This window comes from Schistocerca americana, chromosome 8, assembly GCF_021461395.2.
Source record: "Schistocerca americana isolate TAMUIC-IGC-003095 chromosome 8, iqSchAmer2.1, whole genome shotgun sequence".
Lineage (NCBI taxonomy): Eukaryota > Metazoa > Arthropoda > Insecta > Orthoptera > Acrididae > Schistocerca > Schistocerca americana.
In genome coordinates this window covers 351,557,718-351,629,806 of record NC_060126.1, presented here as the reverse complement: position 1 = coordinate 351,629,806, position 72,089 = coordinate 351,557,718, and positions in this window count along the sequence as shown.

The window sequence follows — 72,089 nt, the reverse complement described above, 5'->3', positions numbered from 1 at the left end:
TATTTACATAGACATGTGATTTCAGTATAACACTGACAACCTTTTAGGTGCGTCTACGAGGGTGAGGCACTATGCAAACATCTCGCTCGGCGCTGGACCTGAGGTAAACACGTGCGCTGCCAGATGGGTCTCGCATGTGGGACAGGCTGTCCCATTAGGATTGCTAGGAAGAATGCATCCAGTCATCATTTCGTCTTGGAACTCTGTAGGGAACCGTTTGCTGATACGTTGCAGTCGAATTTCTTAACGATATTTCGAAAGCGTTTTTACGTGCAATGAGTGTTTGCGCACACCATTCTTTTGGGCTGTTTAATCTTCGTGAGCGTGTTTGCATAGCGTAATACATGCGTTATTTAGTTAATTTGACGTGTAGTGTCGTGTCTGTTCATCAGTGTACTGTATTATTTCAGTAACTTACGAGCAGTTTGCAAGTCTGTGTGCTGTGAAATGCGTTATTTAGACAGTTTACAATTAGTGAGTGTGTGTGCAGAGCTCTCTACACGCATTATTTTGATAATGTACGATTTGTTTTCGAGTCTGTAGTTCAGTGTACTGCATTGTTTGAGTAATATATGAGTAGTTTACAGGTCTGTAGGCTATTTATTTTGATACCAAGCACGTCAGGGTGAGTGTTTTGTGTCAGCATTACAAATAAACTACATGCAATCCTTCCCTTATAAACTCTTGCAACTTTCCACTGAAAATAAATAAAGTACACTCTTCCCTCGCCCCAGCAGCTGGACACGGATTGAGTCCTTTTCCCACCATTTTTTCCACAGACCGCCATGGGACGACAGCGCCCTCTGGTGGTAGTACTGCATACAAGGTCTGTTCGACTCTGGACCTCATGGTGAACACACTGGATGGATCTACTGCCTACGACAACTCAAATTGTTTAAATAAACACTGCATGCAAAACAAAGACTTACGTCCATCCTATTCAGCAGCCCAGCACTGGTTGAGTCGTTTTCTCTACAATTCCAGGGAAGAGTGGTGGTTAGATGACTTAGGTTAGTGGAGATAGCCCAAGTGACCTTTTTCTCCCCGCCATTTTCTTAGGTTAGTGGAGGTAACCCAAGCACGTTTTTCCCAGAAAAATTTGAACTTCCCGCTATTTTCTTGTTGTGTGGAGGAATGGGGTGGGGAGGGGAGAGGGGAGGGGGTTAGGTTAGTGGAGGTAGTCCAACTGACCTATTTTCCCCCCTAAAATTTGAACTTCCTGATAAAATCAAAGGAATGGGAAGACTCTTTCCAGAAATTATTAAATAAATATAGAGAAGAATATCTGGAGGGAGGAGCAGTGATAGGAAAGGAACGGTAAGGGAAGGAGATCAAAATTTTAGAAAGTGAGGTGAGTAGGGTATTAAGAACAGGGAAGAATGGTAAACAATTTGGACCAGGCAGTATCAGTCTCGAGTTCTTGAAGTATAGTGGTGACGAAATTGTGACACTAATAACATGATTATTCAATAAAATGTTACGTGGAGATTCAGTACCCAAAGAAATTAAGCCAGAATATACTAATGCTACATTGAAGAATGGGGATCGCTGAAGCTGCTGGAACTAACAAGGAATTTATGGTATAAATATATTAATGATTAGTTTTAGAAAAAGAATTAAAAGCAAGCTGGAAATAAATTTTAAAACCCAAGAAGAACATTATGGCTTCACAGCTGGCAGATCATGCGTAGACTGTATTTTTACATTATGACAGATCTTAGAGAAACATAGGGAAAAATCAAAAAGCATAGAATTGATTTTCATAGATTTAGAAGAAGCACATGTTACCAATCCGAGAAAAGAACTTTGAAGAGTATTACATGCAGCGAACATAAGGGTCCTCTAATCAAAATAATACAAGAAATATATAAAGGTAACCTATGTCAAGTGAATATTGGTAATACACTTTCACAGAAATTTAGAACAAGCAAGGGTCTGTTACAAGGCTGCCCCATGTCATTAATATTATTTAAAATCTATATAAATATTAGCCCTAAGACATGGTCCCATAAATGCAATGAGATGGGGCTGGAAATTAATCACGGAGTTTATTTACATTTCTTACTATCTGCTGATGATCAAGTAGATATAGTGCGAGATGGAGATAATGCAAATTATATAAATATAATCAGATAGCAATGGAATACAGAAACTTGGTATTGAAGATTAATTATCAGAAAGCAGATTACCTCATTAATGATCCAGATGACTTATACATAGAAGGAAAGAATACTTCCTGTTACTTCGACTCCATTTCAGAGATCTAGGAAAATCAGAGGTAGAAGTTAATAAACGAATTAGCAGTGGAAAGAAGGTCATCGGTATGTTCAACTGAATCTCATGGGGCAGAAATGTAATAAACCGAACCAAAAGAATCATACATAAATCGATACTAGAGAGCATAATTATGTATTGAGTGGAGAGAAGGGTTACTAATCTGAAACACATAAAATAGCTGCAAGCAGTAGAAATGGGCTTCTGGAGAAGATCAGCAAGAAGGAATAGATGACTTGCTGAATAGAAATTACAATGGTACAGGCATGCAAAAAGAATGGAGGAATCCAGAATACCGAAAATGAACCTGGGATGGGAACCGGAGGGAAAGAAGAGAAGGAGGCGCCCTATGACCACCTGGCTCCGAAATGTACAGTTAACAATGAAAAGACATGGCGCAGAAGAAGAATATACACAAGATCGAAACAGCTAGGAGACATCCAGAGGAGATAAGTTAAGATCTTATGTAACCAATTTAATAATTTCCATGTATTTGTTGTGTTGGGGAAAACCTTTGTATAAAGGAAAACCTCAATAAATAAATAATAATAACGACGGTAAGAGGTTTATGAATGGTCGATGGTTATTGTGGTCTGTTTGTAAGTGGTCCCATTCTCAGAGAAAAGTAGAATTATGTCTTTCCAGCTAGGAAAGTTTTTGAAAATTAAAGGAACAGAACTGTTTTCAAGAAGCAGGATGTATGAGGCTGGGTTCATATTTACAACTTCTGATGTTAATGAATTGTTTCTCTTTGTAGAACAAAATACGGTAGCACTGGCTACCTAACTCCTTCCCACACTTGTGAAGGGTCCGCTTGTACATGGAGCCCGGTTTTGAGATACAATTAACGAGAAATAACTTGAAACGGTTGTCGTATGTAGAAGATATTGTATCTTTGAGACCACTGAAAAAAAGATGTTGCCTGAGTGGTAGAATCGATTGTAAATAGGAGCACGCAGACTACAGTCGTAGCTGCCGTTGCGCTCTGTTACAGGTAGGACGTAAGATTTAAAGCTAATGGCTAGCTGTGAGAATTTAGTTGTTGGTCTATGGACGTAGCATAATACAGTTTTTATTAAATGAAGTGATGAATGACGTTGTTTAAGCTCACACATAGCCAGTAAATGTTACGTCATAGTTATTTCTATAAAAGTGTGAAGTGTGTATTATTAATTTGTGAGGCCATAAGGTTATTAAGAATTGAAGTTATACTAATTGTTAACAAAGATTGACCATTGTCCATAGCAGTTATAGAGGAGTAATGAATTTACACTGTAACTATAAGGGAAAGCATCTGGAATAAATTTGTAAGGTAATGAAATGTTGTATATTTAGTTTTAAGTATGCAGCAACACGATAGGTGGATTTGGCTGAATTCTACAATACTGACTCTTGAATGTAGGAACCAAGTATTTTCCATCAGATGTAATGTATAGGTTGATTCGGTACATCCGATTTGTAATATTTTGTGTGTTTTGCAATCCTGATGTAAAGAATTTAAATTTTGGAGTCTGTTTTGTCAACCGATGTCAGACGTTTTCCTGATGTAACAGTCCAAGGTTTTTTTAATTAAGACAATACGTGAAAATTATAGAACAATTGAGAAGTTCACTCATTTTGAAGTTAATGTAAAATGTTTCGTATCAGATTTTGTGAAGGTGAAACTTCATTTTGAATACAATTTTCAAACTGAAACATTCAGTCTGAGCATATCCCCGTATCAGTGTATCTCATCCTCTTCCATGTCGTGTTTACTTTAATCCAATGAATATTTTTCTGAAACAAACCTTTTTTCAATCAGAATCCGAAAAGTATTGATGTGCCAGAATCAGAAAAGTGTTAAAGTATGTAACAGTTTCAATGCGGGCAGCATTGCACACCGCTGAGCCTGTAGCTAGAACATTTTATCTTCTTCATGAGAGAACAGAATGTAACATGATCCACTGTTGCTGCTTTAGAAGTAAGGCAATTTAATGTATTTGTTATGTGCACATGGACCAAAGTTATTAGTTTTGAACAGGGCCAGAAGATTCAGTACCCAAGGACCTGAATGTATTTCGCAGTGACTATATTTCTTTATTGGTACTGGGAGCTGCATTGCCCAATCAGTTGGTATAAAGTTTTGCTAACACAGAGTAAGCACACCACTTGCAGTTACAACACGCTATGTGGTAACTCCAGTTTTGCATGCACTCCCAGTTCAGGCACTCAGTTAAATATTTCAGAAATTATAAAGAACGTTACGCACTATCTATATACATTTTTATTTTATTTATTTATCATTATTCATCCAAGCATCATTTCACACTAGATAGGACTTATCAAAGTAATGTGGTGCCAATCAGTAGGCTAAAATATTACACACAGCATACTTAACATGTCTTAAGAAGATAGGACAGGTAGTCTCAAGGCGATAGGACAGGTTGTTGGCCAGAGTCCTAATTAAAGAACCATCCTGGCATTTGCTTAACAGATGTGCTGAATGGTCAATATCTCATTCAAATTAGACGAAAAGTGAACGTGTTTTCTCGTCTTTCCTCTAACAATAAGTCAATATGTTTGCTTGACCCTACACCTCCATCCCCCCGCTCCCCCCCCCCTCCCACACCTCTTGCACCAAAATTAGTAGATGTAGTGCGTAGACGAAAATATGGAAACACCCAAACCTCAGTGCATTACCATGCCCAACACGAAAGCCGTTAGTACTCAAAACAGCTTCCAGTCATCTGGGAACGTGTAAAACAGTTCCTGTACGGTTGTCAAGGGAATTTTATGCCATTCTTCTCGCGAAATAATGACAACTCAGGGAACGAAGGTGGAGGTGAATAGCGATTACTCACCCTTCTCTCTTAAGTAGATCACAGAGGCTCAATAACATTGAGATTTGGTGACTGCGATGACCAGGGGAGAAGCAACAGTTAATCCTCGTACTCACAAAATCACTCCTGGACGATGAGAGCTGTGTCAACAGGGTCGCTGTCTCGGAACACAGCGTCACCATTGGGGAACAAACATTGTACCAAGGGATGGACCTGATCAGCCGAAATGGTCACATAATCCTCGGTAGTAATGCGACCTTGCAGAGTTACCATAGGGCCCATGGAATACCACATTATGGCCTAAATCATCACCGAACTCCCGCAGGGTTTCACTCTTGGGACGCAAACTCGGCCAGCAGTAAGGAAACAGTGTGAAACAATACTCATCCGGCCAAATGACTTTCTTCCATTTATCCATAGTCGAGGTTTTATGGCATCGGCACCATGTTGTCCTGTTATGGGAATTTGAAATGATCCTGGAATTTCAGCTCGCGCTGCAGTTCCCTGCTTATGGAGCTGTCAGCGTGTTGTTTTGGTGCTGACACGTTTTGCGAGCGAAACGTTCAGTTCTGTTGTGACTTTTGCAGTTGTCGTCCTCTTATTTTCCGTCAAAATCGTCTTGAAAGACCGTCTGTCACAATCACTCAGAACACAGTATCGTCCACTCTGTGACCTAGAGGATGAAGTTTTTCCACATTCCCTGCATGCTGTAGAAATGGTCGATACTGTGCCTCATGAAACACGGAAACACTCCCCCTTCCCTTGTCTCCGTCCATCTCCTCCTCCCCCCTCCCGCTATCAATTTCCTCCTTTCTCTTCTCTCTGTCCATCTCTATCTCCGTTTCAGAAATACCCATCATACGAGCACCAACAATTTGGCCACATTCGAATTCACTTTGTCCTGGTTCAGTGGACTTACACGTAATAGAACAGTGTTCTGGCCATGAATAACACTTAAAAGATATTGAGGACATTGGCTGGGATCTGCATTTATGTTCAAGAATGCATTTCTCGCAGTGTTTCCCTACTTTGCTCCTACGCCTGTATGTCACTCATTTCAGTCAGGGAAAAAAAAAAAGTAGTTTACTGGCTGGGTTCCGAGCATTGCCCAGATGTGTATTTATTGTAATCTTTTGTTAGTTCATTTCATCATTTCCTCTCTCTCCGTCCATTTGCTCCTCCACCCTCTTACACCTCTTCCTCTCCCCTCTCTCTGTCCCTCTCCCCCTTCCACTGTCTCCGTCCATCTCTTCCTCCATTCTCCCGCTATCCATTTCCTCCTTTCTCTTCTCACTCTCCATCTCCTCCTCCTTCCTTACTCTATGCATCTCTTCCTGACCCCTCTCTCTTTACATATCCTCCTCTTCCCTTTCTCTCTCCATTTTCTCCTCCTCCTGTCACTCTCTATCTCTTCCTTATCCTATTTCTTTCCATCTCCCCCTCTTTCCTTTCTCTGTCCATTTGCTCCTACTCCCTCTGTTCTTCCCCCTCTGTCCATCTCTTCCTGACACTCCAAGCCAATATTTTCCTCTGCCCTGTATGTACATCACAACTCTAAGAATGAACCCTTTGAGCGCGAGGTTGCGAAAGGCCGCCGGCCGAAGTGGCCGTGCGGTTCTAGGCGCTACAGTCTGGAACCGAGCGACCGCTACGCTCGCAGGTTCGAATGCTGCCTCGGTCATGGATGTGTGTGATGTCCTTAGGTTAGTTAGGTTTAATTAGTTCCAAGTTCTAGGCGACTGATGACCTTAGAAGTTAAGTCGCATAGTGCTCAGAGCCATTTGAACAATTTTTTTGCAAAAGGCCAATGATGTTTACGGCAATCGACGCCCCATGTATTGTGTACCATGCACTACTACTACTACTACTACTACTACTACCACCACAATATTGGCTGCTAATGCAACAGGGGACGGAACTGAGGTATCCAATGAAGAGCGCAGCAAGAGGCTACAGAGCGTCGCTGAACTGCTTAGTAGACGAGTAACTCACAACAGAGCTACAGTGTGTGATGCCATGACTAATAACGAGATATAATTTTTTTCTTGCTTTTACTACATTGTACTTCATAGATATATTTCTGATGTAAATATTTTTCATTTGCTTATATAGCGTAGAACATGAAATGTGACTGTGTTTATTTTGCTGTTTTTTACATGAGTTCCTTGTGTAAAGACTTACATTTTTTCTGATCATCTTTCAAATAGTTTTATTAAATGTTTTGTGTGAAACGGAATGCAACAGACAGAAGTGTTGTAAGAGCCGTGGAGCGAGAGAGGTATCGATAGTTGTCGGGTCGAACAGAGTGTGGCGGACAGCCGTGGATGGCGCGTAATCGTGGTGGTATGAAAGCGAGTATTGTGTGTAGTAATGGTGTGCGTTTAACGCGATATTAATACCGGACTTTCGCTTGTTAGACACGGTTTGAAATTTGACTTTGTGATGGACATTCTAAACGGACGTTGTATTACTCGAACGCTGTTGGTTTTTGCAGAATGATGCTTGTGGCAGTGACAATGCACTCGTGAACAGACAGTATTGTCGTCGGTTTAGGACTGAACTGCATTACATAAACTGTGAGTTTAATTTTGCTCATTTTCTTGACTACGATGTATGACGCATAATAAAGCACTACCCGCCAATGTGGAAACTGTGAACTGTGTTGCTACGTGACTGTTTTCGCGGGAACAATGTTATCGTAACCATTAATATTAACACCAGATGGACTGTCTTACTGCGTAATTGGAAAATTATAGCAAATTTAATGTGTATTTGAACATGATGTATGGAGTGTGCCATACTATCGTGTGTGAAAGTTGCTGTTGAACTAGTACGAACTTCAAGTGCTGCATAAACAGTTACTTTGTTCCGGCCTACGACAAATGAATGCTACGCAACTTATTATCACCGCCAGCTGAAACAGGATGTAAGGAAACAGGATATATTAATGCCAAGGACAAAACTGGATGAACTTATAGGAGTCATATCAGCATCTTCAAACTGCTTCTACCGCCGTCGCCACATAACGCCAACCCAGAACAGATAAGACTCAAAATCATTTCCCTCTTCGAGAAACTCACAGTTGTAAACAATGTAATTTATTTTTGATTTGAAACAGACTATCTCTTAGTATTTCTTTCCGTAAATAAATGTAGTGTATTGTAAAGATTGTTTACCTTCTGTAATTGTTGTCCCCCCCCACTGACAGAAGTTACTGCCATCATTTATTTGTTTTGCTTTTCAGTGTATTTGTACTAGTCGTTGCATGTGTTATACGATGTGTCTTTTGGAGGACTGCGCTTCGATGTATATATGCAGTAGTTTATTCAGGAGAATTTTTTTGTTGGACTGTAAAATTTCCAGTCATTCATGTTTAGATGCAAATTTATCTGAGTTTAACTGTTACTTGTAAGCAACATTACAGTATACTGTGTCTTTATTTATCAAATTACTTAAGAGTGTTTTACTGTTTTCCACTACCAATGAATTTTATTACCAGAATTTTAGTAGGATTGGAAACTTCTCTAACATAGGCTTGCTTTTGAAGTTTCCAGAAGTAAAACGGGTTCTGGGGGTTTACGCAACATTAATTTACTTCTTGCGGTTTTTCTTTAAACATTTTCTGATTACAAATCACGGTCATAATAAATCTCCAGGAACCGTTTTCTTCACAAGTGCTAGTGGTATTGATACAATGCAGAGCAATGACATACATTGCATTCTATCTACAACAACAGTCGTTGAAGTGGACATTTCGTCAGAAAGAATACAAGGAATTTCTCAGAGTGAGTAAGAAGTGGCAGATTTAATATTAGCCTTTCTGCAAGATTATTTAGTTAAATGTGTGGTTCCATATACTTTCGACTGTGCAGACGAAGTACATGAGAAGTACAATGATGACGATAAGCGCTTAACAAGTGAAAGTGATGTTGAAACAGTTGTCGAACAACGTAGTTCATCATCCTGCTCGGACTGGGATCCACAAATCCTGTCGACAGTGAAACACCGTAAAGGACAATCGTTGTCCAAGGAACAGGTACTAAATATAAATATGTACACGGAATGCCATCTGCAGCATAGTAAAAGAACAATTATGAACAAATCAGGAATAAGTCCAAAGCAATATGACCGTGTTGTGCATAAGAAAAACTACAGATATCCTAGGGAGGACGAGGCACACTTGTTACAAAAACTGCTGTTTGCGCGTCCCGAGGATGCTCAATTCAATTTACAGGATGTGCATGATAGTGACCTGCTATGTCATGCACATCAAATTGCGCGTGATATGGATTGCAGTGATTTCGTGGGAAGCAATGGATAGTTGCATAACTTCAAACATTGCTGCAGAATTGGGAGACATAAGGTAATGAATTTTCAAACAAAGCTTCGACTTGAGATGCACATAAAACTGGGGAATCGGCCCGCAAATTTGCAGATGAGATAAACAAACTTGTCCCGTTGTTCAGCCGGCCATTGTGGCCGAGCGGTTCTAGGCTCTTCAGTCGGGAACCGCGTGACCGCTGCGGTCGCAGGTTCGAATCCTGCCTCGGACATGGATGTGTGTGATGTCCCTAGGTTAGTTAGGTTTAAGTAGTTCTGAGTTCTAGGGGACTGAAGACCTCAGATGTTAAGTCCCATAGTTCTCAGAGCCAGAACTTTGTTTCCAACCCAGACCAATTGGCATTTGAAAAATGAGACCTGGATATCAGAGGTACCAAGAGAAATGTGTCAAGATCAACTAACATCAGTGCCTTAACGCATTCGTACATAATTATGCTGACTGTCTGTCTGGATGGTAAATTGGCTGGGAAGTTATTTACTGTGCTGCGAAAAGTTGGAGGTGCTCTGTCCCCTATGATTCTTTCTCGTGTGCGTGATCTTGCAAGGACAATAGGGGATATTTAAGTCACAGCAGGCAAGAGTGAGAAAATTGGCGTAAGAGAACTACAACTATGGTATGAGCACTGCTATTGGACAACAGCTGGTTAAAATAACTTGCTTTTTCTTGATTCCTGGTCTGTGTATAAAAATCATACTCCTTCAGAGCGAAATATCCCTCATGAGAAGTGTGTGGCATTGCAATTCACACCAACTTTAACCACTGAACAAATTCAGCCACTAGTTGTTTTTTTCCGAGTCTTTAAAACATATTATTGCGTTGTGACTCTGCAGGCTTTCCCGGCGAGATCTTGACATGTGGAATAATCGGGTCTACTGCCAGATGTTTGTGTTGCTGTGGCACAATATTTCGGCCACGTAACTCGTTGCCTTCATCAGGTGCTACCTGAGATTGTCCTTGATGGTGTGAACTAAAAATGGTTCAAATGCCTCTAAGCACTATGGGACTTAACATCTGAGTCCCCTAGACTTAGAACCACTTAAACCTAACTAAGCTAAGGACATCGCACACATCCATCCCCGAGGCAGGATTCGAACCTGCGACCGTAGAAGGCGCACGGTTTCGGACTAAAGCGCCTAGAACCGCTCGGCCACAGCAGCCGGCTGATGGTGCAAACCTTTGTGATCACTGTGGAGCATCATTTTTCATTTGGTGTTCATGTTGGAAGTTAATGGTTTGTTTGAACATTTCTTGAATGTCGTCGATGACCATTTTGTGAAGCGTAATACATACATCTCATGGAAGTTTGATCTCCTGGCCACTCATTTTCTGTCCCTCCTGAAGCACATGCCGAGTCATTGGCAGCTAATGTTTTTCCTGTCATGACTGTTAACGTAACACTTTGAAATGAGCCTTACTACAGACTGAAATCGCGCCATTGCACTCTAGGGGTTCCTTGTAAGTCCATGTTCTCCTGCCTCTCTCTGTCCATCTTCTCTTTCTCCCTACCTCTGTTCATCTCCTCCGCCCCCTCTCTCTGACCAGCTCCACCTCTTTCCACTCTCTCTCTCTCCTTTTTCTGGCGATTTCCTCCTACCCCTCTCGCTGTTCATCTACTTCTCCCCCTTCTCTCGGTCCCTTCCTCCCCTCTCTTTGTCCACCTCCTCCTTCTTCCCTTCTCTGTCCATCTCCCCGTCTCCTCTCTCTCTGTCTCTCTCATACTCGCTGGCCGAAGTGGTGGAGCGGTTCTAGGCGCTGCAGTTTGGAACCGCGAGACCGCTACGGTCGCAGGTTCGAATCCTGCCTCGGGCACGGATGTGTGTGATGTCCTTAGGTTAGTTAGATTTAAGTAGTTCTAAGTTCTAGGGGACTGATGACCTCAGCAGTTAAGTCCCATAGTGCTCAGAGCCATTTGAACCATCTCTCATATTCTCCCCTTTTCTGTCCATTTCTCACTGCCCTTCTCCCTAGCCGGCCGAAGTGGCCGTGCGGTTAAAGGCGCTGCAGTCTGGAACCGCAAGACCGCTACGGTCGCAGGTTCGAATCCTGCCTCGGGCATGGATGTTTGTGATGTCCTTAGGTTAGTTAGGTTTAAGTAGTTCTAAGTTCTAGGGGACTAATGACCTCAGCAGTTGAGTCCCATAGTGCTCAGAGCCATTCACCATTCACCTTCTCCCTATGATTGTAAAGCGCCATCGAATGTAATGCGCACCCTAGTTACAGAAATTAAAATCGTAAAAGAAGAATTTGTTGGCACATCACTGGCATGCTAAATTTATTTTACACAACAATAGATATATGACCCACTGTTAAGTGCACAGTCATTATTAAAAAAGAAAACCTACCTTGATTACCTACATGACACCGTAAATTACTGGTATTACTCATCATTATTCACTAATGTCATAATTACTGATATCCTTGGAGGAGTCTACACAGTGGCGGATACATATGGGGGAGCACGCCTCCCTCTTGTGTGGCCGCCCGCATTGCCACCCGCGCCGCCACCGTCAGTCAGCGAGCAAGCTATTCGTTCGTTTCTTTCGTCGATCGACTCGACTGAATCGAGTTATCGAGTAGTTGTGCTTTCCTATGTAGTACGTGCGTCCACGTCATCGTATTTTACACGTTTCTGTCTGACACGTAGATAGCTAACACATACCTACGAGAAAAATCGCGGCCATTCTAATGATCTCGACACGTTAGTCTGTCTGGCATTTGTTCGAGAGAAGTCGCGAGTATTCTACTGTTTTCTTGTAGAGAGAACCTTCGATACGTAGCATTGTAACTACGGGCTATTCGCCGAATAGGAGGCTAGTTTACATTCAGAAGCACAAATACTGAGGCTGAAGAATGTATAAGAAAAAAGTCCTGGTTGAAGCAAGCGCAAGTGTGAAGATTAGTCAAGTGTGAGAGTGATCAGTTGATTGTGAAGTATTAATAATAGTAAATCATAGTAATGTTGTCCCAAGTCTCATAACAGTCTTTTTACTACTGTAATAACGTAACACGAGTTAGGTATGGGAAACTATTGATGCATATTATCTCCGGTAATAGTGACTTTCGAGAAGATTCCTAAAACCGCATTGTTACTGTATAGATATCTTTAGTGCTCTCTCCTTGAGGTTTTTCTTTATCCCTCACTGAGTCTACATCAGAAACAAATTCATTTCCTCTTTCTCCATCATCCTCAGTGTCTTTCCAGAGCAGCTCATCTTCACTGTCGACCAAAGTATTTGAAATATAGCATTTATTGTGTGGTTTTACGATCACTGGTGCTTCGATGCTTTTCCAGGCAACTGGGTTTCCAAGAGTGTAATAATGTGGGCTGCAGCACTCTTAATGTTTCCTGTTGGAGTCAGTTTACAGTTTGGCTCGTGAAACTATTTTTCGTATTGTTCCTGAACGTACGTCATCTTTGAGATGGCCACGAAATGCACCAAGACAAGGAATCGATGGTATTTTGGAAAACCCACCACGACGGAGTTCTCATGCGTTTCGAAGCCACTCAAGAATTAAAGTTTCGGTCATCCGTCCCTTCTCTTGGTTTCGAACAATGACATCATCAGGGAAAAGTTTTTCATTTTTTAGGGGTTTGGGGCTTGTCTTCCATTGGAAGATTAACAAAGAGGAACGCCTGCGTTCTTCTGGTGTGGTTGCCAGAACTACAGTTATGCGCTGTGAAACACGTATGTAACGCAGCAGCGATGGCGAGGCATTGTAGCATCTGTGACCAGAGAGTATGCGCTTGACCGCGCGAGTGTTGCGAGCGGTTCTCAGTCAGTAGTAGTCTTTGCGAGTTAGTTGTCGCTATGCAGAGTAGCAGTCAGTCAGTCGTTGCGAGTCTGTAGCTCTGTCTAGTTGAGAGCAGTACTCAGTCTGTAGTCGTCATGCAGAGCGGTCGGTCAGTAGTAGCAGCCCAGTGCGGTTGTGTGATGTAGGCGGTCGGCAACAATGGTCAAGATGAGGAATAAGGTATACTGTTAATTAATATAATCATTAGATAATGAAAAATTTTATTTATTGTAATTATTCTCCAACAAGTCTCCCAATAATAATTTTTTATTTCAAAAGCATTTTCTCAAAAGTTTAATTTTTTTGAACTAAAGATCTCGTTGCACTTCCCATTTCATTCCACTTCTTTTTGAAGAAAAATTTCACTAGAATTACAAAAAAAAAAGGAGAATATTATTATTTGCAATGTAGTTCCTCCAAGTGGTGCGCAACAACAAGAGCAGATATGTGACATCCATTTATTCTGAGGTAAGACTTTAATTCTGATTGTTTTTACACAGGGCCAAAGACCGATATTTCGGTTTAATTGAATTTTCTTGTCACTGAATGGACTTTAATTTTTTGAAGGATTTATAATTGAGTCAGATTGCGAATTTCACATTTGTTGCCATTGTCAGTACATTTGATTGTAGGCAGGTTACGCATAGAGCCATGTCCATCAGCATTTCTAATTAGTATCGTTATTTTCTTTTAAAATTTTTGTGGGGAGGTTACACTTGGCTCCCATTTCTATTAAGTATTGCTATATTTTCTTATAAAAAATTGCGGTGGGGAGGTTACACTTGGCGACACCCAGTCCAGGATCGTATTTCGTTGAGAGTCTTTTGAGCGACAGTCAGATATCTGCTCTTATTTGCTTAGATAATTAGGATTTGGCGCAACGCTTTTAATAATATTGTGACTTTCTTTCTACAGGTCAACGGCAATTTGCTGCTTTGTTGTATTTGTGTGTTGCTTTTGCATTGTGCTTATTTGTTTTGTGAAAAATTTTGACTATTGTAAAAATGCCGCGAAAGACTGTGAATAGTGTATCGCGAAGTATTGTGAATGAAATTACCGACTTAAACAACGTGACCGATAGTAATTGTGATACGCAACGTAATGATGACAATCCTGCGTTCACTAACAATCAGTGCATTCCAACCACTAATGATGACTTTCACCTTAATGATGAACAAACGAACTCAATTGTCTCGTCTGTTAACTTGACGACAATTGATGACGCAGAATGCTCTATGGTAATGAGCGCTGTAGAGCTTAACACACCCGATTTGGAAAATTCAAGTAATGTACAGTCAAATCTGTCTAATGAAAATGAACAGATCACACAAAGTAGGACAGATGTATTTAATTCCGAAACAATGACTGATAGTATACATTTGACTGACAAACCTTTTTGTAAATTTCAGAATGACCAAATGGTTACAGAAAGTGAAACAATTCCAGATCCACTATTGAACAGTACAGATAATAGAAATGGTAATTTTGGCTCGGATCCAATTATGGCAATACTGATACAACTTAGGGAAGGTAATAAACAACAGAGTGAAAATTTCAAACAACTTAGGGAAGATAACAGACAGCTTAGTGAACAAATTAGAGACGTTGCCGCGCAGTGCCATGACACTAAGGAACAATTGCGCGTGGAAATTGAGGCTTGTTCTCAAAAAAATAGCGAAGAAATTAAGTCTGTTGCGCAAGAATTAAGAGAAATGCAAACAGCCGCAACAGAAACACTCAGAGACGAAATTAGCGGAGTCGCTAAACAATGCTCTGAAAAAGCTGCACAATTACGGGACGAGTTTAAAGCAATGACGATAGAACTTTCGCGCACTATGGACGCAAAGATAGACGCGAAATTCGAACAGCAGAACACTCAGATTAACGAGCGCTTTAGTCAGCACATACAGAACAGTGATACGCGTTTCCGCAGATTTATTCAAGATCAAAACAAAGTAAAACGACAAGTCATGGAAACAATCACTGCACAGAGACAAGAGGACAAACGTAAAATATTCGCGAAAGCGAAGACGTATGTAGACAATAATATTACTACAGTGTCCGACAAAATTAATACCATAGAACAATTGAACGCGGAATTACGGGATGAAATTTCTGATCTTAAAGCAAAAACGGATACACACACAGTAAATATTCAAACAGTGACAGATAGATTCGAACAACTAGATCTAACACAGGATTGCGATGTCATCAAAGCTGATGTTAAAAAACTGAGCGAAACTACGCGCAAGTTGCAAAAACAGATTAATGCGTCTGATTCTAAAACCGATGATCAGGTTAAAATACTGACTGAAAAATGTGATGAATTGGCCAGTCGTATTGATGTTATCGAAAATACTAATGACAATAAATCAGACGATACTGCACCGGTTTCTTTTATCCAAACACCTGAATTTCAAAATTTACAGCTGACATTTAATGAAATCGATTCATCTAACAACACGTTACGTCGGAAGTTATCAAATTTACAACAAGAAGTAACAGAGATGAAAAACATGTCAGTTAATAACATACCACAACAGACGCCACTTTATGAACATGTGTCAGACTCACGCAGCGCGTATAATTTGGGTAATCTACAGAGAGTACGGGACTTAGATTCCGACCAACCGCAGTTCAATAGATTCTCTTACGATCCTGAACCTGTTTCATTACACAGAGATGATAATTTCGACTATAAACATTTTCTGTCAGTAAGAAAGTTCAAAATATTTAAAAACGATAGAACGCAGGTTCACCCACTGGATTGGATTCAACAGTTTAGCTTTGCTCTTCCACCGACTTGGCCTGTAACACATAAACTTGAATTTATTTGCAGTTTTTTGGAAGGCGAACCGGCAACTCGTATGAGACCGATCGCGAGACAGTGTTACTCGGTAGAGGAATTTCAGAATGCTTTTCTGTCAGCGTACTGGTCGAAGACGACACAGCGCGGAATTAAAGATCAACTAATTAGTTTGCCAAACTATGAAAACTCAAATTTTCCCAGTGTAACGCAATTTTTTGAGCACATGGTACAACAAAACCAGTACCTAAGTGAACCGTACAGTGAATCCGCACTTATACAACTATGCATCTCTAAATTACCACGGTCATTACGAGTGTCACTTCTAACGGGCCAGCAAAAAGAAAACATTTCAGCATTCAGAGATCTTTTACAGCTCTTGGAAGTACAGCAATCCGATTATTCTTTTGTAAACAAAAACTTTTCGAGTAACAACCAAGGTCAACAACAGTACTGCAATTATGATCAGGGACGTAATTTCAATCGGAAAGATAACAGACGCTTTAGGAACGATAACTACCAGAAATTTAATAACAGGCAAAATTCTAATTATCAATACCGTCAAAATTTTCAGCAACAGGAACAACACTTTAGTAACAATAGAGGTGTTTCACAACAACAACATCAAAACCAGCCGATTAGGATACCTAACCAACAATGGAATACACAAGGTCAACCAGGCTTTAATGTTTCGCCGCGTGGACGCATAGTCCCTGGTCCAACAAATAGTAACGTACGTCAGCAAGGAAACAACTACGTACAAAGAAGACAGTATTTCAATTCCTATCGTAATGCACCGTATAGGAATGACTATTACGACAGACGTAAAAATAATGAAGACAATTTTCAGCGAACGTCTAACAACAGTCGGTCATACCAACAGCAAAATCATACGCAAGAACATATTCTCATGAATGAACCCGACAGTAGGTACCATCCAGAGCGTAACACGCCTGGAAGAAGTAATAGGACAGTTCAAATAGTCGAAATGCCACAGAATCCTCCTAATAATAATAACACGTCAGATAGAATCTGACTAGATAATGTACAGGACGCATCTTGCAATAATACAAGCACTACCTTAGACACGCAAAATGTTGTTCACGAAAATGTAATTACTTTTGACGACATCAGAGACACTCTTTTACAGGAAAGACCAGTTATTCAGAAAACCATTTCACATCCTGTTATCGAAATTAAAATTGGTTCATCGAAATTCTCAGCAGTAATTGATTCCGGATCACCTATATCAGTAATAAATGAGGAGACTTTTAATGAGTGCAACAAAGAGAATACTTATCCGACATTACCTTTAGGCAAAACAAAAGTGAAAGGAGCTGTATCGAGTAAAGGAGTAGACGTTAAATTACAGACACATTTATCATTTTGTATCGCAGGTCACACGTTTCACTCTAATTTTTGGATTGTTCCTTTATTGACAACAGACGTTATTTTAGGCACGAATTTTCTGGTACAACACGAAGCAGTCATTGATTTTCAGAATTCTTATTTAATGTTAAAGGATGAAAATGTACAACTTGCTTTAGAATTTCAGCACTCATTATCTGCGGAAGAACAAACAATTAACCGCACAGAGGTCATTTCCGCAACACGTGACATAGACTGTAATCCCACATTGTTAACGGATACGTACGTACACAACTATAATACTCCAGACGAAATGGACTACGACGTAATACAAATGATTTACGATAAAGTTAAAGAGAGTAGTGCAATTACAGACGACGAACGAACGCAATTACACAAAATTCTTTTACAGCAAGCTCCAGTTTTTGACAACATTCCTGGTACTATGTCCGGCTTTATGTATGAATTTCAAGTCAAACCGCATGACACATTTAAAGCAAAGCATTATCCTATTCCATACATTCACAGAGAACAGGTTAAAAAAGAATTGCAGGATATGCTCGACCAAGGAATTATAGAACCAGCAGTTAGTCCGTACATAAACCCGCTACATATTGTTAAGAAAAAAGATGGCTCACTTCGCCTTGTACTTGATTCACGTCACATTAATGACATTATTATTAATGAAACAGATCGACCACAGACATTAGAGGAACTTTTACAGAAATTTCACGGTACAGCTATTTATTCCACATTAGATTTGAAATCGGGATTTTGGCAAATTCAACTTCATCCGAATTGTAGAAAATATACAGCTTTTCTCTGTTTCGGCGACTGTTATCAATTTTGCAAACTACCGTTCGGCTTAACTATTTCTTCTGCAGCTTTTATTCGCGGTTTGAACACAATACTTCCGACAGAACTTAAAGACAGAATTACGACGTATGTAGACGATATTCTTATCGCAGAAGCTAACTGGTCTGAACACAATATGATTCTTGAACAACTGTTACAAACTTTTCATGCACAAGGACTCACAGTTAACCTCAGTAAATCGCACTTTGGCAAAACTTCTATAAAATTTCTTGGACACGTAATTTCAGCAGAAGGCATTGCACCTGATCCGGAAAAACTTCAAGCTCTACGTGACATTACTGTTCCTACAACAAAAAAGCAATTACGCAGTTTTTTGGGCTTAATTAACTTTTTTCGTAAATTTATTCACCATTCTGCTTTAGACACGCCTAGACTATGCCAATTAACGGGTAAAAACACTATTTGGTCTTGGGATAAGCAAGCACATTTTGAATTCATGAACCTGAAACATGCTCTGTTGAATGCTCCACTGTTATCGCACCCCGATCTTACTAGAAATTTTTCCATTGCTACCGACAGTTCCAACACCGCCTTAGGCGTACACATTTTCCAGGAAACAGAAGAAGATGGTTCTACAGTAATTAAAAACATCGCATTTGCAAGTCGCATTTTGTCACCTGCTGAACGAAATTATTCCGTCACAGAACTTGAAACATTATGTGTTGTATGGGCTTTCACGAGATTTAGGCACTTTCTTTACGGCAGACATACCACCGTCTACACAGACCATAGAGCGATACAATTTTTACTTTCAGCTAAATTCACTCACGACAGGTTAAGCAGATGGAAACTATATTTACAGGAATTTAATTTTACAATAGTTCACATTCCCGGTACGCAAAATGTTATAGCAGACGCACTATCGCGTTCTCTCAGTAACAATCAGCAAGACGTAGCAACCAACTTCTGCAAAGCAAATTTCAGTGTCATGTACATTCAGCAGGTTGCATTTGAAAATTTTATTTCATCGTCATTACAGGACATAGCACAAGAACAAAATAAGGACAATGTGTGGAAAGAAATTAAACACCTTTGGCAAGATAGGAAAAATGTTACGATTAGGAACCACTACACTGTACGCAATGACATTCTGTTTCGCCGCTCTCATCCTGACAGCAACATTTGGTTATTATGCATTCCTGACGAACTGGTTAACAAACTAATTTGGTACACTCATTTAAGTTACGCACATTACGGAGCACGAAAATGTTTTCTTATACTGAGACAGAACTGTTATTTTACCAACATGGAAAAACGTATACGACGAGTTTTAGCGTCTTGTAAAATTTGCCAGAAAGCTAAATCAGACACCACTTCACATATTCCTCCTTTATATCCCATTATACCTGTGAAATTAAGACACATGGCCGCAGTAGATATTTTTGGTCCGATTCCGAGAACTAACAGAGGTTTTTGCTACATTTTTGTCGCTGTTGAGCTCACTTCAAAATTTGTTACTTTCACTCCGTTACGCAAAGCTACTGCTAAAACTGTTTCGAAAGCATTTGTAAAACATTTTCTATTTCATGTAGGGCATGTAATGAAAGTAATTTCTGATAATGGATCTCAATTTCGTAGTAGTGTATGGACACGCATGTTACGAGCTAGAAACATTTCTCCGATCTATATATCCAAGTACCACGCTTCTTCGAACCCTTGTGAAAGATTAATGAAGGAAATTGGTAAGCTGTGCAGAATATACTGCCACAAAAGACATATTGATTGGGATACACACATACTCTCATTCCAAGATGTAATTAATTCCATTCCAAATGAATCCACTATGCTATCTCCGACTGTTATACTGAAAAACGTTGAACCACCGAACAAAATTAAAGAATTAATAGAATTCCCCAAAAATCGTCGCCTACGACACCACGAAATAATTGACATTGCGCTGAACAACATCAAACGTGCCGCAGAGCGCCGGAGAAGACAGCAAAAACAGGTTTGTACACGCCGCGACTTTCACGTTGGACAGAAGATATTAGTACGTACACACTATTTATCCAGCAAATTAAAAGGTAAGTGCAGTAAATTTGAACTTCTATACGCAGGTCCGTATCGGATTCGCAGCATCCCTCACCCCAATGTTGTACACGTCGAAACTTTGAGAACCAGAAAATCGAAAGGCAATCACCATATCTCAAACATTAAACCGTTTATTGAGTGAAACCACTGTATGATTCAACACACTATGATGCCATTTACTAATGCAATTAATTCACCTGACTAATTATTGATGATTATCGTATTTTTTTCTTGGCAAGTGCCCGGCAAGGTAAGGTTAGCAGGTCGCTTTTCTTGTCGTCACACATCAGACCATGCATATTTTTCCAGATGAATTTACACATTTACGACTATTTCTGCAATTATATTTATGTGACTACTTATTGATGATTATCGTATTTTTTTTTCTTGGCAAGTGCCCGGCAAGGTAAGGTTAGCAGGTCGCTTTTCTTGTCGTTACACATCAGACCGTGCACATTTTCCATTTTTTTGTGTATATGACTGTACTCCAGTTTTGTTTGTATGCACTATGAAATAGTTAAGATATAACACACACCAGTCGACTTTGACATTTTTTTTTTTGCCTTATGACATCTCAACATCGTGACTGTTTCACATTTTTTTTTGCTGCTGCATTGTATTATTCTGTGTATATCTTTGTTTTTGAACACTGTCAATGTTTTTGACATATTACGTTTTCTGTCATGTTATGCTGTATGGTTAATTGTGTCACCATAAACCAGTCATTATTTAGTGGGTATAGGATTTAAATGCAAGACATTAATCTTTGTTCATCAATTTCAGAAAGGAATGATGATTCTAAGAAATAAATTTAACATAAATGGGAATTTCACCTACGGAATAAACGAAAGGAGATGCAATAACTTTATGAGGAAGAGTAAAGGGATCAGGATTAACAAGCATTAACAAGACTATACTATACTCATCACAGAATAGCAGTCTTAACTAATTTTTTCTTTCAGAATACAAGGTGATTGATGCAGGCTGTCAGAGAGAACTACACATCTTATTTTTAGTGATGAAATATGCTAGAGATAAGGAATAGTTAGGTAATGAGTAATGAAGTGATTTTTTGCAGATGATAGTGAATACTGATGAATAATGATGAAGGAAATGGTATTATGAATAATGAAGTTTTTCTTTACAGGTGATGATAATGGTGAAGTTATGATGATATGGATAATGAAGTTTTTTTCTTTATGCCACGTAGTTATTTAAGTATGTGTTGCGGTTTGCTTTGACAGCAGGTGTTACATTGCATAGTAGGATGACGGAAAGTTTTGGAAAGGACAGCTATGGAACACATTTTATACACATTTCACTACTTGTTAATTCGAAGTTCACTACTTTTCAGCATAGTGTGCGTTTCTTCTTTCAGGTCAATAATCCGTTTTTGTATTTTTTCCAGGAGAAGTTTTTCATGACACTTACTAAACCTGTTACTTATTATACCTGTTCTAGTACTTGCATTTTTATATTTTTTACCCATTTGTGTTTATCATTTATAAATGTGATCACATGTACTGCCTTGTTACATAATCTTGCTACAGCTGACTCATGACGAATGACGTTACCTATCCTCATTTGCAGCAATAGGTCAAAAGCAAAAAGTATTATGCCTCAGCAATTAATTATCGATCCCAACGCAATGCATTGCTACCAAAAAAATGTATTACCAGTCCCACATAATGTCACTAGTTTATGATAATTCTGAATAATACTGATCAACTCTGAATAGCATGTCACTCGAGTAATGACCTCTTAATGAGACTATATTCAAAATAATGCTTTGTCACTAGCTAATAACTGCCACTGTTTATTGTAATACCTGTGATTACTAATGATTTGACTGTAATTAACTGATTTTTAATAATGACTTTGTAATGATCTGAATAATACTGAATGATGAACTATGTTTTATTCTATTCAATACTTGATGGCCACTGAGTGCCAATAATTAATGTCAATCAACGAAATTGTTATTAATTATGCCATTAATTAACTCTTGTTTTCAATGTTCATACTTTGTAATTGGAAATAAAGGTGATTGTTTAATAATGCTTTGTAATTAGAAGAAGGCTAATGATTCTTAATAGATTGGACTGACAAATGATTAATTAACTGTAATTAGGAGAAGGTTAATGATTCTTAATTATACTCTGTAACTAAAAAGAATGCGATTATTTCATAATATTTTGTAACCAGGAAAAGAAGGCTACTGATTCTATGTAAAACAATTAATGAACATTTTTCTGTAATACTACATACTTGGCACAGAAATGTTCAATAACTGGGCTATGAATGCCACGAACTATCAATGAAGACTGTAATTGTCAATATTATGTGACTTGATGTCCTTCACCTCATAAGCTGACTACCCTGAATTACTGCAATGTCCATTTGTCCTGTTTATCCCAGTGATCATGGAGCACTATATTTGGTTTTGCACTAATTCTACGTTGGTGTGCCTTGTAAGAGTGTGGTGTTGACACGACATGCTGTCCACCACCATGAGCGATGAAGACATTATTATGGTCCCACTGTTTGGTGTACCTAATGTACTGCCAAAATGAAAACATGGAACATTACTACGACAGTTCAGTGTCTTGGCTACACTGATAAATTCTGATGGGAAAAGAACTTCAAGTTGTGTCACTTGGTGTTGTACTACTGTGGAAAGATATGGACTTTCAGAGCAGCTGTGTGCAATCTAAAGTGCTACAACCATGATGCAATCCTTCCCTTTCCTATCCTGATTCTTGTCACATAAAGAAAAAATTTTTTTTGGTAACATCATTTATGTTCATAGGTTATACATTTTTCGATTCGCTAAACTCCAGTGTGAGTACACTTATGTCACTGGTCGACATGATGTTTGCCATTATGTTTATTTGTTGTGAAAATACTAAAGACATTTTTCAGTGCATGTGCACTTTGGACATGAATTTTTTTTTGCCATTATGTTTATTTGTTGTGAAAATGCTAAAGACATTTTTCAGTGCATGTACACTTGTCAACATAATATTTTTTGCCAGTCTGTTTATTTGTTCTGAATATGCTAAAGAATTTTTTCAGTGCCTGTGCACTTTGTTATCTGTCAAATAATTTGTATATACTTTTCTGATTTGCTACTATGTTTTGTACTCACATTTTGTCTTTGTCTGATATATTTTGTACTTAGTGCGTGTGCACAACATTTACTTTATGTACTACATCTAATTATTCTTGCCAGTCTGTTTATTTGTTCTGCATATGCTAAAGAATTTTTTCAGTGCCTGTGCACTTTGTTATCTGTCAAATAATTTGTATCTGATTTGCTACTATGTTTTGTACTCACATTTTGTCTTTGTCTGATATATTTTGTAATTATTCTTGCCAGTCTGTTTATTTGTTCTGCATATGCTAAAGAATTTTTTCAGTGCCTGTGCACTTTATCTGTCAAAAAGTTTGTATATACTTTTTTCTGATTTGCTACTATGTTTTGTACTCACATTTTGTCTTTGTCTGATATATTTTGTACTTAGTGCGTGTGCACAACATTTACTTTATGTACTACATCTAATTATTCTTGCCAGTCTGTTTATTTGTTCTGCATATGCTAAAGAATTTTTTCAGTGCCTGTGCACTTTATCTGTCAAAAAGTTTGTATATACTTTTTTCTGATTTGCTACTATGTTTAGTATTCACATTTTGTCCTTGTCTGATATATTTTGTACTTAGTGCGTGTGCACAACATTTAAATATTCTGTAAGTTGTAGGATTTTGTTAATTAAAGAAAAATTTTGCCGCGCTTGGCAAGTCCAAATGACTCACCATCGCTGCCAAATTTTTGCCCCCCGAGTGGAGGGTTATGAAACACGTATGTAACGCAGCAGCGATGGCGAGGCATTGTAGCATCTGTGACCAGAGAGTATGCGCTTGACCGCGCGAGTGTTGCGAGCGGTTCTCAGTCAGTAGTAGTCTTTGCGAGTTAGTTGTCGCTATGCAGAGTAGCAGTCAGTCAGTCGTTGCGAGTCTGTAGCTCTGTCTAGTTGAGAGCAGTACTCAGTCTGTAGTCGTCATGCAGAGCGGTCGGTCAGTAGTAGCAGCCCAGTGCGGTTGTGTGATGTAGGCGGTCGGCAACAATGGTCAAGATGAGGAATAAGGTATACTGTTAATTAATATAATCATTAGATAATGAAAAATTTTATTTATTGTAATTATTCTCCAACAAGTCTCCCAATAATAATTTTTTATTTCAAAAGCATTTTCTCAAAAGTTTAATTTTTTTGAACTAAAGATCTCGTTGCACTTCCCATTTCATTCCACTTCTTTTTGAAGAAAAATTTCACTAGAATTACAAAAAAAAAGGAGAATATTATTATTTGCAATGTAGTTCCTCCAAGTGGTGCGCAACAACAAGAGCAGATATGTGACATCCATTTATTCTGAGGTAAGACTTTAATTCTGATTGTTTTTACACAGGGCCAAAGACCGATATTTCGGTTTAATTGAATTTTCTTGTCACTGAATGGACTTTAATTTTTTGAAGGATTTATAATTGAGTCAGATTGCGAATTTCACATTTGTTGCCATTGTCAGTACATTTGATTGTAGGCAGGTTACGCATAGAGCCATGTCCATCAGCATTTCTAATTAGTATCGTTATTTTCTTTTAAAATTTTTGTGGGGAGGTTACACTTGGCTCCCATTTCTATTAAGTATTGCTATATTTTCTTATAAAAAATTGCGGTGGGGAGGTTACAGCTGTTTTTCACACCCTGATGTTTTGATGGAAAACTTCTTTTGTCAATACTGGTTCAAATGGCTCTGAGCACTATGGGACTTAACTTCTGAGGTCATCAGTCACCTAGAACTTAGAACTACTTAAACCTAGCTAACCTAAGGACATTACACACATCCATGCCCGAGGCAGGATTCGAACCTGCGAATGTAGCGGTCGCGCGGTTCCAGACTGTAGCGCCTAACACCGCTCGTCCACCCCGGCCGGCTTCTTTTGTCCCCTTTTTATCAATCGTGTAATTACGTGGCGTATCAAACCAAATTGGTGTTTCATCAGCGTTGCCTATCTGGCCCATCGAAAAATTTTTCTCCTTCCGAAGTGTGATGACATACTGCTGAAATTCTTGAAGTTTTTCTCAAAATCCTATAGAAGCTTTTAGCATACTGTTGCGCGGCATAGTAGAGATAAGCTGCCCATTTCATAAAGAGGTCAATCCATCCATGGCTAGCCTTAAATTCTTGCCTGGGCATATCAAGAAGTGCAGCCACCTTATTGCTTTGTTTCTTATGGACTCACTAGTCACAGGTTGCCCATTCTTCCTTCGTTCACGGACAAATAACTTAAATGCCAGGATGTCTTCCTTTGCGAGGATCAGCGTTAGTTGCAAGTAATGCCAATTTCTGTTCTTCCATAAGCGAATGCTAACCTATTCTCAGCTACAGTGACCTGATGTGCTGCTCTCCTGTTACTATATTTTACAGCATATAGAATTACTTTATGCATGAAGGTAGCATCATATGAAGTTTCTCTCTGCTTGTATTTATGTATGTATTAAACCGGGAAGCAGGCTTTTGAGAAGAATGGGTACTCTAGTAAGGAAATAAATGGAGTTTTGTGACCGAATAACAGGACGCTTAAGGACAACGATAGGACACAGCAATGGAAGAACACGGTTTCTCTACCCTTCATCGAAAAAAGTAATGGATCAAATCGGCAAGATTTTAAGCAAACATAACGTTCGACCGATTTTCAGACCAACTAAGAAAATAGGCCAAGCACTTGGTTTCGTTAAGGACACTCGTCCCCCTCTGTTGGTTGGTTGGTTGTTTTGGGGAAGGAGACCAGACAGCGAGGTCATCGGTCTCGTCGGATTAGGTAAGGACGGGGAAGGAAGTCGGCCGTGCCCTTTGAAAGGAACCATCCCGGCATTTGCTTGGAGCGATTTAGGGAAATCACGGAAAACCTAAATCAGGATGGCCGGACGCGGGATTGAACCGTCGTCCTCCCGAATGCGAGTCCAGTGTCTAACCACTGCGCCACCTCGCTCGATTCCCCCTCTGTCTGCAAGTGGTGTATACAAAATACCGTGTACATGTGGTAGGGTCTACATAGGAACTACAAAGAAATGTGTGAATACACGATTGAAGGAATATAAAAGTCTTTGCCGACTAGGGAAAACAGACAAGTCAGCCGCGGCGGAACATGCTCTTCAGTCGGGTAATCACTTAGTAAAATTTTCGGAAACTGAAGTTTTATGTACTATGACGAACTATTATCCACGGCTATATAGAGAAGCTATCGAAATATATAAACATGGGGATAATTTTAACAGAAAAGAAGAAGCTATGAAACTCAGCGATATGTGGACAGTCCCGCTACAGAATCGATGAGAAGTTTTTATCTTTGACGTATTATGACCGATAGTTATATTTTACCTTTGACAGGGTTTATCTCTGCTATCATGTGAAATCCAGACCACGCCCACTTTCCACGGTATTTAGGCCGTTCTTCGACATCCGACTCGTTAGTCGGCAAGACTCAGCGCAACCAGGAGCACCTCCGAAGATATCCAACGTAGCTTTGGACGAAACGTCAGGGATAGAAGAGTTCCATGGACCACGGCCATTCAACCCGGAAGAATTCTCGGCAGCAACACCATGTAAGTGGAGCAGACAAGATCTATGGATCACTCTAGCGAAGATATGGGCTGCAAATGGGGAAATTGATTGAGATAAATGACTTTGAAAAAAGGGCAGATTATTATTACACAGAGTTTGTGAACATCTCGATAACGGCGAAGCTGGTCGAATGTTCATGTGCTACTGTCGTGAGTATCGAAGGAAAGAGGTAGGAGGACAGCGTAAGTAGCACAATGCGCTTCGCTGGACGTCCACGACTCTTCACAGAACGTGGCGTTCGGAGGCTTGTCTCCTCTGTAAAGCAGGATATATGGTGATATGTGGCATCTCTGCCGAAAGAGCACACTTCATCGTACATTGCTGAACATGGTGCTCTGCAGCAGGCCACCACTATGTCTTCGAACGTTGACCCAACGACATCGTGTTACGGTTGCAGTGTGCACGGGACCATCGGGGCTCGAGTGTCAATTAATGGAAACCTGTCGGCTCTTCAGGTGATCACATTTTTGCTACACTTGGTCCATGGTCATCTCCACAAACGCCGTCATAGAGGTGAACGGTGGCTCGAAACGTGCAGCTCGCCACGGCCGCTGGCTGGTGGGAGCAGTATTATCCTATGGGATACATTCTCCTACGCTTGCGTAGGACCTGAGGTGGTAATCGAAGGCACGCCGAAAGTTGCGAACGCCTGCATTCCTGCAGGCTTAATGTCTTCTCTGACGGCGATGTCATCTTTCAGCGGAATAACTGTACGTGTCTCTTAACTAGAACCGTGCTACAGTGATTTGATGAACATTATAGTGAACTCAATTCGATGTTTCGGTCAGATTCGCCTGATGTAAATCCTATGGAACCTATAAGGGTCGCTATCGGGCTTTTGCTACGTACCTCTACAAACCTACCAACAAACTGTCGGATCCCTGATACGTACAATCAGTGACGTGTTTCGCTGCAAAGATGGACACTTTAACTATTAAGCAGGTGGTCATAATGTTTTAGCTCATCAGTGTATAGTGGTTTAATGATATTTATGCGAAAGATGCCAGCAATTAGATAGCCACATCGGCGTATTTTAAATTTTTGTCTTTGTCCCAGGCACATAATTTTCGGAGCACTCCACTTGAAAACGGCTGAAAGGCCGAATTTGCGGTAGTGAATATTATGAACAAATAATTTTAACAGTTGAAGTCAACGGGCATGTCTCTCAAAAATTATTCATCAAGGATCACCGACGTACCTATTGATCACAGCCGAAGAGGGAATCAGGCTGAAAGCTATGCCCCCTTTTAGGCAGTTTTTGTTATTCACCGAATATTTTTTCGTGCCTTTGCGGAGGACAAAGACAGAGACTCTCGGGAGATGGGAAGAAGGATTGGCTGCAATATTCCGACCTTTTTTGTGCTCGCATGGCTCCGCTTCGCCCTTAGCCCCCCGCAGCGTGCGTCCTGGAGTCTTTTGCCGCGCCGACACTAAAACAAACGAAGGGGAAAATGCGCCGCGGGGAGTCCCCGGCGTAGTTGGCGCGGCCGCCACCGTGGCGCCAGTGGGCCGCCCGCGAGTGGCCGCGATGATTAATGCGTGTCCTCTCAGGAGCTAACCGGCCCGGCCTGGCCCCGAGCTAAAAACTGCGCGCCCACCACTGATGCGTTAACTGGAAGGCCGCGGGAAAAAAAGCGGGAAAATGCCTGGGATCGGAACTGTCCTGCAAATTGATGCATTTCACGTGGAATTCTTCGACGGCGAAATACGGGATGCAAATCTGACCATTGAGTACAGTCCGCTACGTAATGAAGTGGTATATCGCTCCTGAGATTCATCACCTAGGCGTCTATTCGTACTTGGGATGGCGATGCACGTGCTGTTGCACAAAAGTTCTCGAAATACGAAGTGTGATCAAAAAGTAACGGATATGTTTATTTTTCTTATAAAATCTGTACTTACTCATCAGCATCAACTTTATTCCCTTCAAATTAATCTCTCTCAGATATAATACACTTGCTCGAGCGCTTCTTCCAACCTTGGAAGCACTTGTGGAACCCACTTTTCGTTATGGTGTCCTCGGGAAGAGAAAGAAGTCGCAGGGAGCCATGTCCGGCGAATTCGGTGGCTGAGGCAACCTAACGGTTTTTTTCTTTTGCCCAAAGACCATGAACAAGCAATTAGTTGTGAATGCAAGCATTACCGTGATCGAATTTCCACGAGTGCTTTGCCAAAAATCTGGTCGTTTTCTTCTGACTGCTTCACCTAACTTCCAGGTAGTATACCTTCACGACAGTACGACCTTAAGGCAGGAATTCGTGATGCACTGTCCCATTGTAATCGAAAGAACCTACACATGTCACCGAACTTGTCGAATTTTTTCGTTCTTGGCTCTTCAGGCAGTTTCCATTGGGACTATCGGGCCTTGATTTCGACGTCATAACCGTATGCCCATGTTTCGCCACCTGCTATAACCTTCTAAGGAAGTTTTGGATTGATAATTTAGCAATTCCTGAGCGATGTCATCTTTGCTCGGAATTCAACAGTTTGGAAACAAACTTTGCTGCTACAAGTTTCATACCCAGAACATCCGAACTATTGCTTGGCATGAGCCAAGGTATGCCGGGAATCGTCAGCAACCTCTCTGATAATGATTCGGCGGTTTTCCGGAGCCATTTTCTTTACCTCTTCCCCACTGTCGTCAGTAACTGATGCGCTAGGCGGTCCAGGGTGGCCATCGTCTTCAGCATCTTTTCGACTCTCTTGTCTTTCTTATAGTAGATTCGCAAAAGGCAACAGACAACAGTTGGAATGTCGTGCAGCAGTTTATTCCAATTTTGAAGCAAATTTGATGCAAATTCTTTGATCCATCTCTTTCGAAAATAAAAATTCACCAAGCACTCGAAAACACATGTAACATTTTCGACTGTCAACACTAAACTAAATATTCAAAACAGCTGAAAATGCAAACATACATCAGGAGCAAGTGTAACAACAAGATAATAAATTTCGAAAATCGTATTTATAAACCCCACGAAATTAAAAAAATTCCCGTTACTTTTTTATATAACATCGTATATTAACATAATTACCTTTCACCTCGCTCTTATTCTGCATGATCATCTTCAAAGTGGTACCGTTGTGGGCGAAAACACCGTCCCAACGTTTCTGCCACTTTTGAAGTACATTTTAGAAGTCTGTTTTTGCCCCTTCAACTTAATTTTAATCTTGAGGAAAAGGAAGACGTCACACGGAGCTAAGTCTCCGTGGGTATGGCAGGTGCTAAATAAACTTCCATCTTGCTTTTAGCAAAAAATTCCGGAATGATGGAGGCCCTATGGGCTCGTACATTGTCATGCTGGAGTACTCAGACGATCGCGCACCACTTATGGGGACAATTTCTCCACATAACCTTCCTCACTCAATATGGTGATGAACTCTTTATATATCGTCTAATCAGGGCGGAGGCGGGGGAAGAACTCTTTATGAACAACCCCCTCAGTAAATATACAGGGTGGTCCATTGATCGTGACCGGGCCAAATATCTCACGAAATAAGCGTCAAACGAAAAAACTACAAAGGACGAAACTTGTCTAGCTTGAAGGGGGAAACCACATGGCGCTGTGGTTGGCCCGCTAGCTGGCGCTGCCGTAGGTCAAACGGATATCAACTGCATTTTTTTAAAATAGGAACCCCCATTTTTTATTACATATTCGTGCTGTACGTAAAGAATTGAGAATTTTTTTGTTGGACCACGCTTTGTGATAGATGGCGCTGTAATAGTCACAAACATATGGCTCACAATTTTAGACGAACAGTTTGAAATAGGTAGGTTTTTTAAATTAAAATACAGAACGTAGGCACGTTTGAACATTTTATTTCGGTTGTTCCAATGTGATACATGTACCTTTGTGAACTTATCATTTCTGAGAACGCATGCTGTTACAGCGTGATTACCTGTAAATACCACATTAATCCAATAAATGCTCAAAATGATGTCCGTCAACCTCAATGCATTTGGCAATACGTGTAACGACATTCCTCTCAACAGCGGTAGTTCGCCTTCCGTGATGTTCGCACATGCATTGACAATGCGCTGGCGCATGTCAGGCGTTGTCGGTGGATCACGATAGCAAATATCCTTCAACAGAAAGAAATCCGGGGACGTCAGATCCGGTGAACGTGCGGGCCACGGTATGGTGCTTCGATGACCAATCCACCTGTCATGAAATATGCTATTCTACACTGCTTCAACCCCACGCGAGCTATGTGCCCGACATCCATCATGTTGGAAGTACATCGCCATTCTGCCATGCAGTGAAACATCTTGTAGTAACATCGGTAGAACATTATGTAGGAAATCCGCATACATTGCACCATTTAGATTGCCATCGATAAAATGGGGGCCAATTATCCTTCCTCCCATAATGCCGCACCATACATTAATCCACCATGGTCGCTGATGTTCCACTTGTCGCAACCATCGTGGATTTTCCGTTGCCAGTAGTGCATATTATGCCGGTTTACATTATCGCTGTTGGTGAATGACGCTTCGTCGCTAAATACAACGCGTGCAGAAAATCTGTCATCGTCCCGTAATTTCTCTTGTGCCCACTGGCAGAACTGTACACGACGTTCAAAGTCGTCGCCATGCAATTCCTGGTGCATAGAAATATGGTACGGGTGCAATCGATGTTGATGTAGCATTCTCAACACCGACGTTTTTGAGATCCCCGATTCTCGCGCAATTTGTCTGCTACTAAAGTGTGGATTAGCCGCGACAGCAGCTAAAACACCTACTTGGGCATCCTCATTTGTTGCAGGTCGTGGTTGACGTTTCACATGTGGCTGAACACTTCCTGTTTCCTTAAATAACGTAACTATCCGGCGAACGGTCCGGACACTTGGATGATGTCGTCCAAGATACCGAGCAGCATACATAGCTCACGCCCGTTGGGCATTTTGATCACAATAGCCATGCATCAACACGATAACGACCTTTTCTGCAATTGGTAAACGGTCCATTTTAACTCGGGTAATGTATCACGAAGCACTGGCGGAATGTTACGTGATACCACGTACTTATACGTTTGTGACTATTATAGCGCCATCTATCACAAAGCGAAAAAAGTGGTCCAACCAAAACATTAATATTTCTTTACGTACTATACGAATACGTAATAAAAAATGGGGGTTCCTGTTTTAAAAAATAACGCAGTTAATAACCGTTTGACCTATTGCAGCGCCATCTAGCGGGCCAACCATAGCGCCATCTGGTTTCCTCCTTCTAGCTAGACGAGTTTCGTTCTTTGTAGTTTTTCGTTTGATGCTTATTTAGTGAGTTATTTGGCTTGGTCACTATCAATGGTCCACCGTGTATGTATATTGTCAAGGACTTAATGTCACATTTTCTCTGCCTCGTGATGACTGGGTGTTGTGTGATGTCCTTAGGTTAGTTAGGTTTAAGTAGTTCTTAGTTCTAGGGGACAGATGACCATAGATGTTAAGTCCCATAGTGCTCAGAGCCATTTTGAACTTAATGTCACACATGACTTGTCGAGGTTTTTGGCCGAGGTGAAGAAGGACTCTTCCACGGTGACGACTGCTACTTAGCACTTTTCTTTACCTTTCACTAATATTACGTCAGAAAAGTTAATAAATAACATAAAAGTTACAAAAATGGCTCTGAGCACTATGGGACTTTACATCTGAGGCCATCAGTCCCCTAGAACTTAGCACTACTTAAACCTAAATAATATAAGGACATCACACACATTCATGCCCGAGGCAGGATTCGAACCTGCGACCGTAGCGGTCGGGCGGTACCAGACTGAAGCGCCTAGAACCGCTCGGCGACACCGGCCGGCATAAAAGTTGCACGAATCCTAGGCAGACGACAAGCTGCTGAGTATATATTAGCATAATCAACAATGTAACAGAAAAATTTACTTATTTAAGGAGTGAGGCACGTGGAAATTATTCAATTTGTACTTGAAAATGCGAGGATTACCGCTACGATTTTTTAAGTCCGCTTGTAACTTATTAAAAACGGATGCTGCAGAATACTGTACACACTTCTGCACAAGGTGTGATCTAAATGCAAAGTGAATTTCTGTTTAGTATTAGCCGACTGAAAGCTGCAAATTCTTGGGAATAAGCTCATACTGCTAACAAGAGAAGTTAAGGAATATATTTTGTGAGGCTAACATCAGAATTTCCTGACTTCTGAACAGACGATCGACAAGAGACTGGCGAACGTGAACCACTTACTGCTCGAACAGTTCTTTGTGAATGGGAAGAGTTATCACAGAATATAATGCCGTATGTCATAAGGGAATGAAAATAGCAGCATTCAGCTTTCGAATAAGATCCTGAACATAAACGTTCCGTGGCAGCTTACCAAGTATCAGGATACCTAGGAACTTGGTGGGTTCAGATTCACTAATCATATGCCCAATCCGTATAATAAAAATTTCGGCCTTAGTTGAATTGTTTGTTAGAAATTGCAAAAACTGCGTTTTACTGTCATTTAGCATCAATTTTTTTTCTACGGGCTATGAGCTGGTGTGTTGAACTATGCTATTTGACACATTACGTATGTTGCACACAATGTGCTGGACGTGCCCTCATGTGGCGAGAGGTGGGAACATGTAATGTACTCAGGAACATGACCGAACGTCCAGAATGAGAGTTTCACCCTGCAACGGAGTGTGCGCTGATATGAAACTTCCTTGGAAAGTTTTACAGTTCATATTTGTCAGAATTTCCTTTAATCATACCACTGAATCACTCGCGATTACATCTCCTTTCTCTGATTGCAGACTATCTGAGCCACTAATATCGTCCTTATCAACATCACTAAGTTGAGATTTTGGGGCTAACTGGCCCACTAACATTATCTGAACCACATATACTGGGTAACTGCTTAATCGTTGGAAGCTCCATCGTTGACGATGACGCTGCAGTTTCACAGATTTTGACACTATCGGCACAAATACATAACTTATTGGTCACGCTGCCGGTTTCTGCCGCCGGTGGCCCGTATTGCCGTGGCCGCCACAGCGCTACGCCGCAGTTGTAGTCTTCGCTGCTCCTGCTAGCCATCTTCTTCGTTCTTGAAATTCCGCGGCGAACTTAACCCACATGTAGCTTTTGCTACCTATTTTCACTCAGGCAACTGCTGCAAAATCTTATTATCAGACCCCCCCACGGAAACTGCTTGTCGGGCAGTAGGTTTGGGGCCTGGTTCACAAAATATTCAAACGAGTTGGTATGACAATTGCAATTCTAAAGGGATTAGGCTCATATCGTGGGTGAGAAGACTCCAGTTGCGACTGTGCCTAACAGTTACAGCTAAGTGTAGTTGCTCTCCCAAACAGCCTCCAATACGAGCAAACCAGTTGCGTCATTACCTGCGGTTACTCTATCTTTAGGTACCTGGGCTATGCACGGCTATATTTTGTAAGTACTTAAGTAGGCTGTTTAGGTTGTTATGTTGGTAACATCACGTAGCGCTCTGTATGAAAATCACTGACTGTGCTGTGTGCAGTCTGTGGCTGGTTTGCATTGTTGGAATTTTTGCTATTGTAGTGTTGGGCAGTTGGATGTGAACAGCGCACAGGGTTGTGATATGTACGAGAATTCTCGTTTGCATACGAGAATTTCGTCATTTGTACGACGTACGAGTAAAAAGTGAATATCGTACACGAACATACGAGAATTTTGCCTAAAACTTTTTTTTTTCTTGTCGTTTAATGCGATCGATAACTGGAGTTGTTACAGACATCGCAGAAACATACATACCCACGGGGGAACTCGAACCTTAGTAGTTTCGGGCTCGTGGTTCGTGACACCACACCAAGTCGTGTGGCTAAGGAGGCAGGTCCAAATTTTTTACCAAATATACATTATGCACATTTGTTTGGAAAATAATCAATTCATCTGTTATATTTTAAAAATGATTAGAAACTGTTACGAATCCATGCAGTCTCTGTCAATTAACAAATTTCAGGCAGGAGAGAGAGCGCCAAACTATCGACATGACAAAACGATTAAAGTCGAGAATGAGACTTAATTCAAAGCCTGGCCCTGGAAAATAAATTAAATAAGCTAACAATAACGAATCACTTTGCTTTGCATGACATATTTCACTCAGTTCTAATTGTTAAGTTTCAGAAATAGAGCGGCCAACGAATCTCAAAGCACTAAATGGAACTTTAATCGAATATTATTGGAAAGCAATTAACAGTAGACCTAATTACCCTACAATACTGCGGAATTGTTAAGTACAAACGAAAGACATTTCATCAGACGGTATTGTTTCTTTCGTCTTCAACAAACGATACTCTTAACAATACGTATTTCGCGTATAGTCATTACGAGTACGTTTAGCTGAATTCATTTACTGTGTAGTTTCTTTTTGTAAGTTTTTCGGGTTACTGTGTGTTACTGTGAGTGGAGAAATGGGAAGTGACAGTGAATATGAAAACACAAGCACGAAACTTTCGTGCACGCCGGAGAAAAAACGTCTAAAAAGAGGTGAAGTCTCGAAGACAGAACGGCATGTCCATCGACAACAAAAATTTCGTGATGAGTGGCTACAAATTCCAGGTTTACGTAACTGGCTGGTGCGCGATAGTGATCCGATTTGTCACAAACGCACAACCAGTTAAGTGGAAGGTTGCTAAAGATGAAATCAAATTATCAGCATTCTTAGCAGAACATAATGTGGCATTTTTAGCTGCTGACCATTTATCCGGTTTGTTAAAAGATATTTTTCCAGACTCGGATATTGCAAGGGCAATGACTCTTAAACGGCACAAAGCACGTGCCATTGTTTCTAATGTTATTGGGACGTCACACAAAGAAGTGTTGGCGAAAAAACTACAACACGCCAAATTTAGCATAATGACGGACGAGTCCATCGATATCGGAACTGTGAAAAATTCCTGCGTGGCGATCCGCTTTTATGACAAAGATTCAGGTGAGTAATAATAAGAGCTAGTTTTGAAATAATAACCAAATTAATTCTAAAATAAATTTTCCTGTTAAGTTACCACTTTGTATCACTTCTCATTTTATAGGTTGTATTGAAAGTAAGTTTTGGGAGCTATATAAAGTTTATGAAGATGGAGACTTAAATGTTGAGAAAGCTTCTACTGCAGAAAATCTCTACAATGGTGTAGTAAAAATGTTTCAATAGCATAACATTCCATTTGCCAATATTATTGGCTTTGGAGCAGATGGTTGCAATACTATGATGGGAGTTCGTAATTCTGTAGCAAGCACATTCCGAGATAGCTGCCCGGGAATTTTTGTAATGAAGTGTGTTTGTCATTCGGTGCATATATGCGCAAGCGAGGCGTGCAAGAACCTTCCAAGAGCTTGTGAGGACCTCGCGAGGAATATTTATGGTTTTTTCAAACTCAGTGCGAAGAGGCAGGCAGAGTTCAAGGAATTTCAGGTGTTGCAGCATTTTATATCTCATAGACTTTATTTTACGTCCGATCATGTGGACATGGGCCAAACATTATGTTTTATTCCAGGTATTTTTAAACTTGGAACCACACAAATTACAACATCCTTCACAGACACGTTGGCTGTAAATGATCGCGGTTGTTAGGACAGTGCTAGAAAACTGGGATGCTCTAATGCTGTTTTTTAACCAAAAACGGCTTTCTGAGCGAGTTCTAAGTCCTGAACAAGTTTTTAACTGTTTACATGACTCCTTTGCAAAAATGTATTTATGTTCTTAGAGTGGATTCTACCAAAATTTACTACTTTCAACGAGTATTTCCAGTCTAGAGCAGTAGTATTTGTTGACCTTCATGACAAGATTAGAGCTCTCTATACAGAAAAACTTCTGTATTTCATGAAACGCACTTATGTCATGGGAAAAAATCTCAGTGATGTTGACCCAAAAAATGCAGCACATCATCTGGAAGATTCACAACTGTTTTGGGTGTGAAAATTCTCAAGAACGTTGGCACACCGGAGATAAAGAATCACCCATATCTTATCAAGGATTTTTATCATCGATGCAGGAACTTTCTTGTGGTGAGTACACCTCGTTTGCCTGAAATCATATATAATTTGTGTTTTGTTGTTTTCTATACATTTCTGTGTTTATGTGTGGCATACCTAATGAGAGCTATTAATTCTCAAATATTACAGACAGCTTCGTGCCAGATCAAATTACGGTATGATATGGAAGATAAAGTGCTGTCCAAACTAGCGGCACTCAAACCTACAAATGCCCTGTCACAAAGTTTCCGAGATACAACACCTTCACTCATGCCTTTAATGGAACTGTTGCCACGTATAATTCCTCCCTCAAATCTCGATTTAGCACAAACTACAGATGACCAGTGGAGGCGTCTCCCTCTGGTTTTGGCTTGTCTCCCAGACTCACTACAAAAGGAACAATCACTGGATAAAATGTGGAATATATTAAATAACGAATGTGAAGAATTTGAGGAACTGAGCGTTTTCGCTCTCTCAATTTTGAGTTTACCTCATTCAAATGCAGACTGCGAAAGAGTTTTTTCTAAGGTATGTAAAGCAATGAAGCTAATAACTAGTTAATAATATGATTTCATACTTGTCAGGTTATTGAAGTTTCATGTTCAGCTTCAGGTAAACCTTATGAAAACCAAAATTAGGAACAGAATCCAAACCAGTACACTGAATGGAGCACTTCTTGCCTCTGAATGCATTAAAGAACGACGAGGAAACAACGGAACATGTGTAACGTTGCGCAGTTGGAGGTGACCCGTCAGCAGCGGTGGATGTGGGGAGAGAGATGGTGGAGTTGGATGATCTGGCCGTGAATCCATCAGAGACAGTAAATTTGTAAGACTGGATGTCATGAACTGCTATATATATTATGACTTTTGAACACTATTAAGGTAAATACATTGTTTGTTCTCTATCAAAATCTTTCATTTGCTAACTATGCCTATCAGTAGTTAGTAACTTCAGTAGTTAGAATCTTTTATTTAGCTGGCAGTATTGGCGCTCGCTGTACTGCAGTAGTTCGAGTAACGAAGATTTTTGTGAGGTAAGTGATTCATGAAAGGTATAGGTTATTGTTAGTCAGGGCCATTCTTTTGTAGAGATCATTGAAAGTCAAATTGCGTTGCGCTAAACATATTTTGTGTCATTTTATTCATGATCAGATTAAGTAAAGAGAGAAATGTCTGAGCACGTTCAGTTTTGCTCAGCTGTTTGAAAATCAAATAACGTAAGGGGTTTACCAGCACAGTAATTCATAAATTTTTCTAAGGTGACATTTCAATTTAAAAAGAAAGAGCTCGATGTAGTTACAGGGTCGAAACGCGCATGTCTGCTTTTATGCCCCGCAGCTAATTCGCTGCGAATAGTAACCTGTAGATGTGATCTTGCAGTCAAATAATTTATGCTTTGGCTAGATTTGCGAATTAATAAAAATACACAAAAACACAAAATAAAAGTTAAATGAATACTTTAATAACAGGGGCTCTATTCTAACGTCTGCAACTGACGTAGACGACAGAGAATTATATTGAATAACCTTCATTCAAGAAAGGACATATCAAATAAACGGAAAGTGGCCCTGCGATATTCAGTTAAAATACAGAAAGAAAGTACCCTAATCAAATGCAGTAAAGTTACATTGAGAGCGTTACGAGAATGGTAGCAAAATCCCAAACTAGATAGTCATCAAGGATTTGCGAAAACTAAGTCCACTTCGTGAGCACAATAAACGAAACATTTACCAGCTCAAAACGGTTTATAGTTCAGCGTGAATCAATCACCACTACAATCGAGTACCACTCGTTACCACAGGCAGGTCTGCCTCCTTCCGGAACTCATGTAAAAGTGTATCGAATTGCTCCTTTGAGCTCTTGAATCGAGAAGTCCCAGTCTCTACTTGACTCCCACAGTGTTCCGCAACTATCTGCTTTTCCACTGGCTGAAGGCCATCCCCACCAAAAATACAGCGCTCTAGACTTGATTTGACTGATCTTGAGCCGTCCGAAGTGGCCGTGCGGTTAAAGGCGCTGCAGTCTGGAACCGCAAGACCGCTACGGTCGCAGGTTCGAATCCTGCCTCGGGCATGGATGTTTGTGATGTCCTTAGGTTAGTTAGGTTTATCTAGTTCTAAGTTCTAGGGGATTAATGACCTCAGCAGTTGAGTCCCATAGTGCTCAGAGCCATTTGAACCACCATTTTGAACTGATCTTGATCACTTTCCCACACGAAACTAACATATTACATCTATATTAAAATAAATAAATGTTATCAAAATTTGGTCACACTCAGAACATTTGCAATAAATATAAATACTGATCTGTCCATAAATAAATGAACCAGTATTCTTGCGCAAGTGCGCTCGCGATAAATGACAGCAGATTGTCCTTGACATAAGCATCTTTTGGTTCTCTTTGCAATATTGGTGTCCGCTAAAACATATGATTGACCAATTTAAACCAGCACGGTTTTTTGAAAGCACTTGCAGTCAACGTTTAAATAAAGTTACTTGCAAAATAGTAAACTGTTTATTAAATAACCAAACAAGTTCAAAAATGTTCAAATGTATGTGAAATCTTATGGGACTTAACTGATAAGGTCATCAGTCCCTAAGCTTACACACTACCTAACCTAAATTATCCTAAGGACAAACACACACACCCATACCCGAGGGAGGTCTCGAACCTCCGCCGGGACCAGCCGCACATTCTAGTCTGTGACTGCAGCACCAAAGACCGCTCGGCTAATACCTAACTACACAAGTATGACAAAATATGAAGTATTGACGCTGTATTCATTTGTTGTGTAAATGTGGAAAATATGATGTTCTGACAAACATTTGCGTAGTAAAAAGATATCAAAGACGTAATAAATCAATAAATAAAAAAGATAAGATACATAGCTTTGAGGGATGATAGCTATAGTCCCCCCCCATGAACCATGGACCTTGCCGTTGGTGGGGAGGCTTGCGTGCCTCAGCGATACAGATAGCCGTACCGTAGGTGCAACCACAACGGAGGGGTATCTGTTGAGAGGCCAGACAAACGTGTGGTTCCTGAAGAGGGGCAGCAGCCTTTTCAGTAGTTGCAAGGGCAACAGTCTGGATGATTGACTGATTTGGCCTTGTAACAATAACCAAAACGGCCTTGCTGTGCTGGTACTGCGAACGGCTGAAAGCAAGGGGAAACTACAGCCGTAATTTTTCCCGAGGGCATGCAGCTTTACTGTATGATTACATGATGATGGCGTCCTCTTGGGTAAAATATTCCGGAGGTAAAATAGTCCCCCATTCGGATCTCCGGGCGGGGACTACTCAAGAGGATGTCGTTATCAGGAGAAAGAAAACTGGCGTTCTACGGATCGGAGCGTGGAATGTCAGATCCCTTAATCGGGCAGGTAGGTTAGAAAATTTAAAAAGGGAAATGGATAGGTTGAAGTTAGATATAGTGGGAATTAGTGAAGTTCGGTGGCAGGAGGAACAAGACTTCTGGTCAGGTGACTACAGGGTTATAAACACAAAATCAAATAGGGGTAATGCAGGAGTAGGTTTAATAATGAATAGGAAAATAGGAATGCGGGTAAGCTACTACAAACAACATAGTGAACGCATTATTGTGGCCAAGATAGATACGAAGCCCACGCCTACTACAGTAGTACAAGTTTATATGCCAACTAGCTCTGCAGATGACGAAGAAATTGAAGAAATGTATGATGAAATAAAAGAAATTATTCAGATAGTGAAGGGAGACGAAAATTTAATAGTCATGGGTGACTGGAATTCGAGTGTAGGAAAAGGGAGAGAAGGAAACATAGTAGGTGAATATGGATTGGGGGACAGAAATGAAAGAGGAAGCCGCCTGGTCGAATTTTGCACAGAGCACAACATAATCATAACTAACACTTGGTTTAAGAATCATGAAAGAAGGTTGTATACATGGAAGAAACCTGGAGATACTAAAAGGTATCAGATAGATTATATAATGGTAAGACAGAGATTTAGGAACCAGGTTTTAAATTGTAAGACATTTCCAGGGGCAGATGTGGACTCTGACCACAATCTATTGGTTATGACCTGTAGATTAAAACTGAAGAAACTGCAAAAAGGTGGGAGTTTAAGGAGATGGGACCTGGATAAACTAAAAGAACCAGAGGTTGTACAGAGATTCAGGGAGAGCATAAGGAAGCAATTGACAGGAATGGGGGAAATAAATACAGTAGAAGAAGAATGGGTAGCTTTGAAGGATGAAGTAGTGAAGGCAGCAGAGGATCAAGTAGGTAAAAAGACGAGGGCTAGTAGAAATCCTTGGGTAACAGAAGAAATATTGAATTTAATTGATGAAAGGAGAAAATATAAAAATGCAGTAAGTGAAACAGGCAAAAAGGAATACAAACGTCTCAAAAATGAGATCGACAGGAAGTGCAAAATGGCTAAGCAGGGATGGCTAGAGGACAAATGTAAGGATGTAGAGGCCTATTTCACTAGGGGTAAGATAGATACCGCCTACAGGAAAATTAAAGAGACCTTTGGAGAGAAGAGAACGACTTGTATGAATATCAAGAGCTCAGATGGAAACCCAGTTCTAAGCAAAGAAGGGAAAGCAGAAAGGTGGAAGGAGTATATAGAGGGTCTATACAAGGGCGATGTACTTGAGGACAATATTATGGAAATGGAAGAGGATGTAGATGAAGATGAAATGGGAGATATGATACTGCGTGAAGAGTTTGACAGAGCACTGAAAGACCTGAGTCGAAACAAGGCCCCCGGAGTAGACAATATTCCATTGGAACTACTGACGGCCGTGGGAGAGCCAGTCCTGACAAAACTCTACCATCTGGTGAGCAAGATGTATGAAACAGGCGAAATACCCTCAGACTTCAAGAAGAATATAATAATTCCAATCCCAAAGAAAGCAGGTGTTGACAGATGTGAAAATTACCGAACTATCAGCTTAATAAGTCACAGCTGCAAAATACTAACACGAATTCTTTACAGACGAATGGAAAAACTAGTAGAAGCCAACCTCGGGGAAGATCAGTTTGGATTCCGTAGAAACACTGGAACACGTGAGGCAATACTGACCTTACGACTTATCTTAGAAGAAAGATTAAGGAAAGGCAAACCTACGTTTCTAGCATTTGTAGACTTAGAGAAAGCTTTTGACAATGTTGACTGGAATACTCTCTTTCAAATTCTAAAGGTGGCAGGGGTAAAATACAGGGAGCGAAAGGCTATTTACAATTTGTACAGAAACCAGATGGCAGTTATAAGAGTCGAGGGACATGAAAGGGAAGCAGTGGTTGGAAAGGGAGTGAAACAGGGTTGTAGCCTCTCCCCGATGTTGTTCAATCTGTATATTGAGCAAGCAGTAAAGGAAACAAAAGAAAAATTCGGAGTAGGTATTAAAATTCATGGAGAAGAAATAAAAACTTTGAGGTTCGCCGATGACATTGTAATTCTGTCAGAGACAGCAAAAGACTTGGAAGAGCAGTTGAATGGAATGGACAGTGTCTTGAAAGGAGGATATAAGATGAACATCAACAAAAGCAAAACAAGGATAATGGAATGTAGTCTAATTAAGTCGGGTGATGCTGAGGGAATTAGATTAGGAAATGAGGCACTTAAAGTAGTAAAGGAGTTTTGCTATTTGGGGAGCAAAATAACTGATGATGGTCGAAGTAGAGAGGATATAAAATGTAGGCTGGCAATGGCAAGGAAAGCGTTTCTGAAGAAGAGAAATTTGTTAACATCCAGTATTGATTTAAGTGTCAGGAAGTCATTTCTGAAAGTATTCGTATGGAGTGTAGCCATGTATGGAAGTGAAACATGGACGATAAATAGTTTGGACAAGAAGAGAATAGAAGCTTTCGAAATGTGGTGCTACAGAAGAATGCTGAAGATTAGATGGGTAGATCACATAACTAATGAGGAAGTATTGATTAGGATTGGGGAGAAGAGAAGTTTGTGGCACAACTTGACCAGAAGAAGGGATCGGTTGGTAGGACATGTTCTGAGGCATCAAGGGATCACCAATTTAGTATTGGAGGGCAGCGTGGAGGGTAAAAATCGTAGAGGGAGACCAAGAGATGAATACACTAAGCAGATTCAGAAGGATGTAGGTTGCAGTAGGTACTGGGAGATGAAGAAGCTTGCACAGGATAGAGTAGCATGGAGAGCTGCATCAAACCAGTCTCAGGACTGAAGACCACAACCAACCAACAGCTATAGTGCAATGCTATCATCTGAGATAATGTTTATTGAAATCACGTGAAGTGATTAAACGTTGTTAATTCACGTGTTCACTGTGTGACTGTTTATTGACTGTCAAATGCTAAGTTCGTTGTTTTAAATGTGTTAAAATTACTGTCGTGTCATTGGATGTGCTTCACTTTTCTGAGATCGTAGACTTTTTCAGATTCACTTTAATATTATGATTTATCGTCGAAGTTCAGTGAGCTGTAACTTAACGAAATTTAAGATTATCTGTAACTTCACCATTTCTTGGAGCACTGTCTATTCTTCTAAGTGACTGTCCGTTGCCAAAATTTCCTGTACTAGGACTTACCCACATCCGGACATTTGCTACTAGTCTTTGTACCTGGTCTCGCGTATGTCAGTCACTTAGCCGGAAGCCAGAACTGCTGTGACGTGCACTGAGATCTGGGCCTGCTCGAGTACAGCTGTACAACAAACTCATCTTACCTTGCACCAATACTAGGTGGCCGATTAGCTCGCCTAAATACGCATAACCTAAAGATACGAATTTTCTGCTTTCTGAGTCTAATGTTTAGCGACTTCAATTTTTCGTAAAAACGCCGATTTTAACCATCATACTGCTCTGATCAAGTTGAGATTTGTAGCTTTTAACTGTGATATACATCTGCACATTCTGAACATTTTTTCTCATTTTAGTTTTTTTCACCGCCACTTTTTTTGTCATCTTATATTTTGACTAAAATATACCTCTGATAAATCTGCGACTTCACAATGTTAACATTAATATACGTAAGCTTACATTGGCGAAGTTTGGAAAAGTTATTTTTATTTTTAATTTTACTCTTAGATTATCGTGCAGTCCTTTTTATGTTAAGCACAGACACGTTATGATGACAACTGATATTACACACACATACACACACAGTGTTTATATCGGGGTTTTAACGCTTTATGAAATTTATTACATTGAACTTACAGAAATTCTTCCAATCTGTATGTAAAATACAGCAAACCAGTGCTTAACAGTATTGGTTAAAAACAGTCTTGGTTGCAACTTTAGTTTTTTATTTTTAAACGACGCGATTCGCCTTATTTAGGCATCTTCAGGTTATCCTTTGTAGATGGACGCGAGAGGCTGCAAGATCTGCATAAAGCGTGCCCGTTCACAGGAGCGAACGGGAACGCGTTATGCAGATCTTGCGGCCTCTCGCGTCCATCTAAAAAAGATAACCTGAAGATGCCTAAACAACGTCGTTGAAAAATAAAAAACTAAAGTTGCAACCAAGACTGTTTTTAATCAATAATATTAAACTTACAATTATAAATGATATGTAAAATGAAAGAGCAACTCAAACAGTTTTACCAAGAAACTTATAAATGTTCAATGTGAGCACCATTTGTCACACAGCACACGTCAAGTCTATAGCCGAGTTCTTACCAAAAGTTGATAAGTGTGTCTTCAGTGATTGCACCAACAGCTGCTTCAATCCGGTTTCTTAATTCAGGGAGGTCTGCTGGTAGCGGAGGCACGTACACACGATCCTTGATGAAACCCCAAAGGAGAAAATCGCATGGCGTTAGGTCGGGTGAACGTGGAGGCCATGCAAAGCAAGCCCTGTCATTAGGCCCCTTGCGGCCTATCCAGCGCTTGGTCTATAGACTTGATGTGTGCCGTCTGACAAATGGTGCTCACATTGAACATTTATAAGGTTCTTGGTAAAATTGTTTGAGTTTTTCTTTCATTTGACATATCATGTATAACTGTAAGTTTAATGTAATAAATATTATAAAGCGTTAAAACCCTAATATTCATTTATAAACACCCTGTATAATGGATTTTTAAGATAGAAACATGAAATAAAATGTTCCATCATTACAAAGTTAATTTTGTGGTTTAGAATTTCCGGTCTTACATGAAAGAGAAACACACAAAAACATTCCTATCTTTTACAGCATTTCAGTACTCACTCATTTAATCACAACTCTAGGCACTGAGATGGTGTGTCCTTACAAACCACTTACATTTAAACGTTTAAGGGAGAGGGTGGGAAGTCACTGAGGTTTGTATCCTTCTCAAGACGCTATTACAAAAAGGGGAAAGGGAAGAGTCACTATGGTTGGTGTCCTTTTTTTCTTTTCCATACAGCTTGCAGGCTGCCTTTCATGAAACCTCCGTATTCATGAGGAGTGCGGATGAGTAGGGAGATCAAATATGTAATGTTCGGATGTAGTATTACTAGTGTCCTGCCTGACACACTCATGTCGTTTAAATATCTGGCTGTAACGCTGCAAAGCGATATGAGTTGGAACGAGCATGTGAGAACTGTGGTAGGAAACGCAAATGGTCGACTTCGGTTTATTGGGAGAATTTTAGGAAGGTGTGGTTCACTTGTAAAGGAGACAGCATATAGGCCGCTGGTGCAACCTATTCTTGAGTACTGCTCAAGTGTTTGGATCCGTAGCAGGTCGACTTGAAGGAAGGCATCGAAGCAATTTAGAGGCGGGCTACTACATTTGTTACTGGTAGGTTCGAACAACAGGTAATTGTTACGGAGGTGCTTCGGGAACTCAAACGGGAATCCCTGGAGGGAAGGCTACGTTCTTTTCGAGAAACACTATTGAGAGAATTTAGAGAACCGGCAGTTGAAGCTGACTGCAGAACGATCCTACTGCCGCCAACATACATTGCACGTAAGGACCACGAAGATAAGATACGAGGCATTAGGGCTCATATAGAGGCGTACAGACAGCCAGTCGTTTTTTCCTCGCTCTATTTGCGAGTGGAACAGGCAAGGAAATGACAAGTGGTGGCACAAAGTACCTTCCCCCAAGCACTGTACGGTGAGTATCTGCGGAGTATCTGTGTAGACGTAGGTATAGACGCAGAAGCTTCTGTTCTCAACTAGGGAGGACAAAACAAATTCCACACTCTATACTCGCATTCGGGAAGACAACGGTTCAATCCCGTGTCCGGCCATCCTGATTTTGGTTTTCCGTGATTTCCCTAAATCGCTCCAGGCAAAAGCAGGGATGGTTCCTTTGAAAGGGCACGGTCGACTTCCTTCTCTGTCCTTCCCTAATCCGATGAGACCGATGACCTCGCTATCTGGTGTCCTCCCCCAAACAATCCAATCCACGCTCTATTTTCCTTCTATAGTTTATGTAATTAATTGAGAAATTTATTATTTGGAAAACGTTTACAAAATGATTACTGGCAATACGCCGCTTCATGAAATTGTGACGTTACTCTAGCTCACTTTTGCTAGTTACTTCATTATTAAGCTTGAATCATGAACTGCACATTTTTTTTGTGAATCATAGTTATTATGCTCTGAAAGTCAACATAGGATTTTAAAATAGTGATATTTTGTGCTAGTTTGAAATTTACTTTATTAGCTTAGATGTTCCTTCACTTAGAATATCGGGTAGCCTCTGTAAGCTCTATCTTCATATGGCTCAGATATCATGCAGATTAGTATGCTAAAGAAGTTGCTGGTTCGACAGCACTTTCTTTGCTTTGTTATACACACAACTAAAAAAGCTGTTTTTATTTTAACATAACAATACTCTACAACCGGTGTTTCTTAACACTTTCTTTTGCTTGTATTATTGTCTGTTTGTGTCAATATCTGTCTGTCAATTGACCATCTGCCTTAAGCAAGATTACGCCTTTCTCCACTCTTTTTTACCAGACGTGAGGGAATTACACACCAATTTTCCATCCTTTTACCTTATAAATCGGTCTACTGACTTCATTATTCCTATTTCTCCCTATTTTCACCATATCTTTTGACGCTTCTTTCTCCCTTCTTTGTCAGCCCACTGACCTCATTATTTACACATATTTTTGGTGTGATCCTCACACCACACTGACACATCTCCTTTAACCGAAATGAAAACGCTTTGGCTTGCCTCTGTTGGCACCATATTATTACTCTCTCTTACCTACAGACAACTTCACTTCCAAGGTGTAAATTATTAATTTATGCAGAGTTTATTCTTTCAGATTTTAGGAATTTTCAGCTTCAGTTTCTTAACTTAACTCAAAATACCGGTATTTCATTATTACTAATCCTTTTTGTGGAACTCATTTATCATTCATTTACTTTAGCCATTATGTTATATTGTTGGTGCTCATAAGTTACCCACTGTTATTTCAGCACAGTTCATTATTGTAAACTACTTCTCATATTCTCTTATAAGTCATCATTCGGGTATAGTCATTTTTGGGAATAATTCTTACTTACTTGGAAGATATAACAAACTAATGGCATATGTACAACATGAGGCATTTATTCCTTACTTACTACAGATAGAACAGATGAGGAGAATGAAACCTGAAACGGAAATAAAGTTTTATCCAGCTGGGACCGCACTGTACACCAAACTGTTTATCCATCAAAGAGTGGCAGACACCCTAACATAATGTAATCACTGTCAGTTTTGAAAGGCTTTAGATCTACAATGTTTCGTAGACCTAAATCTCTCTTACTTTTCGGTTATTTTAAGCGGTATGCGTTTACATGAGACTTACCCATTATGCTGAATGGTTCTTGATAAACATGCATGAAATTCTTTGTTTCCGCTGAAATTTTCTTAGGTTTTTCTTTTGTTTTGACTAACAATAGTTCAGCACTGTTAAAACTAGTGGGGATAGAAAATGCGTCATGTAGTCTTTTTCTGTCCAAGGCTCCTTCACGTATGTTTGCCCTAGCCTGCGCTTTATTTTCATCTGTACAGCTCTGAGGTAGGACTGGAAAATCAATCGTGTTTGAAACAAAGTTATGCGATTCCTGGCTAAACATAGGAGCAAAGCTTGCTGCAATATGTTTAAGGTTCTTGATGATTTCTTCAAAGTTTTCGATATGATCGGCCCAAGTTGAATGCTTCCTGGCAAATAAGTTCCACTCAATCTATTTAACTCACGCATAACACTATCGCTCGTATATGCCTGCGGAAGATACGCCGTGATCCTTATGTGACGGATTCCAAACTTTTCTGAAGATGCTTTAATTTATTCAGATACAAATTGCGGAACACTATCCGATAAGAGACTCTTAGGCTTGCCAGTCTTTAAAAAATAATCCTTTTCCAGCTGATCTACCAGCATTTTGGCATTAACTCTCTTTATTGGATATAGTTTGACGTTCTTGCTAAAACGGTCAATCACCACAAACACACGGGTGCAACCTCCTTTAGATGTCGCGAGGGGGCTAAAAAGATCTGTTGCACATACTTCCAAGGGTTCACTTGGTTCTACATTGTGGATATCTCCCTGCACTATATTGTTTACTGTACATACCTTCTGATATACAGTACAGGATGCTAGCCTCCTTGCTACTCTACGATGCATGTTGTCGAAAATCACCTCCTCACTTAATTTAGCAATGCATTTGTTGGCTCCATAATGGCCATATTGTAGATGCACGTAGTCTATCGGCACATCCACATTTTGGGACGGAAAACGTATCTTCCATTCTGCTGAATCTAGGAATAAAATTCCGTTATGGAGGCAGTAGTAATATTCTACTTGTGGATAATTACGAACCCCAATACATGAGCCATCATTTTTACTAAGGCACACACAGAAATATTTAATCCAAATGAGATTGCTTTAAATTGATAGCGCATTCCTTCATGCAAAAATGCTGTATGTCTACGTGATTCCAGTACCCACATAAAATGTTCATTGATGTAAGGTACATAACTCCTCGGAACTTTTGTATTATTTCGTCCATATTCTGAGGGCGGCCACTCTCTCTTATCACAATGTCATTTAGAAAGCGAGTGTCCAGTACTAGTCTGACGTTTCCGTCACAATAATAAGAGGATTATTATAACCACTAATTGTTTGCACAATGACACCCCACGCCAGCAAACGTTGAATTTCTTTCTTAACAGCTTCCTTTCTCGCAACATGTATCTGATAAGGTTTCTTGAAAAATGCATTCCCAGCTTTACATTCAAACGGCATTCACACCCTTCAACTTCGCCAGATATATTCGGGAATACATTGTGATGAGTGGTTAATACTTCCCTTAGTTCTGCCCTTTGACTATCAGAAATTTGATCTATTGGCTGTAACTTAGCCTCTGTTTCTTCCAGGATATAGTTCTCTTACGCATTAGCATCTTGTACGATGTATCTTCCTGCAAATATCCCTTATTCCTCATTACTCTAAGAGGCAGTTCCCATGCTTCATTACGCTCAATGAAATAAAACGTTTCTACTCGCAGTTTACTCAGCGGGACCGGCAATTATGACTATAAGTAAAAGTTTTGAGTTTTAACTCATTGATATATTCTGTAAAAGTTCACAAGCACAAAATAAAAGTCTTAGTATTGTAACTAATATTCCTAACAGAAACAGCACTTTTAACAGTTCAGAGGCGGTCTCTAAGGAAAGTTACGAGTAAAATAGTCTATCGCCCTGGCTTCTAATCGCCAAAAGTTAATTGCTCGCCTTAAAAGTGGAAAATAATCTTGCCACTTGCCACGTGGTCTTGTCAGCATTATGGGCGTCACACGGTTAACTCTGTGAAATCGAAGCGATGCGGGACGGTGTACTGTCCTCGCGGTTTTACTTCCTGCTTTTACCGAATAAGCATTCAAGTATCACCAGCTCTGACGTCATCCGAGGCACAACGTACCCGAGCGTTTGACTGGCGCGGACGGTTTGATACCTCGATGCGAAGTGTGTCAGTAATTCCACTGCCTCCCTGGTTGTATTTATATAGGGTCTCAGCTGACCGTCAAGCGGCGCATTCGAGGGTTGCCGTCCATACTGCTCGCCGTCCGGCCCCCCTCGCCGCCGCCTGCCGGTGCTCGCCGCCGCCGCCGCTTGGTCGCCGCCTTCCGGTCCTCGCCGCCGCCACCGCCGCCGCCGCCGCCGTCGCCGCCTGCCGGGGCTCGCCGCCGCCGCCTGGTCGCCGCCTGCCGGTGCTCGCCGCCGTCGCCTGCCGCCTGCCGGTGCTCGCCGCCGCCGCCGCCTGCCGGTCGCCGCCGTCGCCGTCTGCGCCGCCGTTTGGTCGCCGCCTTCCGGTCCTCGCCGCCGCCGCCGCCGCCGCCGTCGCCGCCTGCCGGGGCTCGCCGCCGCCGCCTGGTCGCCGCCTGCCGGTGCTCGCCGCCGTCGTCTGCCGCCTGCCGGTGCTCGCCGCCGCCGCCGCCGCCGCCTGCCGGTCGCCGCCGTCGCCGTCTGGTCGCCGCCGCCGCCCTCCTCGCGCGCCGCCGCCATGTCCCAACCCACCACCACCACCACTATCATTTTCACCTCTCCCTCCGCTGCTCCAACCACCATCACATGGAGCTCCTCCTCCACCCCACTTCCCGTCCTTCCTTCTCTCCCTGTCCACCCCACCCCTGCACCACTTTCGGCTGTAACCACCCCCAACTCCTCCTCCCCTATCACTGTCGCCCCATCGACAGCTACTGACTTTCCGCCGCTCCCCGCACCGCCTCCGACAGGCTCCAAGCCAGCACGGATCTCTGCTCGACGTTCCACAGTCTCAGTGACACCCACGCCCCCTCCGTCTGCGTCATCCGCTGCTCAGGGTGGTCCTGCCCCCTGCCATCTCCCCCTGCAACCCGTACCCCTGCCCCCTCTCCACCCGGTCGTGCCCACGAAACCTTCAAAGCGCCCGAATGTTGACCCTTCCCCCGCAGTCTCCTCCAAAGAAACCCCCAACCCCCGTGACCCACCCACCCCCATGGACGCGGCTCCGACCCCCGCCCCCGCCCCGCCTGCCACCCACACCTTTGTCCTCTCTAATCCTGACCCTCAATTCCTTGATGCCCGCTCCCTCACCCTCGCCATCCGGAAATACTACCCCAATGCTCCCATCTCCCAACTGATTCCTCGCAAGGACTCGGTCCTCATCAAATCCCCCAGTGCTTCCCTCCACACCGATCTCCTCTCCCGCATCCCCCGTATCCAATTTGGCCAACGTGCAACCCTCACCCCCTACCACACCCCGTTCTCTCCCCGTCAGCCTCAACCTCCCCGGCGTCCGCCAACCTTCACCGCTGTGATCACGAAGCTTAGCCCCATGATCACGGAGGCTGAGGTGTTGGCGGAACTCAACTCCCGGCCCGACATTGAAATCCGCTCGGCCCGTCGCATCTTCAATGATGCCGGGCCGACTTTTCTCATGCGGATATTCACCGAATCCTCCTCCTCCATTGACCGCCTCCTCACCGAGGGAGCCCTCATCTACAATCAGCGCCATAAGGTGGACCCCTCACGTTCCCCCGTCCAATCCTACCGCTGCCAACGCTGTCTCACCTACAACGACCACATTACCTCTGCCTGCAGGAACCCCCCTACTTGTCCCCACTGCAAAGCTTCCCACTTCCTCAAGCATTGCCCCAACCTCACCTCTCCCCCCTCCTGCAACACTTGCAATGAACCACATCCTACCTACTCCTCGAAGTGTAAAGTGAAACCTCCACCAGTAACCCCTGAGCTCACCGTGCCTGTCCGTCCTGTTGATGACCCCATCCACCCCAACAACTCGCTCCGCCCTCCCCCTACTGCTGAGGACATCATCCGTTTCACCACCATTGTGCTCCAAAACATCCACCCCTTCCAGCGCTCACACACTCTTTCCCAAATCGCCCTCGCTGCCCGTTCCATCTTCCATCTTACCACCTATGCCACATACTCCCACAACCATGCCCACTTCACCTTCACCCCCCTCACCACCCTTGTCTAACTCTCCACTCCCATGGTACAACAACCGTACCGTATCCCGTACCACAACATTCGCTCCCTGCCCACCCACAAACTCCTCTTCCTCGACACCCTACGTCAGCACCGCGCGGATGCCTTCGTCCTAAATGAAACCTTCCTTCAACCCCGTATCTCCGTCTCCATGGCTCCTTACACTCTACACCGCACCGATAACCCGTACCCTCTCGCGCGTGGCGGAGTTGCTATAGGCCACCTCAAGCACCTCCCTGTCCGGCCCCAACCTCTCCTTAACAATCCTGCCGAGCATCTCACCCTCAGCCTCTTCTTCCCCACCCTTACCATCACCTGTGCCACCATTTATGTCCGCCCTCGCACCCCCATCCCGTACGATTTCCTGGCCCACATTGACCGCACCTTCTCCACCTACGTGATTGCCGCTGACCTCAATATCCACAGCCGTGATCCTGCCGACCTCCGGCGGTGGCATCAGTTTCTCACCACTCTCCAGGGAGACCTGGTTCCCCTGCCTCAGCACACCCGGCCCGAAGCCAACACCACTCCTGATGTGGTCCTTGCCTCTCCAAACCTCCTTGGGCGCATCACCACGGATGTCCTTGACCTCATTGGCAGTGACCATGCTCCTGTCCTCCTCACTATCTCTAACGGTCGCCATCCCCGCCACGCTCCTCGCCTTGACGTCCCTCCTAAACTTGTCCATGATTACTCCCATGCCAACTGGGATGCCTACCGGGATTCCATTCACACCCAGGTTGACGGCCACGACCTTACCCTCCAGTCTCCTGATGACATCGCTCGCACTGCTGCCTTCCTGCATCAGACCTTGTCTGACGCTGTCGCCACCCATATCCCCACCAAAGCCATCCACCCTCACCGCCCCGCCCTGCCTCCACAGGCCGTCCTTCTCCTTCGAGAGTCCCGCCGCCTCTACCGCTCTTTTCTCCACACTCGTGACCGGGATACACTTACCCGCCACCGGCAATTACAACGACACATCCGCAACCTGCTTGTTGCGAAGAAACGCCGAGCCTGGCGCCAGACATGTACACAACTCAACACCACGCTCCCCATCAACTCTTCCAAGTATTGGTCTGCTTTCCACCGCCTTACTGGGAACCGCCCCACCCCCCAGTACCCTCTCCTCCTTAATGACCGTCCCTTTCCTGACAACCTCAGTAAGGCCAACCACTTTGCCTCCCACCTCTCTGATGTTTTTTCCATCCCAGATGATCCCCACTTTGATTATTCCCTCTTCCCTGATGTCATGGACCGTACGAATACCTCTGTTCCTCCCCTTGCTCCTAGCTTCCAGTACTTGGGCCACACCCCACCTTCTGCACTTAACACTCCCATCACTACACAGGACATCAGCCTCACACTCCGCACTAAACGCAACACTGCTCCCGACCACGACTGCGTTACCTACTGCCACCTCAAACACTGCCCTCCCTCCTTCCTTTCCCTCCTTGCCACCCTCTACAATGTCATCCTTGCCACTGGCTTCTATCCCGACCTGTGGAAAACCTCCTGTATCCTGATGTTCTCCAATCCCAATAAGCCTCCATCTGATGCCTCTTCCTATCGTCCTATCTGTCTCACATCGGTGTTCAGCAAGCTCTTGGAATCCATCCTTTCCCGGCGCATCCATCTCCACCTCCACCAAAACCACCTCCTCCCAAACACCCAATGTGGCTTTCGACCTTCCTTCTCTGCTGATGACCAACTCCTCCGCCTCACTCATCTCCTCTCCCTCCAGCTTAACTCCCGTCGCTCCGCCATTTTTGTCTCACTTGACCTCGAAAAGGCCTACGACCGTGTCTGGCATCCCGGTCTCCTGTTTAAACTCCAAACCTACGCCCTTCCTATCAACTACATCCGTCTGGTGGCCTCCTTCCTCTCCCACCGCCCCTCCTATGTTACCATCCATCATGCCAATTCCCACACCTTCTACCCCTCTGCCGGTGTGCCCCAGGGCTCTGTCCTCTCCCCTCTCCTCTACCTCCTGTACACGGCAGATATGCCCCAACTCCCCCCCCCCCCTCCAGTACACCTCTTGCAATATGCTCATGACACCGCTTTCCTCGCCCTCGCTCCTACCCTCCAACGGTCCCAACGCCTTCTCCAGAATCACCTTGACCTTTTTGCTGCATGGTGTAACCAATGGCTCCTGAAACTCAATCCTTCCAAGACCCAGGCAATCATCTTAGGTCATACCACTCGCTCCTTCCGGCTCCTGGATTTCTCCCTTACTGTCTGCGCACATCCTGTCCGCCTCACCCCCACCCTCACCTACCTTGGCCTCACCATTGACCGTCACCTCACCTGGATACCTCATCTCCGCTCCATCTAATCCAAAGCCCACAACCGCCTTCGACTCCTCAAACTCCTCTCTGGCCGGACATGGGGGTTGCATCCCTCTACCATCCTCCACACCTACAAATCCTTCATCCGTCCCATCCTCTGTTATGCCAGTCCTGCCTGGATATCTGCCCCCCCCCCCCAAATTCTATCAGTCCCTCCAGATCCTTGAGCGTCATGGACTCCGCCTCGCCTTCCGTATCCGCCTATCGTCCCCCACGCGGATCCTCTATGATCTCATTCCTTTCCCCCATCTGCTCCTATTCCTCGAACATATCCGCATCCTCTACACCTCCCGCCGTCTTGAACCCCCTCACCCCCTGGTTGCTCCTCTCCTCTCCCATCCCCGCCCCCTGCCACGTCTTCACCGTTGTGTCCCCCCTACCCTCCATCTCTACACCCTCCATCTCCTTTCCCAAGGTGGCTTCCGTCAACTCCCCCTCCCGGATGATGCCCTCTCTCCCTCCATTTATCCTTCCTATCAACTCTGATCCTCAATCCCCCTCCTTTCCTCTGTCCTTTCCCTGGGCTCCCTCTTCCTCCCCCCCCTTCCGTCCTGTTTTCTCCCCACTAAACCTCTCCCTACCTCCCTTCTCCCCCCCAGTCCTTTTGTCTGCCCCTCCTCTGCCTACCCCACTCCCTGTCGCGTCTGCCCCCCCCCCCCCTCTTATGGGTCCTCATCCTCCTTCCGCTCCTTTCCCGGCTCCCCCCTTCGCTTTTACTCTCCTTTCCCCCCTTTTTTGTTTTCCCATCTTCTGTCCAGTTTCCCCCCACCTGCTCTCGACTGTGGTGCCACATTTGCCAACTTTTTAGTGCAGTGTTCCAGTGACCATTCAGTGTTGTTTGTCTTTCTCGTGTTGCGAACAGAAACCATGCTGTCGCTAGGTGTGAATTTTATGTCCTTTGCGAACAGAATCCAGACTGTCGCCGTGTTTTTTTTTAATTGTCTATTGTTTTCCCTGTCTGCTTCGTATGTATTTTTATTAGCGTCATCATCCCTGTGTTGTTGTTTTAAGTTCCACGATTTCTTTTCGCCTTGTTACTCTCTAAGTCTCCGATTTTATCGCCTGTTTTTTCTTATTTGTTCTCTTGATCTTTGTCAAAAAATCTGTCGGCTGAAGAGCGGCATACTAAGCTGCTGCCAGCCCGCCCCCTTCGGGGGGAATTGAAATTCAATAAATGAAAAAAAAAAAAACCATCAAGCGGAACATCTGCTATGAACCGCCATAGGCACAGGTAGCAGTGTCTAAATGGCCCCTTTCTCAGACACGTATTAATTAATAGCTCCGTCGTTTAACGATTTAGTCTTCTTAACTTATATATAAATAGAGTTAAATTTCCTTTAGTTACTGGAAAGGTTTCAGCTCCACTGCATTTACACTTTGGTGGCTAGAATTTTTAGAACGGAATCGAGGGAGAACATGAGCACTGAACTGCCTCTTAAAGATTCCTTGTAACAGTCGTTAGTTCCAAAACAGTCTTGAAACTTAGTACATTTGTGCAGTAGGGTCCCTTTAATTCGACTATGTTAATCCGGACCTTGTTCGGAATACCGATTTGTTCGGATTAGCCGGAATTACAGTGACGAATTTCTAGAATTAAGTATACCAAACAGATAAGTAGGTACACCATGCTAACAAATGAGAACAAGTGTGGGAAAATGGCTCACACTCACTCTGTGCCCTTGGTGTAGTGCATTGTTGAGACCTTTGTAGTAGAGATGGGCAAACTGAAACACTTAACTGTTTCGAAACAAATGAAACAGTACAATGTAATGTTTCGATACGCTGTTTCGAAACAGTGAAACAGTTTGTGTTTTGTAATCTAATAAACCTAGACATTTCATCATCTTGAATGTCTACTGTATAGGTATGTCCATAGAAACACAAATGAGGTGCGAGAGCGCTAATCATATCGCAGAAAGTATGAAACTATCACTTAGGCGTCTTGGCAGTTTCGTATTTCATGCAGCAAATGCGCTGCTTTCGTGTCGTGTGACTTTCATACTTTTCAATTGGCTGAGGACAGCCATAGCTGAAGACAGAAGAACCACCACGAACGAAACTGGAGGTGGGAGCGAACTGCAGAAACAACGGATATGGTACTGGGATTCCCACATTCTGCTAGTATGGGAATATACCCATCCTGCTAATTCCCATGCACACAAAGGGAATCATTGTGGGTATTAGGCACAGTGACTATAGACTCACAAATAATGCCAAATAATTCGAATAAATAACAAAATATAACAGAAAAATTTTGTCTTTCAAGGTGTTTCGAACCGTTACTATAAATTCACCATGCTTCCCAGGCCTTCCCGTTCACCATTACACTATCAGTGATATGTCAAACAGATTGCTTGCAATTATTCCTACATTAAATTTATGTATATGTATAATAACTGTCACTCTACGCCTTTTTTTTATTCAAAATGTTCTAGGCTTACTTGCGTTTCTTAATATGATTACTGTACTTGATCAGAGAAACGCATGTTATAAAAAAAAGTGTAATTTAACTGAATGATTTTCACATTATTATTTTGAATGTGAATAGTATGCGATGTTTTATTGTTTGCTTAATGTTTATAAAGCAAATGTTACGCCATTTCGGAATAGGACAGTCACCTAGAAACGAAGCTTTATTTTCGGATATCTTAAGCTTCATGCTATTGCTTGTCAAAACGATTTCGACACTCCTGAAAGTGTTTCACGAAGTGGTATGTTGTGTTTCAGTACCTGTGCCGAGCCCGAATCTCGTCCGACACAGAGCGGAATGAAACATCACTGTTTCGATACAATCAGTCCGTTCCAAGCACGGGTGGACTGAAACAGCCTTATTTTGAAACAACGATACAGTTTCTGTGTCTGGCTCGAGAACGAATCTGGTCCGGATATCCGAGACAGGGGCGGAATGAAAGACCACTGTTTCGAAACAGTGAACCACAGCCGTTCCGAAACACTGAAACAGTTCCACGTATCGATACACTGTATCGAAACATAGAAACAGTGGCCAAGTCTACTTTGTAGTGTCTGAGGACAGTGCACTGCCAGTTGGCTCACAAAGCGCTTGGTTATATAATTTATCGATCGCTAGCACGCGTAACAGTTGTATTGTATTCGTTCAGGTGTAGTGGTGTACGTATTTTTCTCATGAGTAAACGAAAATATACGACATTAACTCTAAAAGAAAAACTGAATGCTTTGAAGCGGATAGACAGTGGTGAGAATGTATCTAACCTGGCAACCGAACTGGGTGTTGGTAAAGCAACCTTTTTTGATTGGAAGAAGAACCGAGTGAAGCTTGAAAAGTCCTGTGCAACGTCTTCGGGAAAAACACTCCAAATTCGGCAGACTTTGAAACAGTCCCAGTACGATAAAGTGGATGAAGCTGTTTACCTGAACAAGTTAATGAATGGTGATGAGTCTTTTAGTGCGAGTACGAGATGGTTGGTCAGATTCAAAAAAGTCATGGAATCCGTCAGCTAACAATTACTGGAGAGAAGCTTTCTTCTGACCATGATGCAGCGAAGGAGTACTTGGGTGAGTTTGAGAAAATGATAAAAGAGGGAAAGTATTCTCCCCGACAAATTTGTAACGCTGACGAAACTGGCCTTAATTTTAGGGCATCGCCAACAACAAGCATGGCATCAAAAGCAGAAGACCATGCTCCTGGTTTTAAAACGTGCAAAGATCGTGTTACTTTATTAGCGTGCAGCAACGCTGCTGGTAATCACGAGCTGCCTTTAATGCTGATCGACAAATCTGCTTGGCCCAGAGCTTTTAAAAACTGCAACATGAAGTCCCTGCTGGTATATTATCGCAATCAGAAATAAGCATGGATGGATAGTAAGCTGTTCAAAGAATGATTTCACGGCCAGTTTGTTCCCTCTGTTCCGGAAATCCTTTGTCTCCCCGTGCAATCCTTTTGATTGATAACGTGCCATCTCACCCCAGCACTGAGGAATTATGTGATGGAGAAACTGTGGCGAAATTTTTGACGCCGAATGTTACACCACTTCTACAGCCGATGGATCAGGGCGTACTGCAAACATTAAAACTTATTTACAGAAAACAATTTTTAAGAATCTGATCCAAGATGATAGCATTCCTTTAGTGGACAAAATAAAAAAAAACCATTGTGAAGGGTGTTGTTTATTGGGGCGCTGAAGCATGGCAGAATATTTCAGTAAATACTACGAGAAAATCGTGGAGAAAACTGTGGACATCTATTGAATTTCAGGACAACCTAGTTGAAAATGAAAAGGAAAATCTACTACAAATAATACAAACAATCCATGGATGTGAAGAAGCTAGTGAAGGAGACATAGATGAGTGGATGGCAGCTGATGGGGAATGTGTGGATAACCTTACTGACGCTGATTTAGTTGTTGCTGTGACTCGAGACCAGGAAGAAGTGGACTTCTGTGACGGAAGTGACAATGAACCTAAAAGCGACAAAGGAGAGCTGGTGCCACACAGTGATGCAGCAGATATGCGTCTTCATTACGCCGAAAAACAATGACAGAGTTTTTATCATCTAAAAAGTGGGGATAAAATGTTCGCTGTATTTTAGTAAGTTTGACAGCTTTTCTTTCATTGCCATGCATTGTTTAAACCTAACATTTTCTTGCCAGTTTTTCTAATACATGTTTACTGTGCCACGTAAATTAAATTAGTGTGTATGTACAGCAGTTTACCGCACAGTTTTCCATACTTTAGACTGACATTTTTCATGTTCGGATTAACCGAACGTTCGGATTACCGGGATTCGGATTAGCGGGACGCTGCTGTATTATTGCATGACTATAAACAAGTGCTGTAATTTGAAGTTTCTGTTACAGACACAAAGGATACTTAATCTACCACAAATGAGAATATTTTCGTCCGAAAATTTGTTTCCAGCAAATGATGTGAAAACTAATGGAGGTGGCTTAGTGGTGTCGCATATGTGATGTTTTTACCTGAACTGAGGCTACATACGAATTTTCAGCTTTCTGAGTCTAATATTTAGCGCCGATTTTAACCGAAATATTGCTCTGATCAAGTTCAGACTTGTAGCTTTTAATTGTCATATACATTTGGGTATTCTGAACAGCTTTTAGCTTCTCAGTTTTGTCATTCAGCGCCACTTTTTTAAAGATCTTATATTTAGCCTAACATACTCCTTTGATCAGTCTGCGATTTTACAATGTTAACATTAATATACTTAAGTTTATAATGACGAAGTTTGGAAAAGTTATTTTTATTTTTAATTTCACTCTTGTATTACGGTGCAATCCTTTGTATGTAGAAGAACAGACGCGTTATGAGGATGTGGCGCTGGTCGTAGTGAACTGGGTTAAGCTCCAGCACACTCGCTGACCTCTGTACCTCTTACAATGATACAGCGCTTGTTTCGTCTCAGAAAGATGTGAAAGGGACACTATAGTTGGGAAGGGAGTGGGACATATTTGTAGCCTATCCCCGGTGCTATTCAGTCTGTACATACAGCAAACTGTAAAGGAAACCAAGAAGAAATTTGGAAAGGGGATTAAAATTCACAGAAAAGAACTAAGAACTTTACGGTTTGCCTGTGGCCTTGTAGTCGTGACTCGGAAGAGCAGTTGAACGGAATGGTTAGTAGAATGCAATTTTCACTCTACAGCGGAGTGTACGCTGATATGAAACTTCCTGGCAGATTAAAACTGTGTGCCCGACCGAGACTCGAACTCAGGACCTTTGCCTTTCGCGAGCAAGTGCTCTACCAACTGAGCTACCCAAGCACGAGTCAAGCCCCCTCCTCACAGCTTTAATTCCGCCAGTACGTCGTCTCCTACCTTCCAAACTTCACAGAAGCTCTCCTGCAAACCTTGCAGAACTAGCACTCCTGGAAGAAAGGATATTGCGGAGACATGGTTTAGCCACAGCCTGGGGGTTGTTTCTAGAATGAAATTTTCACTCTACAGCGTAGTGTGCGCTGATATGAAACTTCCTGGCAGGTTAAACCTGTGTGCCGGAAGTGAAGTTTGGAAGGTAGGAGACAAAGTACTGGTGGAATTAAAGCTGTGAGGACGGGGCGTGAGTCGTGCTTGGGTAGCTCAGTTGGTAGAGCACTTGCCCGCGAAAGGCAAAGTTCCCGAGTTCGAGTCTCGGTCCGGTACACAGTTTTAATCTGCCACGAAGGAATGGTTAGTGTCTTGAAGAGTGATTTTAAGATGAGCATCAATAAAAGTTAAACAATAGTAATGGAATGTAGTCGAATTAAATCAGATGATGCTGATGGAATTAGATTGGGAAACGAGACGCTAAAAGTAGTACATGAATTTTGCTGTTTGGGCACCAAAGTAAATGGTGAAATGATGACCGAAGCAGGGAGAATATAAAACGCGGACTGGCAATTGTAAGAAAAGCATTCCTGGAAAAGAGGTATTTGTTAACATGTAATCGATACATATTACAAAAATTTACATATGTATGTATGTTTCATAGCTTTTCCTAAACCACTGGACCGATTTGAACCAAACTTGGTACACATATCACTTACTGTCTGGAAAGAATCGCTGTGTGGGTAAGAACCAGCTATCTAGGAAAGGAATAGGGACGGGGGCGCAAAACAAATGTAGACCACGTTGAGTGAATACCCAAACTTTGTGATGAGAGCTCGTAGTGACTTACAACTAATGTTACATATATTTCCAAACCTATGCGGAAGTTTTCTCGCTGACAACCCCTACAAACTCAAGGAAAGAAAAAGTTTATCGTTCACCACATTTTCGCTGTTCATGCAATAAAACTGCCGCATCAGGTATGACGTTTTAATTTGTTACACATTTACTGTTAAGTATATTTGCGACACACTTTGCAGACAGTATTCATATATACCACTGAATGTACTTAGATATTATTTCATTGTGTTAACACATAGTCACAGGAAATCATTTCTGAAAGTATTTGTATGGAGTGTAGCCATGTATGGAAGTGAAACATGGACGATAAATCGTTTGGACAAGAAGAGAATAGAAGCTTTCGAAATGTGGTGCTAAAGAAGAATGCTGAAGATTAGATGGGTAGATCACATAACTAATGAGGAAATATTGAACAGGATTGGGGAGAAGAGAAGTTTGTGGCACAACTTGACCAGAAGAAGGGATCGGTTGATAGGACATGTTCTGAGGCATCAAGGAATCACCAATTTAGTATTGGAGGGCAGTGTGGAGGGTAAAAATCGTAGAGGGAGACCAAGAGATGAATACACTAAGCAGATTCAGAAGGATGTAGGTTGCAGTAGGTACTGGGAGATGAAGAAGCTTGCACAGGATAGAGTAGCATGGGAGCTGCATCAAACCAGTCTCAGTACTGAAGACCACAACAACAACAACAACAACACATAGTTCAGGAAATATGTCACAAACACTGAGATGTGTAAAGAACTGCCGCATTATGCATGAGTATTAATTCTATTCGCAACGCGCTTAGCAGACAGTATTCACATTCGCCGCTGAATGTTACTGCAAAACTATGTCACTGTACGACATACAGTGCAGGAGATACGAGGCGTGTACGGAAAGCAAGGTCCGGTCGGTCGCGAAATGTAAACCACTGTGAAAATTCGATGAAACTTTGCAGAGATGTGTTGGGCAGTGTCTCTAGTATGCCCGTCGATCACGTCACGTCGCTCTCTTCAGTTTTGAGCGCACAGTCAGCACGTAAAGGTGTCTAGAAAATAGCGTCTCCCGCCAAGTATGAGGGCCTGGTGAGAAATTTTGCCTGAAGCTATGCAATCTACATCACATAATTGTCATGCGTTTTCTTCTTCAAGACAAATCTCAGCCACATTCTGCAGGGGCAATGAAGATGCTCCTGCAGCGTTTTCAATCGGAAGTGTTTGATTACCCACAATACAGCCCGCATTTGGCTCCCTATGAGTTTCATCTCTTTCACATGAACCGCTGGCTATGAAGACAGCGTTTTGGCACAGACAACGAGCTTTAGACCAGCGTAGAGAATTGGCGGAAAGCACCTACGGCTGCCTTCTATAACGAGGGTATTGGAAAGTCGGTACAACGCTACGACAAACGTCTAAGTCGGGTCGGTGACTATGTAGGTAAGTAGCTGAAAGTTGTAGCTAACTGTTGCAAATAAAACGTTTTTGATTTTCACTGTGGTTTCCATTTCGCTTCCAATCGGATCTTACTTTCCAGATACTCCTTGTGTATCGTCAGAAACACCGAGATGCTCGAAGAACTACTGCATCATGCATGACGTTTAAATTCATTACCCCTTGGCCACTACCTCTGTTCGCACCACATTTCGCAGTGTCCTCATATGGCGCTAAATGTACCTACAAAATTATATCATTGTACGACCTTTAGTTCAGGATATATGGCGTCATAACCATTGGGCAGCGTGAAAAGGAAAATGCAGGGCGAAACTCTAAAGGGATACAGTTGAATTATGTTTACAGGTATGTGTGAAATATATAAAATATATCTGAAATTGTGGCGAAGGGAGATACGAAGCCCACGCCTAGGACAGTACTACAAATTTATATGCCATCTAGTCTAGCTCCACACATGATGAAGAGATTGAAGAACTGTATGATGCGATAAAAGAAATTATTCAGATAGTTAAGGCAGTCGAAAATTTAATAGTCAAGCAGGACTGGAATTCGATAGTAGGAAAAGGAAGAGACAGAAAAGTAGTACGTTATCAGTAGTTCTGACGGAATATCGTCTACCTCCAGGGTCTTGTTTCGGCTTAGATCTTTCAGAGCTTCGTCAAATTCTTCTTGCAAATTCATATCTCCCATCTCATCTTGAGAAAGGGAAGTATCCGCTTCTGTAATATTGCCTTCGAGTTCATCTCCCTTGTATAGATTCTCTATGTGCTCCTTCCATCTTTCAGCTTTCCCTTTTTTGCTTAGGACTGGCTTTCCATCTGAGCTCTTGATGTTCTTACAGCTGTTTCCCTTTTCTCATAAAAGTCTCTTTAGTATTCCTGTAGGCGGTATCTACCTTTCCATTAGTGAAATACGCTTCTAAATCCTTACGTTTGTCCTCAAGCGATTCCTGCTTAGCCATTTTGCACTTCCTCTCAGTCCCATTTTTTGGACGTTTGTATTCGCTTTCGCCCGCTGCATTTGCCGCATTTCTACGTTTCCTCCTTTGATCAGTTAAATTCGATATCTCTCGTGTTATCTAAAGATTTCTACTAGGCCTTGCCTTTTTACCAATTTGATCCTTTGCTGTCTTCACTATTTCATCCCTTAAAGCTACCATTCGCCTTCTACTGTATTCCTCTCCCATGTTCTAGTCAACTGTTGCCTAATGATCCCTCTGAAACTTTCAAAAACCTCTGGCTCTTCCCACTTATCCAGGTTATATCTCCTTAATTTCCTTCTTTTTTGCGATTTATTCAGTTTTAATATACAGTTCATAACCAACAAATTCTAGTCAGCGTACACATCTGCCCCTATAAATGTCTTACAATTTAAAATCTGGTCCATAAATCTCTGTCTAACCATTATATAATCAATTTGAAACCTTCCAATGTCCCCATGTCTCTTTCACGCAAATCATTCATGTCCTAAGGAACTTAGCATCGTAATTCAGAACAACAAAGGCACTGCGATATCGTATATTACTTACTATCTGAAAAGAAATACATGAGGGCAAGAACCAGCAACCTCCTATTGGGATGGTGGTGATAACATGGAGAAACAATGTGGGAGGAAAAGATAGACAGACAGAGAGGGGGAAGGAGGAGATGGACACAGATGTGGAGGAGGAGGAGATGGAGAGAGTGAGAGGGAAGGAGTAGATGGTAGACGGACAGTGGAGGGAGGCGCAGACGGACAGAGAGAGTAGGAGGGAGCAGATGGACAGAGAAAGGGGTGGGGGGGTTGCAGATTGGCAGAGAGAGGGTCAGGAGGAGATGGACAGAGGTCGACAGAGAGAGAGAGAGAGAGAGAGAGGGAAAAGCAGATGGACAGAGAAGGTGGTTCAGATGTCTGTAAGCACTATGGGACTTAACATCTGAGGTCATCAGTCCCCTAGAACTTAAACTACTTAAACCTGACTAACCTAAGGACATCACACACATCCATACCCGAGGCAGGATTCGAACTTGCGACCGTAGTAGCAGCGTGGTTCCGCACTGAAGCACCTAGAACCGCTCGTCCACAGCGGCCGGCACAGAGAAGGTGGTGAAAAAGACGGATCGAGAAAGGCGGAAGGAGGAGATGGACAAATGGAATTGAAATAAATACATGTCCGGGCAATGCTGAATACTCAGCTAGTATAAATTTAATTGTTAGGAAGTCTTTTCTGAAGGTTTTAGGCTGGAGTGTAACCTTGTATGGAAGTGGAACGTGAATGATAAGCAATTCAGTCACGAAGAGAATAGAAACTTTTGAAATGTGGTTCTATAGAAGTACAGTGAAGATTAGATGGATGGATCGAATAAAAAGAGAGGAGATATTGAATCGAACTGAAGAAACAAGAAACTTAGGGCACTACTTGAATAAGCGACAGGACCGTTTAATAGAACACATCGTGCGGCATAAAGTAATTGTCAGTTTGGTAACGGAAGGAAGCGTGGGGGCTAAAAATTGTAAATGGAGATCAAGGCTTGAATAGAGTAAACAAGTTCAGATGAATGTAGGTAGTAATTACGCAGAGTTATAGAGACTTTGGAAGGACAGACTTGCACGGAGAGCGGCGTCGGACCAGCCTTGGGATAGAAGGCTAAAACAACAACGTAATTATTGTTAACATGTTTATTTCTCAGAAGCAATATTTTAACTTCATGTAACAATTTTTGTAGTGAATATGCTAAACAGAACTGCTACATGACAGGGAAAGAGCGAGGGGACCATCGACAGGCACAGAGTCGAAGGAGAAATATGCAAGTGAGAGTAATTTTGAAGAGTTCATGTGTACTGAGAGAGCATACAACATTCACCACACACGGGTATCCAATGTATAAAGTCATTATAACTACAAAACTTTGCACCATAAATTCTCTGAAAGCAGGCCCAATAATTTATTATGTAACTTTTATTGACTTTATCAAATATGTATTCTTTAATAAATGTAGTTGTATAGTGACTATACAAAATGTTGTAGTATGATTAAATATAATGCTCTTGGGTTTCCAACCGCGTCAATTGCTTAAAACTACACGAGCCTTCGGCCAAGCACTCCTTGACGATTGTCAAGTGGTATGAAATCTCGTGTAGTTTTAAGCAATTGACGCGGTTGGAAACCCGAGAACATTTTATTCAATGTTATCGCCGCGAGACTCTGCATTCATACATGATAGTATGCTTGTTTGCCACATTACGCTACGTGACAAAAAAGTGAAGCACCCAGAAGACATCGTCGGATGTCAATTGAACTTCATACATGTACACACCATCGGCGGGTATGCAACTTATTAGAGCTGCATTTCTCTGTGACAGGTAAAACGGCCACCAGACTGCGTTAGTGTTGTTACCGGGTCTGGTAGAGTATATAAGGAGCGTGAAATGTATCAGATGTTGAGTGATCAACATGAAAGACACGGAGATGCTGCGTACTCGTGTGAGACAGCATCTGACACAGCTTCAGAGCGGCTTCACTTTGGCCGACTGACCAATCCATGCAATATCCAGATTTGTGGTGCATGCGGATGTGACAGTGGTCTGATGTTGGATTGCATGGGAATGTGAGTGCAAGTTACACACGTCGTCAAGGTTCTAGTGGACTACGTATTACTATCACAGGGAAGGATTGCCGCATTATGCACCAAGCACGTCGTTACCCATTCGAAAAGAAGTGGTGGACTTACTGCAGTATTCCGTGTCATCTTGCATCATTGGTCTAAGACTAGCAGTGGCCGGACTGACGAATTACCGTTCCATAACTAGGCTAGCGTCAACATCCCAATGTAAGAGGCTGCGTTTGGATTGGTGCTGTGAGCGGTTAGCATGGACTGCTGATGAATGGCATCAACATTGTGTTCGCCGATGAATAGTGGTTCTGCACTACCCCAGACGACCAGCGTTGGCGAGTATGCCGGTGACCTGGGGTGAGGTCCCATTCCTCCAACGTTTTGGAGACGCACAGCAGTGTTACTCCTGGATGTCATGGCGTGAAGAGCTTTGGATACGACTTCAGGTCATGGCTAGTAGTTATTCAAGGAACTCTCATGGCACAAAGGTTCGTCGCGGGAATCCTGCATCCTTATGTGATAAGTATCACGGCGCCATTTTTCAACAGGATAGTGCTCGTCCACACACGGCACGTGTCTCTGTAATGTTTGGGAACACTCATTCCCAGAAAGATCCTCATATCTGTCCCCAATAGAACTTGTGTGGTAGCAGCTGTGATGTGAGCTATGTCCCAGTGGCAGTCACAAGGATATCAAGGACCAGTACAACAGTTGTGGGACACTGCCTCAGGAGAGGACACGACGACTTTACGACACCTTTTCCAACCGAATCAGCACGCGTCCAGGCCAGTGGGGGTGTACCGTGACTGTGATAAGAGAGATCATACTGCAAAGTGCTTTATAAATTTTACCCGATGTAGTAGTCACTGAAATAACATATCATACTCTCTCAAGCTGTGAAATTTCATTTCGTTTCCTCCTCGCCTCTGGGTGCTTCAGTTTTCTCTCGGGCACCGTATTTCCTGTCACTACTCTTTACCATCATTACATCCTTTTGCTTTTGTTTGCCTTTACATGCATTTTACGTGTCTTTTGAGGCGCGGTCTCGGCATACGCGTGTTCAGTAATATTATCAGTTTTTTATATAATTAAATGTTCTGTTTGGTAAAATGTATGTGGATTTTGGCGTCCGCCATTAGATTTCTGCCTCCCACCAATAACAATAAAATAGATTATTTCTCATTGGCTCATGGCCTAATCACAGAGGGAATATTAAACCTGACAGGTGTACGATGACAGAACTTAGGTTTGTTTACTGGAATTCATCATTTTGCAACATTCTCGAAGACGTGAGTCAGTTTATATACTTTTACAACAATCTATTGGTTATGAACTGTAGATTAAAACTGAAGAAACTGCAAAAATGTGGCAATTTAAGGAGATGGGACCTGGATAAATTGCAAGAACCAGCGGTTGTAGAGAGTTTCAGGGAGAGCATTAGGGAACGATTGACAAGAATGGGGGAAAGGAATAAAGTAGAAGAAGAATGGGTAGCTTTGAGAGATGAAATAGTGAAAGCAGCAGAGGATAAAGTAGGTAAAAAGACGAGGGCTAATAGAAATCCTTGGGTAACAGAAGAGATATGGAATTTAATTTATGAAAGGAGAAAATACAAAAATGCAGTAAATGAAGTAGGCAAAAAGGAATACAAACGTCTCAAAAATGAGATCGACAGGAAGTGCTAAATGGCTAAGCAGGGATGGTTAGAGGACAAATGTAAGGACGTAGAGGCGTATACTACTAGGGTAAGATATATACTCCCTACAGGAAAATTAAAGAGACCTTTGGAGAAAAGAGAACGACTTGCATGAATATCAAGAGCTCAGATGGATACCGAGTTCTAAGCAAAGAAGTGAAAGCAGAAAGATGAAAAGAGTATGTAGAGGGTCTGTACAAGGGCAATGTTCTTGAGGACAACATTATAGAAATGGAAGAGGAGGTAGATGAAGATGAAATGGGAGATATGATACTGCGTGAAGAGTTTGACAGAGCACTGAAAGACCTAAGTCGAAACAAGACCCCGGGAGTAGACAACATTCCATTAGAACTACTCATAGCCTCGGGAGAGCCACTCCTGACAAAACTCTACCATCTGGTGAGCAAGATGTATGAGAGGCGAAATACCCTCACACTTCAAGAAGAATATAATAACTCCAATCCCGAAGAAAGCAGGTGTTGACAGATGTGAAAATTACCGAACTATCAGTTTAATAAGCCACGGCTGCAAAATACTAACACGAATTCTTTACAGACGGATAGAAAAACTGATAGAAGCCGACCTCGGAGAAAATCAGTTTGGATTCCGTAGAAATGTTGGAGCGCGTGAGGCAATACTGACGCTACGACTTATCTTAGAAGAAAGATTAAGGAAAGGCAGACCAACGTTTCTAGCATTTGTACGCTTAGAGAAAGCTTTTGACAATGTTGATTGGAATACTCTCTTTCAAATTCTGAAGGTGGCAGGGGTAAAACACAGGGAGCGAAAGAATATTTACAATTTGTACAGAAACCAGATGGCAGTTGTAAGAGTCGAGGGGTATGAAAGGGAAGCAGTGGTTGGGAAGGGAGTGAGACAGGGTTGTAGCCTCTCCCCGACGTTATTCAATCTGTATATTGAGCGAGCAGTACAGGAAACAAAAGAAAAATTCGGAGTAGGAATTAAAATCCATGGAGAAGAAATAAATACTTAGAGGTTCGCCGAAGACATTGTAATTCTGTCAGAAGCAGCAAACGACATGGAAGGGCAGTTGAATGGAATGGACAGAGTCTTGAATGGAGGATGTAAGATGAACATCAACAAAAGCAAAACGAGGATAATGGAATGTAGTTGAATTAAATCAGGTGATGCTTTTGGAATTTGATTAGGAAATGAGACACTTAAAGTAGTAAATGAGTTTGGCTATTTGGGGAGCAAAATAACTGATGATGGTCGAAATAGAGAGTATATAAAATGTAGACTGGAAATCGCAAGGAAAGCGTTTCTGAAGAAGAGAAATTTGTTAACATCGAATATAGATTTAAGTGCCAGGAAGTCGTGTCTGAAAGTATTTGTATGGAGTGTAGCCATGTATGGAAGTAAAACGTGGACGATAAATAGTTTGGACAAGAAGAGAATAGAAGCTTTCGAAATGTGGTGCTACAGTAGAACGCTGAAGATTAGATGGGTAGATCACATAACTAATGAGGAGGTACTGAATAGAATTGGGGAGAAGAGAAATTTTTGGCACAACTTGAGTAGAAGAAGGGATCGCTTGGTAGGACATATTCTGAGGCATCAAGGGATCACCAATTTAGTATTGGAGGGCAGCGTGGAGGGTAAAAATCGTAGAGGGGGACCAAGAGATGAATATACTAAACAGATTCAGAAGGATGTAGGTTGCAGTAGTTACTGGGGGATGAAGAAGCTCGCACAGGATAGAGTAGCATGGAGAGCTGCATCAAACCAGTCTCTGGACTGAAGACCACGACAACAACAATAATATGTGGGGAATATGAGAATTTGTTACGATTATTTGACAATATAATTCATGGGAATTTTTTTAAATTTCTATTTTTAAGGTTTTTTTACTAAATGCGAACACGACTGTTGTAGTAAGTTTAGTGTCGAAACGTTTTTTTCAGCTCGTAAGTGATAAATAGTCACTTGCAGTCTTTGGGGTCAGAATTCGAAATTTCGTTGTGGTTTGTTGCCTTTGTTTCCTATCTACAACGTGACGACCAGATAGGAAACGAGTGTGGCGAGTTTCAAAGCATGTGGGAGGGGGGGTTTGACAAATGAATCCTGCTGCGGAAAATATGGAAAAAGCAGAATTAGATACTTAAAAAAAGCAAATCACAAAAATAAGTAGACGAAAAGACAGGTAAGTTAGAAAAAAATTAGAGGAAGATAAACTTGCAATATTTAGAAAGCAAGGATAGTTTGAATGTACTTTAAATGAAGACATAGGATGCTTTTTTAAAAGTACTGAAGCTTAAGCTCCTGAACGTGAACAAGGGAAAACTGGAATTAACAATTGTTGTGATCAGTTTTCCCAGGAACATAGTAGAAAGAATGAGGCAGCAGTGTAAGAAATTGTAGAGACTGCTTCTGAGATTGAGAATAGGGTCGCTAATGTAGAGAAATTTTTATGGTCACCTGTGATAATGGGTGTAAGTGATACTAATAATTTTATTGAAACGGTTTTTGGTCCTAATGTGGAAGTGCACTCTGTTTCTTTTATAAATATCTTTAGAAGTCAGCTTACTGTAGAATGGGCAGATAATATAAACTAAACAGGGCAAGTGCTTGCTTAAATGGAAAGATTGAACTGGGGACCACAAGCACCGGAGAAATATGATCATTTTGAGGATTCTGCTACACAATTTCTGGAAAAATAATGGTGTAAGCAAGAACAAGGTGAAGTAATTGAATAATTTATGAAGGCATTTTGGTACGATAGGGACTGGGGAGAGCATGAAGGAGTACTGTAAAAGGCTGGTAAGTAGTTTAAAACATTTGGATAGCGCATGGGGTGAAAGAGTACTATATAGTTACTAATGGGAAGTTACCTCTGCATCATCGATGGCATTTTCGTCGATGGTCCCTTGCAAGTCACTCACAACTTCACAAGACATGGCACTTTCAAGTCTCACTCCATACACCACCGAATGAGCATCTCTTCCATTGTCTATTGTATCTGAGGAGGGACAAACATGCAACCAGAGGACAGAAATTGTCATGACCACAGTGCATGCAACTGTGATTGGCCGGTGCATCTTTTTAAGTGGCTTCACTCAGAGCTTCACCCGAGATTCAGCACATCTGTAGACTTATCAACATTCGCATAGAAGGCTGCAGTGACGACATTACATCAATGGTGCATGACACTACTGAAAATTATTAATATTTAGTTACTTACATAACTGTATCAGCTTTCAAGACTATTTGTTACAATCAAGAACTTTACTCTCTTTATATATGACTCAGTACCGCAGAAAAACCAACAGCTCTCAAAGTTATGTATAACTCAATTACTAAGTATATCTAGTACCAAAAAAATTATTAATGTGTTTCCTCTTTGTAGATCTCTGATTTTGTTTAGTGACCACCTCCACTGCTGACCGAAGAGATTCCAAACAAGATCTGTGGGTTAATAGGGTACAATTGACATATAAAAGATTTTCTAAACAAAGTGAGTGATGACGATAGGTGGGAAAGTAATTATTCACATCGTCAGAACAGAAATTATGAATGGTTATCATGAAAACAGTGATCAGATCAATACACTGAACCAAATAAATCTGAAGGGTAGGGGAGGAAGAGGTCAAATGAATTTTGGAGGTAATAGTAGAGGTTGTTACACAAGGAGAGAATCTGAAGTGGTAAAAGAACTCCCTTAGCAGTAAAGACCCACGCTGATGTGGGTCATACCTTCGAGCTTGCCAATGTTACAAGTTGCCATAATGAGACAGTAAACTTAGCATTTTGTAGTTCAATAACTCTGGGACAGAATATGTGAAAGTAAGACTCTAATTATTGAAGGTAATGTGTCTGAGACTAGCTATAGCAGAAATGTAAAATCATTAGAGCAATGTTGGAAATGTTTTCATAAATGTATGTTGGTGTGAAAGAATGTGAAGAGTAGCAAGGAAATGGGAAAAATGAAAAGGCAGGTTGCAGTGTAGAAGTGATAACAATTATGAGAAAATATTACCGATAGTATTTGTAGTGAAGGGGGAGAACAGAGAATACAAGGGGGTACATTTCTTTTATCAATAGTTTGAAGGACTGAATGACGATTGAAAAGAATATTCTGAAATTATTAATCTATAACAGATTTATTAATCTATAACAAATTTCTGGAAAAGTGAAACAGACTTTGAGGAGAAAGTTAATGTTTTCACAATTCACAAATATAAAGGTGTGGGAACTGGTAATGAAAAGGAAGTAGGTTTATGTGTAACCTGAAAAGAATCAGAAGGAGACATAGGTCAAAAAAAATTTTAAGCATCAAATACTATAAGAATTTTATATTTGGGGCATGGGTTTGTATACCATTTTTATGTAGTGCCTGGATTAACTGTAGATATTATTCTAGGTATATGTTTGTTGAGAGAATGTAAAGTAGAGATTATTTGTGGGACAGTTTTGTTAATATTGAGTGTGAAGGATCGAAAGTGAGTGTCAATTTTGATGATCTGA